The sequence below is a fragment of the Lactuca virosa genome, chromosome 5 (genome assembly GCF_052849685.1).
Source record: "Lactuca virosa cultivar CGN04683 chromosome 5, Lactuca_virosa_CGN04683_v6, whole genome shotgun sequence".
NCBI lineage: Eukaryota > Viridiplantae > Streptophyta > Magnoliopsida > Asterales > Asteraceae > Lactuca > Lactuca virosa.
Genome location: NC_136430.1, coordinates 156,445,710 through 156,517,798, shown reverse-complemented (window position 1 = coordinate 156,517,798; position 72,089 = coordinate 156,445,710). Strand labels below are relative to the sequence as shown.

At 35.2% G+C, this 72,089-nt stretch overlaps 2 long non-coding RNA genes across 2 annotated transcripts; one reads left to right on the top strand and one right to left on the bottom strand.

Moving 5' to 3' along the window:
* Positions 1–23,600: 23,600 nt before the first annotated feature.
* LOC145117641 (uncharacterized) lies at positions 23,601–24,847 on the top strand. The gene is made up of 3 exons (XR_013712730.1): positions 23,601–24,234; positions 24,327–24,381; positions 24,461–24,847. It is a non-coding gene; the product is annotated as an uncharacterized LOC145117641 (long non-coding RNA).
* Positions 24,848–33,066: 8,219 nt separating this feature from the next.
* Positions 33,067–36,242, bottom strand: LOC145116973 (uncharacterized). The gene is made up of 4 exons (XR_013712413.1): positions 36,106–36,242; positions 35,357–35,442; positions 33,345–34,243; positions 33,067–33,251 (listed from the first exon to the last, which is right to left on the bottom strand). It is a non-coding gene; the product is annotated as an uncharacterized LOC145116973 (long non-coding RNA).
* Positions 36,243–72,089: the final 35,847 nt, after the last annotated feature.

Below are 72,089 nucleotides of genomic sequence, written 5' to 3'. Positions count from 1 at the left end.
TTTAAACTAATGCTCTGATACCAACTATGACATCCCCAATTTTCTCGGCCAGAAAATACCTTTTTATTTATGCTTATTTTATAACATAGTTCATTTGTAATAGCGGAATATGTCCCATAAAAAGTATTTCCGAATAAATGTTTTCCACTGATTAATATAACCTTTGGATCTCATAACTAATACAAGAAATATAAGCATAAACGTATTCATTACAGGCCTTACATTAACTAAACTCCTCGAATCTCTAAATGGATTGTACCTTCATACTGTATCCTATTATACAAAGAAACTGAGTGGTTCAGGTTGGGAAACCTGGTGAGTACATATCGATTTCAATCCCACAATGTTATATATATATATATATATATATATATATATATATATATATATATATATCGAAACTCGCAATATACAAATATATCTCTTATAGGGAATCTACCCCATCCCGCCGATTCTCATATAATCCATACTTTCAGATTTAGAAATGAATGGCTTTACCTAATCTATACTCTTGAATCTGGAATGATGTCTATACCTAATCCATATTCTCAGATCAGTGGCAAATGACCATGCCTAATCCATACTCTCGGACGAGGGATAAATGATTAAGCCTAATCCATACTCTTAGACCAGGGACACATGATTATGCCTAATCCATACTCTCGGATAAGTGGCAAATGACAATAACTAATCCATACTCTAGGACCGTTGAAGAATGATTATGCCTAATCCATACTCTCATTTCAGTGGCAGATGATTATACCTAATCCATACTCTCGGACAAGGGACTGATGATTATGCCTAATCCATACTCTCCGATGAGTGGCAGATGACTATACCTAATCCAGACTCTCGGACAAGGGATAAATGATTATGCCTAATCCATACCCTCGGACCAAGGACAAATGATTATGCCTGATCCATACTCTCGGATCAGTGGCAAATGACTATTCCTAATCCATACTCTCGGATCAGGGACATTTGATTATGCCTAATCCTACTTTCGGATCAATGGAAGATGACTACATCTAATCCATATATCAAACCAGGGACGAATGATTATGCCTAATCCATTCTCTCGGATCAGTGATATATGACTAAAGCTAATGCTTATTCTTAGACCAGGGGCGAATGTTTATGTCTAATCCATACTCTTGGATTAGTTGCAGATGACTATACCTTATCCATACTCTCAGACCAGGGACGAATGTCAGAGTTCTACCCTCCCCTCCGTGTATATCTCACAAGTATTCTTAAGGTTATATTATCCAATATCAACCTAAATTAACTTAGGTCTTTTGTGTTGGTCTTATTTTATCTTTGGCAAGACTATGATGCACTACTCCTAATAATTATATTATTATTACCATGAAATAATATATATATATATATATATATATATATATATATATATATATATATATCTTAACGCATAGAGAATCGCACTTGGTTCGCATATCATATATTATGAAATATGTTCTCAACACATATTCCAAGAAAAAAGTTTATAGCTCACATATAAACTCTTTAACATACATTTAATATACTGCTATTAAAATCATGTTCATGAAAGGGACTATGCACTCACCTGACTTAGGTGGGTGACTGGAGAATTCTGCAGCGCTCCGCCTAACACTTTGATCTTTCCATTGACGTGACCTAAGTATGATTTATACTAAGTCTTAGTCTAATATTCCTGGCGACTAATGATAGTCTATATTCCTCACTGATCCCAATGTCTACATCAAGATCTGTTAAGTAAGGAATAACCAGGCAGACTCATATCGGAGGTAAGGTTCAGTTGGTATACAAAATATACTGTTCGGAAATCCCACTTTAAATACCTCACTAAATCCAACCTAGACATTATCCCTGTAAGTATATCAATCAGTATAATGATTTGGAATTACAGATAAATCTTATTCATATTTTCATGACAATGACTTATGAATATAAATATAAATTACACTAACATAATATTGAGTGTAATTTATCTTACAGAGATTCCCTAGACAAAAGTTTGGGAATTGCACTGCCAGAACTCCGGCCTACTAGCTGCAAGATGTCGGGCCCTCAGGGACCTCAAGGCTTTGCTTAAAACTTAAAACTAAGGAAACATTCGACCAAAATCAAGAGAAATCTAGAGAGAAACGTAGGAATGGTGTGGAATTCGAATGAGGCGTTGTAGGGTATTTATAGTCAAAATAGAAGTGCACGCCGCACATATGCCCCCTGTGTGTTTACATTCGGTCGGAAGTGATGACGTGTCATTTTTTGCATGGTGCCACATGTCGCATTCTGGGTGGTGTGTCAGTGCGCACCGCACATGTGGTCTGTGTGCGCGACTGCACACAGAAAGATCCAAATTTTTATAAAATTCATAACTAATTCATACGACCTCCATTTTCGATGGGTTTTATATCCGTGTGTAGCTAATGAAGTGATCTATAACTTTCATTTAGGCTCCATTAGGTAGTTTTGAATTTAATTTTAAAGTTATATTTTTAACAGACTTGGACTATTAAAATCCGTTCGAAATTCATAACTCTCTCATGTGATATCCGATCTCGACTGCATTTATATCGATGATAGGTGTTGAAGAGATATTCAACTCTCATTTAGATTGTTTTCCCGAAAAATCGACTGATGTAAATTTTGGTTTTTGAGCCGTATACTGCTATGCTGAAATATTAGAAAAATCATAACTTCTTCTCACGAAGTCAGATTTAGCCGTTCTTTATATGTACGGAATCCTTGTCACATATTATAACTTTTGTTAAGATTATTTATCCTTAATAAAATTCTGTCACAAAGTCATTTTTAATGCTTATTATACCTTAATTGACTGACCCAAATATGTGGGTGTTACAATTATCTCCCCCTTAGGAGGATTTCGTCTCAAAATCATCAGCAAAACATGACTTGTATGATGACTCCACACATTATTTTTCCATCCTAGGTAATAATCATAAGTCTTATATCTTTTAAAATGAGTTTCTAACTCTTTATACTTCTCGACTGGTGATGGTGCTCAATTCAAATCGTTTCCTTATCTGCAACTAGGAGGCTTCTGGAAATGCTAAAGAGGCTCCCAAAACCATCAGTGCCATGGACTGTTCTAGAATTGTCTCTTTTATTCAACTATTTAACAATTAAATTTCACCCCTTAGACCTTTAATCAATTCTAATTAATTCCAGATTAGTTCTGATTAATAATTAACTAATTCCATCAATTAATTTATTACTTATATAATAAATTAACAAATCATTAATTTTTAATTTTTAATTAATATATTAATCACATAATATATTAACAAATCATTTTATCTCTCTCCTTTGATCAATCCAAACCATTTCCTGGTTATGAGGGCAACCCAAAAAGGACTTTACTTTTATTCCTCAACATTATACCCATTTAGTTAGGACCTTAGACACCTTAATTCAATAGTCTCCCACTTGGATAACTCACTAACTATAAATGCAAGTACAACTCCAAATAACCAATAAAGAGTGTTTTCCAAAGACACTTTCAAACCCTAATTAGATGTTGGTCCTAAGATAAGTGAGCAACTATCCCTTCGTTTTACAAGATATCTTATGGACACGATACATGGATAGAAATCAATTTCATAGTCCAAGATTTTGTTTATGAATTTCCTGATTTATGAAGAATGAATTCAAACTACTAATTGAACATGTCAATTTAGTTCGGGCTCGGCCAAGCACTTTAGATGTCGGAAACAAATCATCGAGGGGCCCAAAGATATCGTTTTTCCTGTTAAGCCAAAAAGAACGAATAAAGTTTGACTACATAATCATATATTTTACTGACCAAATTATGCATGGAATTACACTTTATAACACTCAGTTATGAGATGCGTTGGAGTAAATCAATACACAACTAAATTGCAAAATATGACTTATATATCTATGTTTGAAGAATAGAAGATATTATCGTCTTAGAATTACCCGTGATTGAATCCATGAAGTAATCTCTAAGCACGAGTTTAACCAATACTTAAAATCCATATTTTCAAGCACTCATGAATATTTTAGCAATCCCTATGCAATGTCCAGTCCCTATAGATAATTTACAATCAATTCATGACAGTCTTAAATCAATACCTATTCCTAGAAGTATGACTGACTGTGGCATTTTAAATAAATTAATATTTAGGAAGTAACATGCAAAATGAAACACAATAATAAACTAATTGTTCTATGGCATCATCCTCTTTGAATATAAATAATTCCCTATTATTTCATCACCATAATAATTACAAATTTATCTATTGTATAAATGTTTTGGGACAATCGTCTAAACATTTAAAATTGTCAACTTTTCTCATGTCAATCCTCTTAGCATGCATATCATGTTTTCTTTGGTCATCATTATTGTGAACGAATCATCGAAAATATATTCACTTCATAAATAGATCTCCATCCTCAATGTTTTCTTAGACGCAGTGGAATTTCCTCCTTCGGTGCATTGACCTTCTATGATCTCAAGAATCCTTAGTGAATATGACTGCACTTTCATAGAGTGGCAATTTTTTAATCAAAACAAATCTAAAGTCAACTATGAACTTTTCTAGTCTAGGTACGCTCCTTGGATATTCACTTGCACTAATGTGGTCTTACGCACATTATTGAATCTACCACCAGCTCCTATATGAAAGCTTTCATGCTACAACTCAAAATGAATATCCACTCAGACTATGACTCAAAGTCATCTTTAAATTTCATTTCACTAATACTCTTCTCAATCATGTTCTCTATTGTCTACAAGCAACCATTCCTTGGTATCTTTCAATACCTCAGAATGTACTTGACAGTTGTCTAGTGATTCAGTTGAGCTAATTTATGATACAATCTCATGATGCTTAAAACAATTGAGACATCAGAATAAGCATAATTCATAGCATTCATGATCGATCCTATATCTGAAGCATATGGGCTCGATTCATCCTATCATTTCATGACTAGTACAAAGGACTTTTGAGATGCACTCAACTCCTTTCTATGAAGCATATGAACAATCCCTTACTTGGAATTTTCCATTTTGAAACCTTTCTACACATTGTGCTTTGAATGAATCCTATTAAACATTCTGATCTATACTTTTAGATCCAAATACCAAGTATCAATGTCGCTTTCCTTGTCCATCATAACGAAACAATTTTCGAGCATTTACACTTTGCAACTCAGAGACAATGTTTCCTATGAGTAGTATTGTCATCAACATGCAATACCAGGAAGACAAAGACACTCCCACTAGCTTTGACATGTACTCAAGACTAATCTGAATTTCTAAAAAGACAACATTCTTTGACTTTCAGATGGAAGAACAGATTCCTTGCTATACAATTCTTGCTTAAATCTATGAGTAAATTTTCCAAGATTGCACACCTTATTTGGATACTTTGTGTGTTTAAATCCTTTCGGAATATATCATATATCCTTTGAAAGTTTCCTATTGAGGAAAGTCATTTAAACATGCACTTTACCATATCTTATATAAAACAAGGCAACAATGGTAATAAGTAACCAAATAGACCCTTTCTCAGCTAATGGTGAGAATGTTTCCTCATGATCAATTTCTTGAGTATGAGTGAAACTCGTTTTCTACCATACTAGCTTTGAATGCATGTATATTCATATCCATGTTAGTCTTCACATTGAAGATCTAATTACAACCCAATGTCATAAAACTAGGCTTTTGATCAACCAACCCCATACTTGGTTGTCCTTTATGGACAGAATTTCGCTATCCTTAGACTCTTCTAATGGCAACTATAGGACCCACCATTCCTTCCAAGTAGCAGGCTTATTAAAATTGATCAATGTTTTATCACTAATCAACATATCTCCTTCAACACTTAGATGAAACTCATAAAACTTGGAAGGTTCTCTAACTCTACTATATCTTCCAAAGAGGTAAGCCAATGTCATTTGACTCAACTAGTTTTTCAACCTCGGGTTGAATGCTTGTGTCAACTATAGGTTCATTCTCGGTCATATCTCAAATTTCTTCAAGATTAATATGACTACCACTGACTTCTTGAATCTTGATATGTATATGTTCTTTCTCTCAAGGAGCATTCCTTTCGAGGTATAAACATCACATATATCAAAATTATTTAGTGAATATTCGACAATATAATACTTTCATAAATCTCGATTCAAGTTGGTCATTATTTTCTTGTCTAACGAAATACCTCACAACACCAGATCTGAGTGAGAGGGAACTTTCCAACTCCACATTTCATGAGGTATCTTCAAACCTACTTATTTGGTTACAAGGTTCAGAAGATGTTCTTTTATTTCAAGTGTATATTCCTAAAATGTAATTATAGCAAAGCATGACTCATCATAGACCGAATCCTATAGCATTAGATTCTCTTTATAGGAACATCATTGTTGGGTTATGAGCATTCTAACACTCCTAAGTGTACATGCAACCCTAAATACCTTAGATCTATGTTTTCTCTATTATACATACAATTATGAACATCCAAGGTATTATCCTAATCTAGCATACAAAATAATAAATATAACAAGATAGAATACATACCTCTTTGATGTAGAATGTCTTCATGAAGCTTGAGTTCCTAGTGCCCCAAGTGTGACACCTCAAATGGTTCACACAACACCAAATACACTTGGAATAACTTGAGAGAAACTTGAACACTCCTTGAAATCGTCTAGCCCTCACACTCACACATTAGTGCACGATTTCTTGAGCCATGGGATTCTTTTATATGGTGGCTATTAGGGTTACACCATGTAACTCATAACTTTACCCATTCCTTATGCTCCATGGATTTTAACCTCCATGGAGTATCCATGGGTCACCCCATGGACTTAGTCCAACATAAGAAATCTTGGATCACAAGCCCACATATATAAGAATGAATGATTTACACAATCAACCCATATATTTAATTAGTCTCCTTTTGATCACTTAATTAATTCCAAATTAATTCTTGATCAATACTAATTAAATAACCTTATTAATATATTAGAACTTATAATATATTAACCAACCTTAAGTGTTATTTCTCTCATTATAGTCTATCCAAATGCATGATGCCATGCAACCCAAATGGACCATGCCGGGTCGGGTCAAGTCTTACCAATTATAGTTATGGACTTAGACATTAATCCAACAGTCTCCCACTTGGATAAGTCTAAAACTATTATTGCGTATGACTTCAGGAACCGATCAGCAATCGTAGCTCTCAAAAGCTTCTGTCGAACTCTGACCTTGTCGATGAACTCTGACCTTTGTCAATGACTTGTCCATTAGATAAGGGATCATATATTCCTCCATTCTAGATATCATATGGACTGAGACATGGATTATCAATCATTCTCTCTGTCCATTTGTTGTTTCCCGATTTCCGATTCATGATGACTGACTGATTGAACAAATCAAATCAGTCCTGGCTTGGCCAAGCACTCACATGTGTCATCGCTAAATCATCGAGGGGCCCACAGATATCGCTTTTATCCCGAAGGTAAAAGGAATGGATAAACTTCGACTCATATGGCTTGTTCTACTACTTGTTGAATCATACACAAAGGCACGTTTTATAACATCGAGTTACCAAATGCGTTTTCGTGCAATCAATGTATAACCAACTCATAGTAACAACTCATATCTCTAGGTTTGAAGAATATAAGATATTATCGTCTCATGATCACTCGTGATAAAATCCATGAAGTGATTCAAATGAGCGCGGGTTGAATCCAATACTCAGAACTTATGAGCACTCATGAGTGTTGTAGCACCACTTTGTCCACCAACTTGGACCTCTACAAACCAACCCATGACAGTCTTGATTCATATCTACTTCCAACATATGACCGACTGTGGATGGTTTGAATAACTTAATCATTCAGGAAGAGCGACTTAGTTATTCTGGAAGTCAAAACATGCAAAGTGAAACACAAGAATAAATGAATCAAATATGGTATCAAACCCTATGAATATAAATAAACACTTTTATTTATCACCTTACTGATTACTCATTATTCATTGTTTCGGTTTTATCAACTTTATACTTGAATTAAAAACACTAGTTGTCCCATGCTCCAAGCATGTACACTATGTTTTTCTTAAACAATAGCTTTGCCATACACCAAGTATGCAATCTATGTTTGTCTATGATCCTTACTTTGTGAAATAAACCAATTGAACATAATTTCAATGATTCTAATTTCACACTCCCAAATCCTTATCGAAAAATGTGAGAATTTCAAATTCCTATCATTTATCGAAATCTGTTTAGATTTTAAACTTATATGCACTGACCCTCCTATAATGAATATGTACAAAGTCACAAAGACTAGTCAACAGTCATTATAAGGTATTCCAAAGGAGATCAACTCCATGGAAACTAAGTCTCATATTCAAAGTACATTGCTTTGGACATGCTTCTTGCATTAAGTTTTCTAATCTTACACAGATAACTTCCACCTATGGAGACAACTCCATATTCTCATTTTGACTATCACTTCTTAATAAGAGATGCCTCTTTTCAGAATATGTCAATATGGTCCTTCCAAAATTAGCACTATACTTCCAACTGTCCCTGAGCAACCAATCTTTGGTAAACCTCAGATTGTCCTCGACAATTGCTTAATTTTAGTCATATCCAATTCTAGACCTTTTCCCTTCTTAATGCCTCTGGGCATTTGGAAAAATTTAGAAATGACAAATATTATAGCACATGCAATCGATCCTGTACCCAAAGAAAATGGTACACGATTCATGATGTCTCACATAAAGACATGATCCTAGACCAGTCTTTTGCTACAATATTTTTATTTGCCATGTTTTGAAAATTTGACTATGAAGAGGGATGCCGTAATCATAATCAAATTTTGAGAACGCAATATATAGAATTTCCTTAAGTTGAACCAATCCAACATGAAATTCATATATATATTCTTGACTAAAGATGATTAAGGTCTCAATCTAAGCCTTTAGAACTGAAATGAAGTATATCCTCTCCCTTAATTATAGCAAAACAACTTTTGCAATCCCTGCAGCCTCACGAATTGAAACTTTTGTTTTCTATAATTAACATTGCTAACTTGCAACACTAACAATAATTATCATGCTCCCACTAACATGATGATTATTAGCATAACACTTATGCTCCCACTAGCTTTGACATGTACTCAGAAATCAGCTGGACTTATAGAAATCAATACTTTATTGACTTTCTTACCAAAGTTCAGATTTCTGATACGAGATGCTTTGATAAAACTTTATCAAAATCATACACCTTTCCTTAGATAGCATGCATGTGTGTCTAAACAATTTCAGAACTATGAAAAGGGATGTCGTAATCATAGTCTCAATTGTTTAGACCTTTTGCCATCTCCTTCAAATCTACTTGGTGGAAGTGTTTCCTCACCATCATTTTCATGAATTGGAGAGAAACCTTATGACCCTTAGATTTTATGGTGTATGTGTTCTTTTCCACGTGAATCGTCAAAACCATAGTCACAAGACAAGGATAATGACAAATCCAAACTCATATGGACTGAACTTATGCAATCTTAACTTCTTGCCACCTGGCAGTATAGGGCCTGCCATTGCTTTCAAGTTGTTATGCAACCAATTGAGAACTTTCAGAACTCCTATGCAAAGCCAACTTTAACTGGAATGGGCACAGAATATGTCAACACGATAGGTTATAAACCTCAAGTCGTGTGCTAGTGAAGAACCTCAGGTTTTATTCTTGATTAGTTGTTGAAATTCTTTTTAGGATCTTTAAGACTCCCACTATCCTCTTGACATATAAGACTATCTTGCCAAATATTCAAGAGATAGTGCGGATTCTTTATCAAGACAAACACTTCACACAATTGGCCTTAGTTGGTCTTTGTTTTATCCAAAACATCACAACTTACCAATTTCAAATGTACAAGAGTAGGACACTTTTACTCTTACATTTGACAAGTGTTTTAAACCTTTCTTTAAGATATGTCACTCAAGTTACAATCTTGGAGTATGACTCTAAGAATTGTTTTGGAACGAAGTATGACTCATCTTCCTGATCTAACCATTTCAACAATTCATGACTCCTCTTCTTAGTCATAAGAATGCACTAAGATGACCTTTAGAGGACTAATTGTGATATGATTTCTAAATCATTAAGATGATCACAAACATGATACTAAAGTACTCTCCCATCTTTTCAGATTTGAGAAACTTTTATCTTTCTGTCTAATTTGATTCTTCCTATTCTTTCTGCCATACATTGAGACTTTTCCAATGTTTCAGAATTAGACTTAAACTTGTAAGTATAACCATATTTACTAAACTTTAGTAAATCAAATAGTCTTAACGAGCTTTGTGGTGGACATGACCAGTGCACAAGAATGTGTACTCGATCCCTTTAGTCCTTCACTTGACTCACACATCCATGTGAACAAGCAATTAGTCTTGATTTTCCAATGCTTGAAAGTTCTCATTCATCATACTATTCAACTTGCATGATTCCAAGTTTCGGTCCAATTGAAACTTGGGTGATGAGGAACTTTCCTGATTTGGTAAATTCAGACACTACCACAAATGAAAGAATCAAATCCATTTTCCAATATTGCTGTCAGTGGAATCATATAAGCAACAATTTTCCACAAATGCCATTGTAAGGATACTTCAAATAAACAAAATTAAACAATTTTTGTTTTATTTTAAAACTTTGTGGAAAAACTTATCCTTACAATCCACATGGAAAATTGTTGTTATCTATTCCTTAGCAATATATCATAACTTCTTAAGCAACTGCTCAAAATTCTGATGCGATCGAAATCCACCTTCGCGATCAGAATCAGCATATACTTGCTTTAAGATTTCTCTCTATTCTTTGATTCTTAAAACATCAAAATGTGACCCAGTCACATCATGTAATGAGGATCTCAGAATAGAACTTAACAGAGTTAGATAATGGGCTCTACCTGATGTAGAGTCAAACTTATTGACTTTAACATCCTTAGGTAAATTTGGCAGCTTTGCAATCAACGCCCCTTCCTTTGGAAAAATAAACATATGGACCCTTTGGTAATGGGACTATCTCAGACTTAGCCTTTCTCTTTACCATTTGGTCAACCGGGTTGACTATGGCCAATCCCTTTCCATTGGGAAGAGAATGCTTTTTCAGAATTTCCAGTGTCACCATTGTCACTGTCCATAAAGTTTTTGGGAAGTTGATCTTCTAATCAAATTTGCTTTACTATCGTTCCAAATCATTGCTGATTCAGCAGCACCAAGCAAATAGATATGATCATTAAGGTTCATGTCATAGTCTGTTTCATAGTAGTCCCAAAGGAACTCACTATGTGACTTAGAAAGTGATTGAACATCCAACTTTCTCAAGACTTTGACACCCAACTCTCCCGGCTTATCAATATGTGACTTCATCTCTAAGATGTGATCACACATAGACCTTGCTTGCCATTAGGGCTTGAGTGACCTTGAACTTGTGGGTTAGGGAGAATAATTAGAGGAGGTGGAGGAAGAGAAGTATGACTTCCATGAGCCAAACTCGGGAAGTCATATTCATTAGGAAAGCTTGGTTTGGGAAGATCATTGTTGTCTAAACCAGACATCAACAATGGGAGAAATTCACGTAAAGTTGATTTAAGTCCTTAATATAACACCCAATATGATATATTAAGGCTAGGACCCAACAAACTATTTTATAACTTGGAAGAGGGATGCCGTAATCCAAGCTATAAAATATTTGAAGGTAGGTGAATGACGATTCACCAATTTCCACCATGAAAAACGAAATAATTTATTAGGTTTTAATTAGATTTGAAAGTCCTAGATCTTTGAGATTCATTGAACTGTTCAAAGGCATGTTTCAATCTCGAGTGTGCCCTTCAGGTTTTGTGACTGGGATGCCGAAGATCACAAAACAAGGTGTGAATAACCATGCAAATATACTTGGTACCCTTAATATTTACCCCTTAATCAGTGTGCCGGTTAACCACACACGCTCCACCGATACTATGATAAATATTAAGTTACCCTTTGCCTACCTTGTTAAGTCCAGGTTAGTGTGCCGGTTAACCACACACGCTCCACTAACGACTTAAGCAAAGTGCAAAGTGTAATTTCATGGGTTAGCACCAAATTCACATTTTCCTAAGTAACTAAGATTGGGTATTAATAAGAGTTTAGTTACTTAGTATTTATCATTAATACTTTTAATGAAAGGAGAATTATAGTCCTTGTCCTACCCGTTCGGCTAACGACCCTCCACCAGTCAAGGAAGCGGTGGGTGAGAGTGGACACCCATTAAACTACCATTTTATAGGCAGTAACCTTATACCCCTCTTATAGACCGGCTTCGTGAATGAGGTCTACTAACGGTAAGACTGACTTTACTCTTATACATATATATAAATATTATTAACTTATAATATTATAAAGTATAAGGGTTGAATTTTAACTTTTAAAACTCTAAGGGCTAACTTGGAATTAAAGTATTCATAAGTGAAAAAATTTTCAAATTCCAAAACTTGAGGGCAAGTTTTGAAACTATTCAAAACTAATTAATTCCATAACTTATGAGTTTAAAGTAGTTTTAATTAAAAAAAAAGAAAAAACTCTTCAAGTTCCATAACTTGAGGACAAGTTATGGAAGACTTTAAACTAATTAATAAAAAAAAAATAACTTTTTTTTTATTGTAACTTATGAAACTAATTAAGGTTACACTTTTTTTTTTAATTTAATGAAGAGACTCTTGAACCTCCATAACTTGAGGACAAGTTATGGAGTCATAAAACCATTTAATTAGAACTAGACTCTTCATTTTGTAACCTTTGCCAACTTTTATGAGTTTTATGATTCTTAAATGTGACTTTTCATATAACTTGAGGACAAGTTACAAAAACACACTTTGGAATCAACTCTTAGATTAAAATGGATTGAAAACAACTATTTCACACAAGTTTTCTATTAATCTAAGAACCTCATAAGAACAAGATAATTCAAATCATCAATCTTCAAGAAATTAGCATGAACATACAAACTAATACAAATCTTGAAATTATGACAATTATCTTAGAAATTGGATTAGCATGAACATTACCACATCAAAAACAAGTTTATAAGTCCAAAAACATCTTAGGGTAATGTTCCTAGTCCAATTCCAGCCAAAACAATCGAATATATGCATCCAACTCGATTTTTCAGCTACTTTTGCAAGTATAACAAGAAAACAAGCCTAGGCTCTGATACCACTGTTGGGTTATGAGCATTCTAACACTCCTAAGTGTACATGCAACCCTAAATACCTTGGATCTATGTTTTCTCTATTATACATATAATTATGAACATCCAAGGTATTATCCTAATCTAGCATACAAAATAATAAATATAACAAGATAGAATACATACCTCTTTGATGTAGAATGTCTTCATGAAGCTTGAGTTCCTAGTGCCCCAAGTGTGACACCTCAAATGGTTCACACAACACCAAATACACTTGGAATAACTTGAGAGAAACTTGAACACTCCTTGAAATCGTCTAGCCCTCACACTCACACATTAGTGCACGATTTCTTGAGCCATGGGATTCTTTTATATGGTGGCTATTAGGGTTACACCATGTAACTCATAACTTTACCCATTCCTTATGCTCCATGGATTTTAACCTCCATGGAGTATCCATGGGTCACCCCATGGACTTAGTCCAACATAAGAAATCTTGGATCACAAGCCCACATATATAAGAATGAATGATTTACACAATCAACCCATATATTTAATTAGTCTCCTTTTGATCACTTAATTAATTCCAAATTAATTCTTAATCAATACTAATTAAATAACCGTATTAATATATTAGAACTTATAATATATTAACCAACCTTAAGTGTTATTTCTCTCATTATAGTCTATCCAAATGCATGATGCCATGCAACCCAAATGGACCATGCCGGGTCGGGTCAAGTCTTACCAATTATAGTTATGGACTTAGACATTAATCCAACAGTCTCCCACTTGGATAAGTCTAAAACTATTATTGCGTATGACTTCAGGAACCGATCAGCAATCGTAGCTCTCAAAAGCTTCTGTCGAACTCTGACCTTGTCGATGAACTCTGACCTTTGTCAATGACTTGTCCATTAGATAAGGGATCATATATTTCTCCATTCTAGATATCATATGGACTGATACATGGATTATCAATCATTCTCTCTGTCCATTTGTTGTTTCCCGATTTCCGATTCATGATGACTGACTGATTGAACAAATCAAATCAGTCCTGGCTTGGCCAAGCACTCACATGTGTCATCGCTAAATCATCGAGGGGCCCACAGATATCGCTCTTATCCCGAAGGTAAAAGGAATGGATAAACTTCGACTCATATGGCTTGTTCTACTACTTGTTGAATCATACACAAAGGCACGTTTTATAACATCGAGTTACCAAATGCGTTTTCGTGCAATCAATGTATAACCAACTCATAGTAACAACTCATATCTCTAGGTTTGAAGAATATAAGATATTATCGTCTCATGATCACTCGTGATAAAATCCATGAAGTGATTCAAATGAGCGCGGGTTGAATCCAATACTCAGAACTTATGAGCACTCATGAGTGTTGTAGCACCACTTTGTCCACCAACTTGGACCTCTACAAACCAACCCATGACAGTCTTGATTCATATCTACTTCCAACATATGACCGACTGTGGATGGTTTGAATAACTTAACCATTCAGGAAGAGCGACTTAGTTATTTTGGAAGTCAAAACATGCAAAGTGAAACACAAGAATAAATGAATCAAATATGGTATCAAACCCTATTAAAATATAAATAAACACTTTTATTTATCACCATACTGATTACTCATTATTCATTGTTTCGGTTTTATCAACTTTATACTTGAATTAAAAACACTAGTTGTCCCATGCTCCAAGCATGTACACTATGTTTTTCTTAAACAATAGTTTTGCCATACACCAAGTATGCACTCTATGTTTGTCTATGATCCTTACTTTGTGAAATAAACCAATTGAACATAATTTCAATGATTCTAATTTCACACTCCCAAATCCTTATCGAAAAATGTGAGAATTTCAAATTCCTATCATTTATCGAAATCTGTTTAGATTTTAAACTTATATGCACTGACCCTCCTGTAATGAATATGTACAAAGTCACAAAGACTTGTCAACAGTCATTATAAGGTATTCCAATGGAGATCAACTCCATGGAAACTAAGTCTCATATTCAAAGTACATTGCTTTGGACATGCTTCTTGCATTAAGTTTTCTAATCTTACACAGATAACTTCCACCTATGGAGACAACTCCATATTCTCATTTTGACTATCACTTCTGAATAAGAGATGCCTCTTTTCAGAATATGTCAATATGGTCCTTCCAAAATTAGCACTATACTTCCAATTGTCCTTTAGAAACCAATCTTTGGTAAACCTCAGATTGTCCTCGACAATTGCTTAATTATTTTAGTCATATCCAATTCTAGACCTTTTCCCTTCTTAATGCCTCTGGGCATTTGGAAAAATTTAGAAATGACAAATATTATAGCACATGCAATCGATCCTGTACCCAAAGCAAATGGTACACGATTCATAAAGACATGATTCTAGACCAGTCTTTTGCTACAATATTTTTATTTGCCATGTTTTCAAAATTTGACTATGAAGAGGGATGCCGTAATCATAATCGAATTTTGAGAACGCAATATATAGAATTTCATTAAGTTGAACCAATCCAACATGAAATTCATATATATATTCTTGACTAAAGATGATTAAGGTCTCAATCTAAGCCTTTAGAACTGAAATGAAGTATATCCTCTCCCTTAATTATAGCAAAACAACTTTTTCAATCCCTGCAGCCTCACGAATTAAAACTTTTGTTTTCTATAATTAACATTGCTAACTTGCAACACTAACAATAATTATCATGCTCTAACATGATGATTATTAGCATAACACTTATGCTCCCACTAGCTTTGACATGTACTCAGAAATCAACTGGACTTCTAGAAATCAATACTTTATTGACTTTCTTACCAAAGTTCAGATTTCTGATACGAGATGCTTTGATAAAACTTTATCAAAATCATACACCTTTCCTTAGATAGCATGCATGTGTGTCTAAACAATTTCAGAACTATGAAAAGGGATGTCGTAATCATAGTCTCAATTGTTTATACCTTTTGCCATCTGCTTCAAATCTACTTGGTGGAAGTGTTTCCTCACCATCATTTTCATGAATCGGAGAGAAACCTTATGACCCTTAGATTTTATGGTGTATGTGTTCTTATCCATGTGAATCGTCAAAACCATAGTCACAAGACAAGGATAATGACAAATCCAAACTCATATGGACTGAACTTATGTAATCTTAACTTCTTGCCACCTGGCAGTACAGGGCCTGCCATTGCTTCCAAGTTGTTATGCAACCAATTGAGAACTTTCAGAACTCCTATGCAAAGCCAACTTTAACTGAAATGGGCACATAATATGTCAACACGATAGGTTATAAACCTCAAGTCGTGTGCTAGTGAAGAACCTCAGGTTTTATTCTTGATTAGTTCTTGAAATTCTTTTTAGGATCTTTAAGACTCCCACTATCCTCTTGACATATAAGACTATCTTGCCAAATATTCAAGAGATAGTGCGGATTCTTTATCAAGACAAGCACTTCACAAAATTGGCCTTAGTTGGTCTTTGTTTTATCCAAAACATCACAACTTACCAATTTCAAATGTACAAGAGTAGGACACTTTTATTCTTACATTTGATAAGTGTTTTAAATCTTTCTTTAAGATATGTCACTCAAGTTACAATCTTGGAGTATGACTCTAAGAATTGTTTTGGAACGAAGTATGACTCATCTTCCTGATCTAACCATTTCAACAATTCATGACTCCTCTTCTTAGTCATAAGAATGCACTAAGATGACCTTTAGAGGACTAATTGTGATATGATTTCTAAATCATTAAGATGATCACACACATGATACTAAAGTACTCTCCCATCTTTTCAGATTTGATAAACTTTTATCTTTCTGCCTAATTTGATTCTTCCCATTCGTTCTGCCATACATTGAGACTTTTCCAATGTTTCAGAACTATACTTAAACTTGTAAGTATAACCATATTTACTAAACTTTAGTAAATCAAATAGTCTTAACGAGCTTTGTGGTGGACATGACCAGTGCACAAGAATGTGTACTCGATCCCTTTAGTCCTTCACTTGACTCATACATCCATGTGAACAAGTAATTAGTCTTGATTTTCCAATGCTTGAAAGTTCTCATTCATCATACTATTCAACTTGCATGATTCCAAGTTTCGGTCTAATTGAAACTTGGGCGATGAGGAACTTTCCTGATTTGGTAAATTTAGACACTACCACAAATGAAAGAATCAAATCCATTTTCTAATATTGCTGTCAGTGGAATCATATAAGCAACAATTTTCCACAAATGCCATTGTAAGGATACTTCAAATAAATAAAATTAAACAATTTTCTTTTATTTTAAAACTTTGCGGAAAAACTTATCCTTACAATCCACATGGAAAATTGTTGTTATCTATTCCTTAGCAATATATCATAACTTCTTAAGCAACTGCTCAAAATTCTGATGCGATCGAAATCCACCTTCGCGATCAGAATCAACATATACTTCCTTTAAGATTTCTCTCTATTCTTTGATTCTTAAAACATCAACATGTGACCCAGTCACATCATGTAATGAGGATCTCAGAATAGAACTTAACAGAGTTAGATAATGGGCTCTACCTGATGTAGAGTCAAACTTATTGACTTTAACATCCTTAGGTAAATTTGGCAGCTTTGCAATCAACGCCCCTTCCTTTGGCAAAATAAACATATGGACCCTTTGGTAATGGGACTATCTCAGACTTATCCTTTCTCTTTACCATTTGGTCAACCGGGTTGACTATGGCCAATCCCTTTCCATTCGGAAGAGAATGCTTTTTCTGGATTTCCAGTGTCACCATTGTCACTGTCCATAAAGTTTTTGGGAAGTTGATCTTCTAATCAAATTTGCTTTACTATCGTTCCAAATCATTGCTGATTCAGCAGAACCAAGCAAATAGATATGATCATTAAGGTTCATGTCATAGTCTGTTTCATAGTAGTCCCAAAGGAACTCACTATGTGACTTAGAAAGTGATTGAACAGCCAACTTTCTCAAGACATTGACACCCAACTCTCCCGGCTTGTCAATATGTGACTTCATCTCTAAGATGTGATCACACATAGACCTTGCTTGCCATTAGGGCTTGAGTGACCTTGAACTTGTGGGTTAGGGAGAATAATTGGAGGAGGTGGAGGAAGAGAAGTATGACTTCCATGAGCCAAACTCGGGAAGTCATATTCATTAGGAAAGCTTGGTTTGGGAAGATCATTGTTGTCTAAACCAGACATCAACAATGGGAGAAATTCACGTAAAGTTGATTTAAGTCCTTAATATAACACCCAATATGATATATTAAGGCTAGGACCCAACAAACTATTTTATAACTTGGAAGAGGGATGCCGTAATCCAAGCTATAAAATATTTGAAGGTAGGTGAATGACGATTCACCAATTTCCACCATGAAAAACGAAATAATTTATTAGGTTTTAATTAGATTTGAAAGTCCTAGATCTTTGAGATTCATTGAACTGTTCAAAGGCATGTTTCAATCTCGAGTGTGCCCTTCAGGTTTTGTGACTGGGATGCCGAAGAACACAAAACAAGGTGTGAATAACCATGCAAATATATTTGGTACCCTTAATATTTACCCCTTAATCAGTGTGCCGGTTAACCACACACGCTCCACCGATACTATGATAAATATTAAGTTACCCTTTGCCTACCTTGTTAAGTCCAGGTTAGTGTGCCGGTTAACCACACACGCTCCACTAACGACTTAAGCAAAGTGCAAAGTGTAATTTCATGGGTTAGCACCAAATTCACATTTTCCTAAGTAACTAAGATTGGGTATTAATAAGAGTTTAGTTACTTAGTATTTATCATTAATACTTTTAATGAAAGGAGAATTATAGTCCTTGTCCTACCCGTTCGGCTAACGACCCTCCACCAGTCAAGGAAGCGGTGGGTGAGAGTGGACACCCATTAAACTGCCATTTTATAGGCAGTAACCTTATACCCCTCTTATAGACCGGCTTCGTGAATGAGGCCTACTAACGGTAAGACTGACTTTACTCTTATACATATATATAAATATTATTAACTTATAATATTATAAAGTATAAGGGTTGAATTTTAACTTTTAAAACTCTAAGGGCTAACTTGGAATTAAAGTATTCATAAGTGAAAAAATTTTCAAATTCCAAAACTTGAGGGCAAGTTTTGAAACTATTCAAAACTAATTAATTCCATAACTTATGAGTTTAAAGTAGTTTTAATTAAAAAAAAAGAAAAAACTCTTCAAGTTCCATAACTTGAGGACAAGTTATGGAAGACTTTAAACTAATTAATAAAAAAAAATAACTTTTTTTTATTGTAACTTATGAAACTAATTAAGGTTACACTTTTTTTTTTAATTTAATGAAGAGACTCTTGAACCTCCATAACTTGAGGACAAGTTATGGAGTCATAAAACCATTTAATTAGAACTAGACTCTTCATTTTGTAACCTTTGCCAACTTTTATGAGTTTTATGATTCTTAAATGTGACTTTTCATATAACTTGAGGACAAGTTACAAAAACACACTTTGGAATCAACTCTTAGATTAAAATGGATTGAAAACAACTATTTCACACAAGTTTTCTATTAATCTAAGAACCTCATAAGAACAAGATAATTCAAATCATCAATCTTCAAGAAATTAGCATGAACATACAAACTAATACAAATCTTGAAATTATGACAATTATCTTAGAAATTGGATTAGCATGAACATTACCACATCAAAAACAAGTTTATAAGTCCAAAAACATCTTAGGGTAATGTTCCTAGTCCAATTCCAGCCAAAACAATCGAATATATGCATCCAACTCGATTTTTCAGCTACTTTTGCAAGTATAACAAGAAAACAAACCTAGGCTCTGATACCACTGTTGGGTTATGAGCATTCTAACACTCCTAAGTGTACATGCAACCCTAAATACCTTGGATCTATGTTTTCTCTATTATACATACAATTATGAACATCCAAGGTATTATCCTAATCTAGAATACAAAATAATAAATATAACAAGATAGAATACATACCTCTTTGATGTAGAATGTCTTCATGAAGCTTGAGTTCCTAGTGCCCCAAGTGTGACACCTCAAATGGTTCACACAACACCAAATACACTTGGAATAACTTGAGAGAAACTTGAACACTCCTTGAAATCGTCTAGCCCTCACACTCACACATTAGTGCACGATTTCTTGAGCCATGGGATTCTTTTATATGGTGGCTATTAGGGTTACACCATGTAACTCATAACTTTACCCATTCCTTATGCTCCATGGATTTTAACCTCCATGGAGTATCCATGGGTCACCCCATGGACTTAGTCCAACATAAGAAATCTTGGATCACAAGCCCACATATATAAGAATGAATGATTTACACAATCAACCCATATATTTAATTAGTCTCCTTTTGATCACTTAATTAATTCCAAATTAATTCTTGATCAATACTAATTAAATAACCTTATTAATATATTAGAACTTATAATATATTAACCAACCTTAAGTGTTATTTCTCTCATTATAGTCTATCCAAATGCATGATGCCATGCAACCCAAATGGACCATGCCGGGTCGGGTCAAGTCTTACCAATTATAGTTATGGACTTAGACATTAATCCAACAATCATAACATTATGGTGTCCTTAAAGAAGCCAATTATGGAAAATATTCCATAATCTCCAAGATGATCGTAGAACCCGATACTATTCTCCTTTCTTTTCATATTAGAGATCTTTTATCTTTATGTCCAATTGATTCCCTACATTGTTCTAATACTCCCTGAAGTTTTTCGAAGTGTCAGAAATATGCTTAATCATATAAACATAACCACATCGACTGAAACTATCAATAAATATGACATAATAGTATATGGTATCCCTTGTGGTGGATATGATGGGTCTATACATATTAATGTATACAAGATCCAACAATCCTTTGTCACCATTGCATGTCCATGTGAATGGTAACTAAGTCATCTTTGCAACATACGAGATTCGCATACATCATCCAACCCAAAGGTCAAATGATTCCAAGTCTGATCCAATTGGATCTTGGTGATGCGATTCTTACTTATGTGGCCAAGGAAATTATGCCACAAGCATGATTATATCTAAATTATTAGAGGAATCAATGTTTAAGTCATCACTACACCACAATTTCATGAATTCCAATTGCAAGAAGAAGTTTTAAACATAAAACAACCATCTTTATAAACTAGAATTTTTACCTTTCCATTATCAAGTGAAATTTGAAATTCATGTTTATACAACACATAAAATGAAATTTTGTTTTTCTAGACATCTTCAAAAAGTAATAGCAAGTAACTAGATTTATCCTAACTCCATTACTAAACACAAGCTCGAAATCCTCAGTCATTGAGACATGCGGCATTCGTCCATTCCAATGATTAGGTTTAGCTATCGATGCTTAAACTTCCTTCTTTCCTTCCTTCCTTCCTTCCTTTAAAGTATTTTAGGGAAACTTTGTTTCCTTTGATCGTTGTCTTTGCATTAATTTCAACTTGTCTATTTTGAATCATGGTTTTGTGGAATAGAGGACATGCCAATTCCATTCCCTTATAATGGGAAGTTCCAGCCGAAACTGTTCCTTTCCATTTAGGATTCGAACGTTTCCTATTCATACCATGAACATTCAGATAAGTGATAACTGGAATTGGATAAGAAATAATTCATTTCCAGTTTCCTAAGTTTGGAGTAGTTTTAAGAATCCCATCAATGTCTTCCTCCATACTATTCACATGATAAATTGAAATTATCATAAGAACTAATAAAAGATCCAAGCACAAGATCTGTTGCAAGACTCTTGTCCAGGGTAACATTGAGATTCTCGAGTTTGTCTATGTAGCATCCATTGATTACATACAAAACTCTTTTCTTCAATTCGAATGCAATTAGGAACTTTTGATGATTTTCAAATCACTCTTGTATTGTCTTTTATTGAAACATTTCACTCAATTGGAAATTAATTTTAATGTTTTCATGTTAAAAAAAAAACTTTTGTGACATCGAGAACATAGACATAATGATGCAAGAGACCTTATTGACAAATCTACATGTTTATAGGAATTGCAACTTATTTAAATCTGACACATTATTGATTTTAGGGATATGCTCATTATGGACATTTTTCCAATATCAAATCGAGGAAGATCCCATAACAAATGAGTCATTCTCGAGGGAGAACAAAGAGAAGTTAGAATTATAAAGTGAGTGAGGAGGTGGGAGAGGATTTCCATCTAACCTAAGAGAGAGAAAGTTTAAAGGATTCGATTCAATCCTTAATTATTAACCCAATTTTAAATTAAGGTTATGATCCATAAATACGATTTGTAACATGAAGATTGATGTCGTAGTCATATCACGAATCTATTTTAGGTAGGTAAAGCATTTTTACCAATTTCAATCACAATGAAACTCCTAGATCTTTTGAGAGTGATTGAACAATCAATGGCATGTTAATCTCAGATCATGCTCTTTAGTTTGTGACTGGGATTCCGAGGATCACAAACACGATGTGAATAACCATGCAAACCCGCGTGACACCCTCGATGTTTTTTATGATCTCACATTAACGTTCCAGTTAACCACACATGATCCATCAACAATCATAAATTTCGAGAATATACCATCATTTTTAGCTTTTTAGTTCCTCATTAGTGTGTCGGTTAACCACACATGCTCCACTAACAACTCACAAATAAATGATGTGCGTTTTCATGGATTATCATACAATTTCATATTTTTCCTAAAGTAATTAAAGTGGGATTTTGTGAAATGTTATAAAAGGTTCTAGTACTTTATACATTATACTTTTAATGTGATTAGTGTCCTATCAAATCCGTTCGGCTAACAACCCTCCACCACATAAAGAAGCGGTGGGTGAAAAGGACATCCCATTCAACGGTCATTTTATAGATTGTTTCCTTTACCTCTCTTATAGTATGGCTTCGTGAATGGGGTGTACTAGAGATTCGACTCACTTTTAGTTATACATATAGTAATATATTATTATATATATGTATAGGATGTGTTTTAAAAGCCTTTTAAATTACAAGCTTCAAATCATATTAATTCAATTAACTTTTAATAATTAATATTTGAACTAAATAAGATTTATGAATTATCTTTTAATTAAACTTTTAGTTAATTATATATATATATATATATATATATATATATACACTAATTATGAAGCCCCTTATGCTTAGTAATTGACCTCAGGTACTATTCATCCGGTTACTTTTATATCACTGGGGTTAGTTTACACCGACTAAAAATTCTTTCATCTACCAATTTCTTTCTCATGCTTTCCCACTGCTTCCCCTGTTGTGCTCCAACAATTAGTCACATCTCTTGCTTCTTTACTAGAAAGGATAGTTGAGATGGTAATCCTTAAAATTTCTCCATATGCTCCCAATTTCATCAACACTTGGAAAGCCACCGACATCGACAACAGTGGATGCACTCCCTTCTCACCGATCCTCATCTCCTTTGTTGTTTCAAAATGGATTGGAACTGATTCGTTTTATGCTATGGTAAGGATTCCATGCCATGGATGCCTTCGATTAAATCAGGTGAACATGTCTACGCTCCGAACTTCCATTGCCATATCTTGTTGTTTCTCACAATTGGAAATCGTTCTAGGTTTTGAAGTGATGATGGTCGTCTGAGGGTTTTGACCGATTACAAAATGGAATATTACCCGTGTCTCTCAACCTTAATTTTCGAGTTTGCTGATTTAGGTCTTTATCGGACATCACCAGAGTTTTCCCTGAGTGTAAAGATCAAATCGACTGGAAACGCGAATACGAATAATACAAACCCCTAACAGAACCAGCCAAATGGTAGTTAACGTAATCTCTATTTTAATCTGTTCTCTTTTCACTTCTCGATGTCGATTGCCAGTGATGATAAACTCTTTTCATGGAAACGCAAATACAGAAAATACAAACCCCTAACAGAACCAGCCAAATGGTAGTTAACATAATCTTTGTTTTAATCTGTTCTATTTTCACTTCTTGATGTCGATTCTCAGTGATGATAAAATCTTTTCATTGATTTTTAAGTGTCAGAAACGTACGAAACTTGTTGTTCTTCAGGCTTACCATAATCTCTGTAACGGTTAGTGCTTAATAATTACCAAGTTTTTGAATTTGATTTACTTCCGTTTTTTCTCTAATAATTGTAACATAATCTGCAGCTTGAGCTTAGGAGCATAACGTATGTGCTAAATGTTCATATCGCGTCGACATTATCGTTGGAGGGTTTGAGTTTTTTTGCGTTTCCAGATTTCTCTTGATTCAGGTAATGATGAAAAAGAGTTTTTGTTTTAAGAGTTACGAAAATCATTTGGAAAAATCCAAAAAGTTGCAATCAAAATTAAATCAATTCTCTGCATTTAGAAGAGCTTCAAACGGTTTGTTCTAACTTCCAATATTCTGCATACAATATTGCTTCTTTTGGTTAAAATGAATGAAAGAATTACCATAAACCATGGATGATTTATCTAAAATCTTCAATATAGAATCTTTCATTCAATTTCGAATCTTCAAACCCAAAAAGATGGAATCGGTTGCAATTATTTGCATAATGGAGAGCTTGGTATAGCTCTATTAAGTGTTACTTGAACTGCAAAAGGTTCGATTTTTTTTTGTTTCTCTCATGAAGATTATTTAGATATTTAAGTTGCTCTGTTGGGTTATAAATTTCGAATTAGTATGCAAATTGATATTCGTTTATGTTGGTTGATCTTGGTTTTTGAAGATTGGAATTCGCTCCTTTGTTGCAACATTACTTGTAAATTCAACTTTTCTTTCTGTATTTTTTGCATGGCCAATGGGACAATCTTAGTTTTTGAATGTTTGAATTATCCCTTTTTTGTTTAAGATATGTATTCCTTATCATCAGTAACTGTCTCACCTCGCTAAAGCGTAAACACGAGGTGCAATAGTACATAGGGTTTCATAGCAAAAGATAAAGACAACACCAACCATAGTATTAAAAAGCATTACAGGTTACAATGAGTTTGAACAACTTTAAAAAAATTACAATACATTTGAAAAATAACACATGCATAATGCTTCAACAAGTGATGTGTCTCTATGTGCCACTTACTAGATGATCCCTAAAAAAGCATGTAAACTGAACAGTCAACTACCGAAATAGTTGGAGAGTTCATAGGTTTATAGCATAACATAGTTCAAATCCTGAAAATCAGAATATTGGTAAAAGTTTCCATAAATGAAAGTTCGTTTCTAAAATGAGTATACGAGTTTTCATAAACAGTAGTTCATTACTAAAATGAGTAAACAAGTGGATAAACTATAGTTCATTGCAAAAATGAGTAAACAAGTTTGCATAAATAGTAGTTCATTGCTAAAATGAGAAAACAAGTGTACAAATTGTAGTCCGTTTCTAAAATGAGTAAACAAGTTTCCATAAATAGTAGTTTGTTGCTAAAATGAGTAAACAAGTTTGCATAAACAGTAGTTTGTTGCTAAAATGCGCAAACAAGTGTACAAATTGTAGTTTGTTGCTAAAATGAGTAAACAAGTTTTCATAAACAGTAGTTTGTTACTAAAATGAGAAAACAAGTGTACAAACTGTAGTTCGTTGCTAAAATAAGTAAACAAGTTTGCATAAACAGTATTTCATTGCTAAAATGAGCAAACAAGTGTACAAACTGTATTTCGTTGCTAAAATGAGTAAACAAGTTTGCATAAACAGTAGTTTGTTGCTAAAATGAGCAAACAAGTGTAAAAACTATAGTTCGTTGCTAAAATGAGTAAACAAGTTTGCATAAACAACAGTTCGTTGCTAAAATGAGCAAACAAGTGTACAATCTATAGTTCGTTGCTAAAATGAGCAAACAAGTGTACAAACTGTAGTTCGTTGATAAAATGAGCAAATAAGTTTGCATAACAAAGTTCGTTGCTATCATGAGAAATAAAGTTCGTTACCATCATGAGAAACAAATTTCGATGCTAACATGAGAAACAAAGTACGTATATGCATAATGAACAAACCATGAGTTCACAACCCAATCCTAATGACCGAGTGCCCTCTTGAATACTATGTCTCTCGCTAATATCGGGAGAAATGTGGTAAAATGCGCTTCGCAAGTGTGCGAGTGAGGAGTTGTCTACCTCATAATAGCGTTATCCATAATGACCATCAGATCAAAAGAGTTAATGAGTTGTGTGAAACATTCCAGGGACTTAACCGCGATAAGGCCTCATGAAACAAGATAGCATACACATAGATCGCAAAATATAGCAACCAAGTTTGATACAAGTCAAATTAAATACAACGAACAATAAATTGTTTTTGGACATGCTTTTCCACCTCAAAACGTAAAACCGAAAATAGCGGCTATGAATACTCACAACTTGTTTCGTGATGATGCTAACGATGCCTTGAACTTAGTTCTGCTCGTACCACTACTCATGTCCTACAATAATGGTATACAGTAATGAGTCTCTAATCGAAAACTAATACTAGTATACTTATCTTATACAATAGAATTGCGCCAATAATTTTTCAAAAATTTGGTTTTGAATAAGTTACAATATTTTTCTGGAAAATTCAGAATTCCATGAATCAATTTGTTAAATAGCAATTTAAGTGGAAAATTTCCATTTTTGAATTGTTACAACTTAACATTTTAGAAGGTGTTCAAAAGATTAGATATTCAAAATCCCAATCAAATCTATACTATAAATCTCCAAACTTTATATTTATGTGTGTAGTGTAATTAAGAACATTCAAGAACTTTTTCATGAATTTTTGATATGCCAAAGTATTTTTCACCAAATTTAATTTCTTGAATAACCACAAAATCATGGGAAATAGTAAATGATCATGAAAAAATCTTAGAATTTTTGTATAACTGATTCACAGTATCCCTAAACCGAGAAAATTATTAAATGCCACTTTTGATCAATGAAACCTAGTTTTTTTAATTTAATTATGTTTTACACCAAGAAATTGTAATTAAATAGAAAATAGTAATAAAAAATTACAAACATTTTTATTTGTGTTCCAATTTCAGTCAAAGACTTCCAGAAAATGTGTCATGAATTTTGGATATGTATAGCTATTTTCCTCCTATTTAACCACTTGAATCTTGACAAACTCATGGAAAAAGAGTAAACAGTTAATAAAACTATCAATATTTTTATAAAACTGTTATAAAATGTATGTAAGATATGAAAAATATCAAAAGTGATTTCCAATTAGTGGAGTCTGATTTTTGGATTTATGGATGTTTAATCTTAGGAAATTGGAGATAAATAGCGAACAGTTGAACTAAATCCTAAAACTTTTTGGGTAATTTATTTACAGCATTTTGAAGCTAGGAAAAATGATCAATAAATTTCGTAAACTGTAAAAACCATTTTTATGATTTTAGATGTGTTTAATGCCAAGAAATTTGAAATAAATAGTAAAAGTTAAAGACAAATTACTAAAGAATTTTATTGGAGATCCTATTGTAATATAAAAGGTGTAGGTAGTTTTGTCATGAATTATGAATAAGTAAAACTATTTTTCCCCGATTTAGTCCACTAAATACACAAAAATCATGGGAAAATATAAATAAGTTATGAACAATTATCAAATATTTATCTGAGTGTTATACCAGATATAAAAGATGAGAAAATTCTTAGATTTTCACTTAGTATCTCAGAACTTGGTTTTATGATTTATTTAAGTTAAACACAAAGAAAATTAGAAATCATAGCAAACAATGACAAAAATAGGTGAAACTTCATCGGAGATGTTTATTTGCTTTAGGGATCATCCATGTATTTATTTAAAGTTTATAGACCTCAGAAAGTATTTTATTTGAATTATTGCTCTATTTTCTTGAAAAAATTACAAGAATTCGAGAAAAATGCATTATTTTCAAAACATTTCCAGATCATCTTATTTTGTTGTTTGGATTCTGGAAAAAATTGGATTTGAACACAAAAGGAAGTTTAGCTAATTGTTTGGGAATAAATCCTTTATGAACCTTCTTAACAATGTACTTTGATCATCAAGCCTTTAAGCTTGATGTTCATCACATGCATCATGATTTGAAGACCATCCGTGGATTTGTTTGTTCAAAATGATGTTTTTAAGAAGAAAATTTCGGATGGATGTGGTTCTTGATCTTTAAAACTTGTAAAAACTCAAGTTTATGGATTTGATTTATGTTTTAGTCATTGGATTTCACCTTCTAGCAACATGCATGTTGTTTTTTATGGGTGTATAAAGGCGGATACATCCTTAACACTTAAGGCTACATGCAACCTAAATATCTAAGTCATAACACTATTGATGTAACATTATATTAAACAACAAAAGCCCACTAACCCTAGGTAATTTCGAAAATTGTAGATGAAAAACCATACCTTTTTTATTGTTGTAGTAAACAATCAAGAATACTTTTTCAATAACTTGGAAGCTAGCACCATAAGCGTCGTGCTTCTGATGGTTCACACCCAACACTAGCAATAAGAAACTTTTGAGAGAGGAGAGGAGATATGGATTTTCGGCTATCTCTAGAGTAGAAGGACTGATGGCTCAAAATTTTAGCTCAAGGGTTCCTTTTATAGTGCAACTTGCAAACCCTAGATAACCCTATATGAGTAAAATAATATTTATTCAAATTGGTAATTATCCAACTTCCTATTTATCTGTAAGGAATATTTCAGATATCCTGGAATACCCTTGAATTCCTCCACCTCCTTCCAAGGAAGGTTCTGGACTCTTTCTTGTTCAACTATTGAACAGTTACACTTCAACCCTTGCACTTTTAATTAATACAATTAATCCCAAAATTAATCTAATTAATTTTTGATTATTTATTAATTAAATATTACTATTTCTATTTAATATATTATTTCAATAACATATTAATAAATTCATTTATTGCTATTTATTAATCATATAATAAATCTATAAATCAGTCTCTCTCTCTAAAAATCATCCTATTCAATTACTAGGTTTGAGGGCAACCCAAAAGAACTTTGCTAATAATTAAAGATTATACTAATTCATCTATTGGCTTAGACACCTAATCCAACAGTCTCCCACTTGGATAAGTCTATAACTACAATTACCAGTATAACTTTTAAATTAAACAGCAAAGAGCGCTTCCATAACATCTGCATAAGATAAGTGATTAAAAATTCCTCTATTCTTCCATATATTGTACGGACATGAGACATGGATTAGAATCAATCTCATTGTCCAAGTTTTGTTTCTCAGTTTCCCGCTTTATGATGACGACATAAGACTTCAAATTGAACACATCAATTGAGTCCTGGTTGGGCCCAACACTATAAGTCAAACACCAAATCACTAAGGGGCCCAAAGATATCGATTTCCCGTTAAGGCAAAAGGGATGAATAAAATTTGACTTATATGCTTGTATCCTTTACTCACCAAATCATACATGACACTGCGTTTTATAACATCATGTTACTGATGCGTTTACACAACACCAATGCACAACCGACTTTTAAATTACAACTCATATATCTCCATTTCAAGAATATAAGATATTATCGTCTCAAAATTACTCGTAATATAATCCGTGAAGTAATTCTCTGAGTGTGGGTTTATCCAATACTAAATCTCCATTTTCTAGGTACTCGTGAATGTTGTAGCAATACAATTGCTATGTCTAACTCCCTTAGACAATCTACAATCCAATTCATGACAATCTTAATTCACTACTTACTTCCCAAAGTATGAGCGAATGTGGAATTTTAATAATTAAATTATTCAGTAAACAAAACATGCAAAACAAAACACAAGGATAATTAATTGACGAACGCAGTAAACAAACTGATAAATAATCTCTCTTATTTAATCACCAAAGTCAGTTACATTTATTTTGTTACAAGTTTCAAATGAATCGTCTAACTACTAAAACTAATGTCATCTCTCAATCCAATGCTCCTAGCATGTTGTCTATGCTTAAACCTACTCAGAGCCTTTGTGAGAGGATCTGCAGGATTATTTTATGACGAGATTCTTTTAACTATGAGATAACCTTCTTCAGCTCTATGTCTGATATAAGTAATGGTATTTTTATGTTGATATGTCTTGATTTGCCATGATCTCTCGGTTCTTTGGTCAAATCAACCACACCTTCATTATTGCATAAAACTTCTATTTGTTCCTGAAGGGCCGGAACAAATCCAAGATCTCCGATGAAGTTATTCAACCATGCTGCTTCCTTAGATGCTTCACTTGCTGCTATGTACTATGATTCACATGTAGAATCAGCCACTATGTCTTGCTTGGAACTTTTCCAAGTAACTGCTCATCCATTTAAAGTAAATACCCAACCATATTGATAATGAATGTTTTCTCTATCTGTGTGAATAATGGCGTCACTATACCAAGTCACTCTCAACGTATCACTGGCACCAAGGACTTTAACCATGTCCTTTGTCCTTAGCAGATACTTGAGAATGTTCTTAACTTCTATCCAGTGAGCTCTTCCCGGATTTCCCTGATAGCGACTGGCCATGCTTTACGCAAAGGAAACATCAAGGCGAGTACATTTCATAGCGTACATGATCGATCCTACAGCCGAAGCATAAGGTACTCATGTCATATCAGCTATCTCTTCATCCGTACTTGGGCTTTGAGTCTTACTCAATTTGGTGTTGCTCTGAATAAGTAGCTCTCCTTTCTTGGAATTTTCCATACTAAATCGTTTTAGTACCTTGTACAAGTATGAATAAGTCCAATTAGTCTGTTCTTTCTATCTCTTAAAATTCTTATCCCGAGAATATAGGCAGCCTCTCCTAGATCCTTCATAGAGAAACACTTTTCAAGTGAAGCTTTCACTTCTTGCAAAGTTGGAATGTCGTTTCCCATGAGTAGTATGTCATCAACATACAATACTAGAGAAGTTACTATACTCTCACTAGCTTTGACATACACACATGACTCATCTTCACTTCTAGAAAAATCAAACCCTTTGACTTTTTCATGAAAGCAAAGATTCTAGCTGCAAGATGCTTGTTTTAATCCATAAATGGATTTTTCAAGCTTACACAATCTATTGGGAAACTTCGCATCAACAAAACCCTCTGGATTACTCATGTGAACATCTTCAGCCAACTTCACATTAAGGAAGGCAGTTTTGACATCAACCTGGCAAATTTCTTAATCAGTAAAGGCAGCTATGGCGAGCATTATCGTGATAGATTTTATCTTAGCCACTGGTGAGAATGTCTCATCATAGTCAACCCCTTGGGTTTGAGTAAACCCCTTCGCAACCAATCGTGCCTTGAAAGTGTACACATTTCCATCCATGTATGTCCTCTTCTTGAAGACCCATTTGCAACCAACCGTCTTTCGACCAGGTTGTTGATGAACCAAATACCAAACTTGGTTGTCATACATAGACTTGATCTCGCGGTCCATTGCCTCTTTCCATTTGGCTACCTCAGGGCCTGCCATTGCTTCCTTGTAGTTAGTTGGCTCATCCAAATTTATCAGTGTTCGATCACTGATAAACATATCACCATCTGAAGTTATATGAAAACCATAGAACTCAGGTGGCATGCTAACTCTACAGGAACGACGAAGAGGTAATGAGTTGTCAACTGGCTCAACTGGAATTTCTTCCTCTGGTTGAGTGCTACTGTTTTATAAGGTTCCTTCATTGCTTGAATCTTGAATCTCTTCAAGGTCAATTATGTTCCCACTGTCCTCTTTGTATATGAGCTCTTTCTTTCTCTCTCTCTCTCTCTCTCTCTCTCTCTCTCTCTCTCTCTCTCGAAAGACTCCTCTTCTTGCTAAAAAGACCACGTTTTCACTAGGTGTGTAGAAAAAGTATCGAGAAGACTTTTGTGGGTAGCCAATGAAAATACATATCTCACTTCAGGCTTCAAGCTTGTCATGAGTCTCTCGTCTAACGAAAGCTTCACAACCCTAGACTTTGATATGTGCTAACGAGGGAACATTCCCTGTCCACATCTCGTGAGGTGTTTTGGCAACCTTTTTAGTAGGGACAAGATTGAGGATATGGGCGACTGTCTCTAAGGCACACCCCCCGAAGGAAACGGGAGGAGTGGCTTGACTCATCATGGAACCGACCATGTCCAAAAAGGTTCGATTGTGCCTCTCAGCCACACTATTAAGCTGTGGCATCCTATAAGGAGTCAGTTGTGAAACTATTCCACATTCCTTGAGGTAGTCATGGAACTCGATACTGAGATACTCTCCTCCTCTATCAGATCGAAGCATCTTTATCTTCCTGCCTAATTAATTCTCGACTTCATGTTTAAACTCTTTGAACTTTTCAAAGATTGATGATTTATGTTTGGTTAATTAAATATACCCATATCTACTATAATCATCTATAAGAGTTATATAAAACCGATTAGCATCTCTTATGGTGGATCTGAAGGGTTCACACACATCTGTATGTATAAGGTCCAACAATCCTTCACCTCTTTCACAAGACCCGGTGAAAGGAAATTTTGTCATTTTGCCCAAAAGACAAGATTCACATTCATCATCTGTCCTTAGGTCAAATGATTCGACCACTCCATCCTTTTGGATTTGGGAAATGTGTTTCTTGTTAATGTGCCCAAGATGACAATGCCACAAGCATGCTTTGTCTAAACCATTAGACGAATCAATGTGAAGTACACTGTTTCCTAAGCTATCAACATAAGTCAAAGTTTCATACACACCATTACAAGGAAAAGCTTCAAATATAAAAACACCATTTTTAGAAACCAGAATTGAACCATTCAAATCATAAAACGAGTAGCGAAAACCTTTTCTAAATAATGCTTGAAATGAAATAATGTTTCGTGTCATTTCTGACGAGTAGCAACAATCAATTAAACTAATCCTAACATCACTACTAAGCACAAGTTGATAAGTCCTAATCTTTGTAAGAGGAGAAGATCGCCTATTTCCCATGATTAGATTCATCTTCCCATGCTCCATCTCGTCACTTTCTCTTAGCCCTTGCAAATCAGAACAAATGAGAAAACTATATCCTATATCAAGGACCCGAGAATAAGTAGATGGTGAGTTATTAGTTTGAATAGTGTATATACCTGCCGACGATGGCTTCACCTTGCCATCCTTGATGTGTTGCAAGTATATGGGGCAGCTCCTCTTCTGATGTCCCTTGTCAATTCAATAGTAACAACTGGCCTCTTTGGGGTCACTGACAGCTGGAATGTATGAGTTAGACTTTGCCTTTGGCCCATTGCTTGACGACCCAGCTTGGGCCTTGTTCTTCGAGTTTGCTTTAGGATGAGCCTTGTTCTTCTTATGTCCCTTGTCAATTCAATAGTAGGAGGGGTCGAGTTCTTTCCCTTTAATCCCGACTCAAAAGTCTGTATCAAGTTGTGGAGTTGGGCCAACGTGGCTTTTGTGTTGTTCAAATGATAAGCATATATAAACTGATCATAACAACTTGGCAAGGAGTTTAAGACCATGTCAATGGCCAACTCTGCATCAAAATGCATATTAAGCTTAACCAGGCACTCCACACATCTTTTCATTCTCTACACGTTGTTGCAGATAGACTCTCCCTCTTTCATCTTGCAAGCCATGAGGGACTTGACCAATTCAAATTTCTCTTAACGAGCTCTCTTGTGGTACTTTTCCACAAGGTCATTGTTCATCTCAAAAGGCAAGTAGTCCTCATAGAATCTCTGCAAGTCATGAGTTATTGTGCCAACCATGATACAAGCAACTTTTTTTGCATCATCGTAGTGTTTTCTGTAGGAGGCTAGTTGTTCAGGAGTAGCAGTGTTTTCATTGACTTCAACGAGTTTTTCTTCAAGGACATATTCTTTGCCTCGAATCAAAGTGACATCCTTATGTTGCCTATCCAATCATTATAGTTTGAGCCATTAAAGGTTACTTTGGACACGATGGAGAGAAGGGAGAAACCCAAGTGGTGGGTAGACGACGATGGAGAAGAAGCATTAACAAGAGTAGACATCTATAGAGAAAAAGAACAGTGTTAGTTAGATGACAATTATCCTTAATATTTTAACCTATAATAAATGATTAAGGCTAGGATCCAAGATAACAATTCACAACTAAGAAGAGCGATGCCATAATCTTATTTTGAATTTATGAAGGTAGGTAAAAGCAATTCACCAATTTCGAACTATGAAATTCCTATATCTTTTGAGATTCATTGATTCTATCAATGACATGTTTAATCTCTGATTATGATCTACTATTTGTGACTGGGATACCGAGGATCACAAACTAGATGTGAATAACCATACAAATATTCTTGGCACATCGCTATGTCATTTATCATCTCATTTTAATGTGCTGGTTAACCACACACGCTCCATTAATCAATAATAATTTTCGAGATGCCCATTATTACTCTTTATAGTTACTATTACTGTGTCAGTTAACCATACACACTCCATTAACTACTATAAAGTATAATGTGCAAGTTTATGGATTAGCATACTTTTCATATTTTCATAAAGTAATTAAGAGTGGGATTTTTTTTTATAAAAGGTGTTTTAGTAAACTTATATATTTTTGTGTATGTATGAGGTATAATTAGACTACCAAGTTGATAACCGGCTATACAGACATAACACAATTTTTGTCGGAACGTATATGTTATTTTTATTAGTTCTATTATCTTAACAACATAACATATGAAGCTATTGAGGTTTAAAACGATTTTGTTTACTTAACATGTAAGCGTTTAAACAATTATTTCTAAAACTGGTAAAGTATTTACACAAAACAATGATTTTTTTTGTGTATTTTGTATGATAAATATTACTTAGTACACGTACTACCATGCACAGACGAGGGACAGACATGAAACACCGAGGGCAAGATCATTTTGGCAATTAAGCTGTTCTGAAATGCAACAACCCATGCGGCCCTTCAAACCTGATTCCCCGTACCGTAAGTAGTAGCGTAATAAATACTATTTTTGTGTGATTTATATTGCATAAAAACGGTGGTGTTGTTTGTTTAAACAAAGTATTTAGAAAATAGATATATACTAGATATACAAGTACTACATGTATTCCCGTCCGAAAATATGTAAAAGTAGGGCCGTAACACTCACCTTAATGTGTGGTTGTCGAGTAATTGTTGCGAGAAGAAGCGAGATGTATTGCCGTGAATACGAATCGTAGAGATTTATTTAGTTTCCTAGAAATATTAACATAAATTAATATTTGAATGGTTGTTTGGAAATTTAACTAAAGTATTGGGCCTATTCACGAATTTAAATATATTAAATAGACTAAGGTTGTTAGTAATTTCCAAATAAGGTACTAAAATTGTTTATTTAAATTCTAGGTTTGAGTTTAGGATTTATTTTGCAAATAAATCTCTACAGAGGGGTTAAAATAAATAAAATAGACAAAGGTTTGAAACTTGGGACTTGTTTTTGTAAGAGATTTCCGAGGGTAGGTTTTGAACATTTTAAATGAAGTTTAGGGACCTATGACTAGTTTTGTAAACAAATTCTATGTGAGGGGGCTGAGAATTATTTTGGAATTGAAGTTTGGGACCTAGGGTCCTATTTGTAGAAACCTTTGAAGTGGAGGGGAGGATTGTGTAAATTTTGAAATGGACGTATAAGGGGTGGGGGTTGATTTCGTAACATCAGCAAACTTTGAGGGCATTATTTAAGTAAAATGTAACAAACAGTAAAATCAATTAAACTCAATTGCACAGGAGGTAATTTACCTCGTGTGTTCGTCTGCATGAAGTGAACGATAAAAAAAATGATTCAGGACCTCGTCGAGGCTCGATCATACACAAAAAAATAAATAAATAAATAAATAAATGTTGGGGATGAGTACTTACAGCGGCAGTATCAACAGCGTAAGAGGTGGTGGTTTATGATGGGGTTGCGGTGGTTAAGGGTGGTGATCAAGAAATCCATAGGAATAGAGAGAGATATGGAGGGAGAGAACTTGAGAGAAGTGGCTGTGAATTGGTGAGTTTAATGGCTTCTAAGAGCTCTTATTTATACTAGAAGAGGGACACACACCCTTTTGTGGCATACCTCCAACCAATCATTGTACCATTTTGGGTAGACTTCCGCACAAAGGAGAAGAGAGGGGGAGGAAAGAAGAACGTAGGGAAGAAGTAGAAAGGGAAGAAAATCTGGACTTTTTAGCTTCTTGGGTCACATGTGGGCCCCACATGGGTTATTCCCCCATTAATTGCCCAAAACACACAAAACTGGGTGCATCGGGATCCGTGCATCGAGATAAATTTTCGAGATTACCGTTAGATAGAGTTTAATTCAAGGATTCCGGAAAATCAAACAAATTAATTTTTGGAGTTACGGATCTCCGGGAAATTGTGTTTGAAGTTTTGCGTCTAAACGGTTCTCGGTGTCCGTTTTCGCAATTTTTGTAAATATTGTTGTTAAAAATATTTCGAGTGTGAAATTAAATAATAGACTATAGCCTGAGTCCAAAAACGTTATCGGAAATCCCGTCAGCAAAGCGTAAGTGCCTCAACGGATCGATTCAGTTTACGCGATTAAAGAAAAATAATGTTTTACCGCTTGTTTTCTTAAAACTGTCGTATCTTTTGCATACAAACTCTGTTTTGGACGTTCTTTATCTTTTCGGAAACAGGTAAACACGTACTATGAGGCTAGAATAATTGCTTCGCTTAAAATGACTTTTTACGAATTTTCAGTTTTTCAGACGTATCCTAAGGTTACAGTTTGTGTGGTTTGATTCGTTGTACATTTGAAAGTGCAATATCATCTAGTATCGTATTATAGTTAGAATGAAATTACTTGTCCTTCTTAAGATACACTAAAACTCAGTAATTCGGATATAACATGAGATTCATGGATAGATTGGCGATTATAATAATAGCCCTAAATTCCGGGTTGTCACATTACCTCCCCGTTAAAGGAAATTTCGTCCCGAAATTGAGTTGGTACTAGTAGTACAAGGGTTTTGATAAATAGTAATGTAGTTTCGTGGTGTGATCCATGCCTGGTCCTTCTACATCGCGTTGTGCATACAAGTCGTATATAATCAAGATTGAATAGACAGTCGAATAAGTGATTCTACTCTAAGCCCACAACCAAACAAGGAACAGGATGTAAAGCGGAATCACAAATCCTAAGTCTGTAGAATGTTAATTATATATAAACCTAACGTATACACTTAGCAATCATAGATTGCCAGCAAGGGTCCTTAGTTTCTACATGAATGATGTGATTAATTCGGGTGAGAAAGCAACTAGGGAGTACTTTTGCCATATCGATAAATAGTAATGTACTTTTGTAGTGCATGATCCCTGGCTAGTCCTTCTACATTCCCTTGGTGTGTACGAGTCGTATATAATCAAGATCGAATAGACAGTCGAATAAGTGATTCTACTCTAAGCCCACAACCAAACAAGGAACAGGAAGTAAAGCGGAATCACGAATCCTAAGTCTGTAGAATCTTAATTATATACAACCCTAACGTATACATTTAGCAAGCATAGATTACCAGCAAGGGTCCTTAGTTTCTATGTGAATGGCATGATGAACTAGGGTGATAAGGCAACTAGCAAGTACTTTTTGTTATAGCTACTACGTAGGTTTCATTAAGTTTGCGAAATTTTATATTCTGTCGCGTGTTGAAACCTATGGTCGATAAAGATTTAATTGGCACTAGTATTAATAAATACCTAGGCCTAAACATTGTTGTTATGACACGTACTAATAACCACAGGTGGTTCCGGAAGAGCCTCTCCTGCTGTGATCATAAGTACCCTTCCATTGCCACCTTGGTTCTTTAGTTGTGGGCAATCCTTCCTAAAATGCCCTGACTGATTGCACTCGTAACAGTTACGGCTTCCATCTGCCGTAGTGGTTGGGGTTCTTCTACAGTACCTCGAGATGTGACCTCTCATGTTACACTTGTTGCAGATCACCTCCCTGCAATTTCCGACATGGTGGAAATTGCACTTTATACAATGAGTTAAAGTCCTAGTGTAGAACTTAGCTGGGGTGGGAGTATTGGTAACTGCGGGTAGACAGCCAACGGTTCTGGTTGATTCTTGTGATGCTTGGAGTCTTCCTTTGTTTCCCCATGCAACTTCCTTTTGGTGCCTCCAGTGTGCTTCTTCTCTGTTGGCGGGGTCATGGTACCCTGTCGGACACACTGTTCAGTCAACTAATAGGCTAATTGCTCAGCACTATCGAAAGTAGAGGGTTTGGATGCCGTCACCAGACCTTGAACAGGTGAAGCTAGTCCCCAGATGTACCTTTCGATCTTCCTGTCTTCCGGGGTCACCATTCCCGGGCAAAGGTTTGCAAGATCATTGAATCAGGAGGTGTAGGCAGCTACTTCTGATCCTTTCATGACAAGGTTCCAAAGCTCCTGCTCTAGAGCATGTATCTCCTGTCGGGGACAATACTCCTTGGTTATTAGCTGCGTCAGGGATTCCCAGCCAATGGCATAAGCTTCAACGATTCCTATGGACTTCGCATGGTTATTCCACCATGTTAAGGCGGAGTCCATCAACGTGCAGGTAGCGTACTTAATCCTGCAGTCATCGGGGCAAGCACTGATACGGAAGACAGCCTTAGTCTTTTCTATCCAACGGGATAGCCCAAAAGCTCCTTCAGTGTCGTAGAAGGGTCAAGGTTTGCAGCTCATGAAATCCTTATAGGAGCAGTGTCTGGTGTTGCTCTGGTGAGTTGCGGGGGTGCCACTTCCACTATTCCCAATGTTTCCATTTCGGGCTGCCTCGTATGCTGCCAAAGCCATAGCAATTCCTTGTGCGAGCATCTTCTGCATCATGGTGGAATCCATCTGGAAGGTTTGGTTCACATTCGTTACTTCTGGGTCTCCTCCCTGGTTTGGAGTTTCCACTGAAGTTTGAGTTACTGGTGGGGTTCTCCTCGGGTTGCCTCGGGGAGTTGGCGGTGGACGAACTCCTGGTTCCTTTCGTGGGGCCATCGCCTTAATGTGTTTAAAACGGACATGTTAAGTTGTGTTAATACTATAAAGTCCTAACAAGTATGTATGGGATGCATTTTATGATATAGTTTGCTCGTGAAATCCTACAGATTATAAGAAAAAGAGGATTGATTTAGAAATCCTCTGGATTTCCAAATGATAGAATGGGGGCCTTAATTTCTAATAAATTGTAAGTGTTTTAAAATGTATATATGGATTCTAAGGTACTAGGTTGCTGTAGCGAATCTGGAGAACATCCTTCAATCCCTAAAACTTTCAATCGTTGTAGTCTATCAAACTCCTTGCTCAGGGTTGGTTGTGCACCGGTCTGACCATAAATAACATAGGTGCGCATTCCAGATTTATTTATGATATGACTTATGTACGGTACTAACCCTAATTGAGGCGTTTGACCTAAAGGGTTGAGTTGGTAGTTCTAGTTGAAGGGATGTTAAAATTTTATTAAGTGTTCTCATCGTGGGTCAAAGTATATATAAACTCTTATATATTATGGTTGGTGGGGTTTGTAGTATTATTAAAATTTGTTTTGTTCCTCCCGACTACCGAGCACAGATGACGGCCAGACATCGTAAGTAGTCGAGAAGTAGTGTCATTATTAATAATACTTTTATTAGATGCTAGTTGCTATAGTTGTATTCCTTTTTCGAGGATACGAGTTCTCTATAGCCAGTTAAGCTCTGATACCATTCTATCACACCCCCGGCCAAGGCGGAACACGCCGGGAGCGGGACTAAGTTCATGGATCACAGATAAATCGAATATATAGCACAAGTACAACGATAAACAAAAAAGCATTTATATTTCATCATAAGGTTTGAATACAAGGTTCTTACAAGTGATATTAGATAGTAGTTGCCTTAAACAAGTAGGGAGATACCAAAACTAGATAGCTAAGTCATCTGAAATCCACGACAAATCTTCCGTCTGAAAGCCTGTCTAAAGATCCCCTGAGAATACATGTAAGTTTGAAAGTCAACACAAAGGTTGGTGAGTGTCACAAGTTTTCTGCTTAACCGCAGTATAATACTTTTAATATAATCTAAATAGTATTGCCTTTGTAAGAAAACTGTGTGTAGAAAAATGTTTGATAGAGATAGAAATATAAACCATGGTTGCTAGGTAATAAAAGTCTAGTCCAGTTTATAGTAACGAATTTGTACAGATATACATATAAACTATGGTTTCTAGGTAATAAACATCTAGTCAAGTTTATAGTAACGGAATGGTACTGATAACAGATGAACAAACATACGGATAAGGTTATCTGTCAAGATTGTATTTTAACAACCACAGATACGGATAAATAGACACACGGATATACGGATAAAGTTATCTGCCAAGGTTGTACTCAACAACCGCAGATATGGATAAACAGATAGTTGACAAGTATATTTGATAAGCGTACACATTGAAGAGTACGATACTTGTTTAAACAGTTGATAAAACTTTGAGTACAGGCACATAAACGAGCCTAAGATACGAGCTCTATAATTCGTATAAATATATAAACTTATATATTTTTGTGTATGTATGAGGTATAATTAGACTACCAAGTTGATAACCGGCTATACAGACATAACACAATTTTTGTCGGAACGTATATATTATTTTTATTAGTTGTATTATCTTAACAACATAACATATGAAGCTATTGAGATTTAAAATGATTTTGTTTACTTAACATGTAAGCGTTTAAACAATTATTTCTAAAACTGGTAAAGTATTTACACAAAACAATGATATTTTTTTTGTATTTTGTATGATAAATATTACTTAGTACACGTACTACCATGCACAGACGAGGGCCAGACATGAAACACCAAGGGCAAGATCATTTTGGCAAATAAGCTGTTTTGAAATCCAACAACCCATGCGGCCCTTCAAACCAGATTCCCCGTACCGTAAGTAGTAGCGTAATAAATACTATCTTTGTGTGATTTATATTGCATAAAAACGGTGGTGTTGTTTGTTTAAACAAAGTATTTAGAAAATATATATATACTAGATATACAAGTACTACATGTATTCCCGTCCGAAAATATGTAAAAGTAGGGCCGTAACACTCACCTTAATGTGTGGTTGTCGAGTAATTGTTGCGAGAAAAAGCGAGATGTATTGCCGTGAATACGAATCGTCGAGATTTATTTAGTTTCCTAGAAATATTAACATAAATTAATATGTGAATGGTTGTTTGGAAATTTAACCAAAGTATTGGGCCCATTCACGAATTTAAATATATTAAATAGACTAAGGTTGTTAGTAATTTCCAAATAAGGTACTAAAATTGTTTATTTAAATTCTAGGTTTGAGTTTAGGATTTATTTTGCAAATAAATCTCTACAGAGGGGTTAAAATAAATAAAATAAACAAAGGTTTGAGACTTGGGACTTGTTTTTGTAAGAGATTTCCAAGGCGGGTAGGTTTTGAACATTTTAAATGAAGTTTAGGACCTATGACTAGTTTTGTAAATAAATTCTATGGAGGGGGCTGAGAATTATTTTGGAATTGAAGTTTGGGACCTAGGGTCCTATTTGTAGAAACCTTTGAACTGGAGGGGAGGATTGTGTAAATTTTGAAATGGACGTATAAGGGGTGGGGGTTGATTTCGTAACATCAGCAAACTTTGAGGGCATTATTTAAGTAAAATGTAACAAACAGTAAAATCAATTAAACTCAATTGCACAGGAGGTAATTTACCTCGTGTGTTCGTCTGCATGAAGTGAACGATTAAAAAAAATGATTCAGGACCTCGTCAAGGCTCGATCATACACAAAAAAATAAATAAATAAATAACGAAATGTTGGGGATGAGTACTTACAGCGGCAGTATCAACAGCGTAAGAGGTGGTGGTTTATGATGGGGTTGCGGTGGTTAAGGGTGGTGATCAAGAAATCCATAGGAATAGAGAGTGATATGGAGGGAGACAACTTGAGAGAAGTGGCTGTGAATTGGTGAGTTTAATGGCTTCTAAGAGCTCTTATTTATACTAGAAGAGGGACACACACACCCTTTTGTGGCCATACCTCCAACCAAGCATTGTATCATTTTGGGTAGAATTCCACACAATGGAGAAGAGAGGGGGAGGAAAGAAGAACGTGGGGAAGAAGTAGAAGGGAAGAAAATATGGACTTTTTAGCTTCTTGGGTCACATGTGGGCCCCACATGGGTTATTCCCCCATTAATTGCCCAAAACACACAAAATTGGGTGCATCGGGATCCGTGCATCGAGATAAATTTTTGAGATTACCGTTAGATAGAGTTTAATTCAAGGATTCCAGAACATCAAACAAATTAAATTTTGGAGTTACGGATCTCCAGGAAATTGTGTTTGGAGTTTTGCGTCTAAACGGCTCGCGGTGTCCGTTTTCGCAATTTTTGTGAATATTGTTGTTAAAAATATTTCGAGTGTGAAATTAAATAATAGACTATAACCTAAGTCCAAAAACGTTATCAGAAATCCCGTCAGCAAAGCGTAAGTGCCTCAACGGATCGATTCGGTTTTACGCGATTAAAGAAAAACAATGTTTTACCGCTCGTTTTCTTAAAACTGTCGTATCTTTTGCATACAAACTCTGTTTTGGACGTTCTTTATATTTTCGGAAACAGGTAAACATGTACTATGAGGCTAGGATAATTGCTTCGCTTTAAATGACTTTTTACGAATTTTTAGTTTTTCAGACGTATCCTAAGGTTACAGTGTGTGTGGTTTGATTCGTTGTACATTTGAAAGTGCAATATCATCTAGTATCGTATTATAGTTAGAATGAAATTACTTGTCCTTCTTAGAATACACTAAAACTCAGTAATTCGGGTATAACATGAGATTTACGGATAGATTGGCGGTTATAATAATAGCCCTAAATTCCGGGTTGTCACAACTGCTCCCAACTCGAGGTCGTGAGTTGTATAATTCACTTCGTGTGCTTTCAGCTGTCTCGAGGCATAGGAAATAACCTTTTCTCGTTTCATGAGCACACAACCTAGGCCCTGATTGGATGCATCACAGTAGACAACGAAGTCCTCCGTCCCTTCTGGCAGGGATAAGATAGGTGTGCTGCATAAGGCCTGCGTCACTGTTTGGAACGCAGTGTCTTGCTTTTCTCCCCAACTAAAGGTTACACCTTTCTAAGTCAGGGTAGTTAAGGGCTTAGCAATCCTGGAGAAGTTCTGGATAAATCTGCGATAATAGCCAGTGAGACCCAAGAATTGATGGATTTCTGTGGGTGTCTTGGTGCTGACCAATTCTCAATCACTTTGATTTTGGAAGGGTCCACATGTATGCCTTCCTTGCTAACTACTTGACCGAGGAAAGTTACTTTTCTGATCCAAAATTCGCACTTTGAGAATTTTGCATATAATTCTCCGCCCTCAAAGTTTCTAGCACTAGCCTCAAATGCTGCATGTTATCCGCCTCGCTCCGAGAATAGAGAAGTATGTCATCAATGTATATTATCACAAAATTGTCTAGGAAAGGGCGGCACACTCGATTCATCAGATCCATGAATACCGCGGGTGTGTTGGTTAGACCAAAGGGCATCACTACAAACTCATAGTGACCATATCGAGTCCGAAATGATGTCTTAGGAACATCACCTTCATGGACTCGTAACTGATGGTACCCTGACCTTAGGTCTATCTTGGAGAAATAGCTGGCTCCTTGAAGTTGATCGAAGAGGTCGTCGATTTTGGGTAAGGGGTAACGGTTTTTGATGGTAAGCTTGTTCAGTTCACGATAATCTATGCACATCTGAAAGGATCCATCCTTCTTTTTCACGAATAGAATTGGGGCTCCCCAAGGTGAGGAACTTGGTATGATGAATCCCTTGTTGCGCAGTTCATTGAGCTGGCTGGATAACTCTTGCATTTCTGCCGGCGCTAGACGGTAAGGGGATTTGGCTACGGGGGTAGCTCCGGGGATTAAGTCGATTCGGAACTCGACTTGGCGTTCGGGAGGAATTCCAGGAAGATCTTCGGGGAAGACATCAGAAAAGTTGCAGACTTCGGGGATGCTCTCGAGGTCTTTAACTTCCTGCCTCTCATTGACGACATGGGCTAGGAATGCATGGCACTCCTTTCGCATATATTCCTGGGCTTTGATGCATGAAATGATACAAAGGTTTGAGCTGAGTTTATCACCATAGACTATGAGGGCTTCGCCCGAGGGCAGATTGAGACGAATAGCTTTTTCATAACAAAGGATATCAGCACGATTGGGGCTCAACCAATCCATGCCAATGATGGCATCGAAGCTTTTTATGGAAACTGGCATGAGGTCGATTGAAAAAGAATGGTCGTTTAGGGTGAGTGTATAGCCTATGAATACGTCGTTAGTGCTCTGTTTCTTTCCGTTAGCCATCTCAACGGTAAACGTTTCGGTTAAAGGTTGGGTTTTTTTTAAGAAGATGCTTAAATACATGACTAACAAAACTTCTCTCCGCACCAGAATCAAAAAGAATGCATGCATAAGAGTTGTCGAGTAGGAACGTACCCGTAGAAACGGTGGGATCAACATCTGCCTCCTCCTGGCCCATCGCTAGCACCCTCCCTGTATTGCCAGCTGCTGTTGCCTTGGGACAATTCCTCTTGAAGTGCCCGATCTCCCCACAGCCATAACATGCTTGACCAGCGCCCGCTCCAGGAGCCTGATTGGTCGATTGGGCTGGTGTCTTGCAAAATCGAGCTATGTGCCCCTTTATGCCACATTTGTCGCATTGTATCTCTCTACAAGCTCCCAAATGATGGAAGTTGCATTTGTTGCACAAGGGCAGGTTTCCAGCATAACAGATGGGAGTTGTTGGAGTAGTGGGAACAACAGCAGGAGTGGTAGTGGCATGAACTGCCACTACCTGTTGTTTCTTGGAGGGCTCTTGTGAAGACTGGCCCTTACGCTTGTTCTAGAACTTTTTCTTCCCACCACTCTCCTTTGGTGGTTCGGGAATGGCTGTCACTGTATCAAGATCAACCCCGTGGTCTATAAGAGTTTGCGCTAAACACTTGGCGCTGTCGAAAGTGGAAGGTTTAGTAGCCAAGACATTTCCTTGAGTTGGGGGTGTCAATCCCCAAATGTACCTCTCTATTTTCTTGCTTTCTGGGGTGACCATCCCCGGACAGAGAAGAGCCAGATCGCAGAATCTAGTTGTATAGGTGGCAATGTCGGAACCCTTCTTGTTTAGGTTCCAAAGCTCGTGTTCCAACTTCTACATTTCGCCTCTTGGGTAGTACTCAGCAAGCATAAGTTCCTTTAGACTCTCCCAACCCATGGCATTTGCTACTGGCAGAGTTAAGGATTTGACCCGGCTATTCCACCAAGTCAATGCTCTATCGGTGAAGGTGCAAGCGGCAAATTTCACCTTGCTTGCCTCAGAACATGCTCAAATCTCGAAAATTGATTCGATCTTCTCGAACCAACGGGTTAGGGCAATGACTCCTCCATTACCGTCAAAAGATTTGGGCTTTGCACTCATGAAATCTTTATAGGAACACTCCTTCGGGTGTCCCTGACCGTCGTCAATATTTTGGGGATGGGTACCACTCCCTGGTCCGCTAGAGCCACCAGGATTTATTTGCGCCATTGCGGCAGCCACGACGGCTGTAACTACCGCCTGAAATATGGCAGGATCGAACTGAGGAGGTGGTGGCGGCGGAGGATCGTTGTTCTTCTTGTTGGGTATCTTTCTGGGAGGCATCTTTTCTCTAAAAAGATACAAGGGGAAAAATGACGATAAGCTTCCTATACGATCATGAATCGACTATTTTCGAGCAAGATATATCTTAATCCTATAACGATAATAGAGACCTACAATGATAGTTACAAACATAAACAAGGAATTGCAAGTCCTTCATTTGTGAGGGTTAGCACTACTTATGCAGTGTTATGGAATCATAAAATACTCCTATAATATTTTAACTATGTGCTTCATTAGTATAAGATTTGGTGAGTTTTAGACTTGTCGCACACCACACTCACTCCCAAACACATGTTAGTCATATCTCGGACAAATATAGTTGATCAGGTTAGATTGGTCCCACATATGACTACATAACTATCCAGGTTTAACCGTAGTGTCCAACTCGCCCTAAATACTTTTATGTAGTTCTTACTATGTTATAGCTTCTTATACGTATGTATACTTGTATACTTTTTGTAAAAATACTTGTATTTTTAAAGTATACTTTTAGTTTCATATCACTTCGGCCCCTTTAGTGTTTATAGTTGTATACCATCTAAGGTTCGGTATACTTAGTTCACTATAAACAAGAGCTCTGATACCAATCTGTCACACCTCCAAACCGAAACGGCGGAAACGTTCGGGGGTGGATGACGTCATATGTAGTATCACAACAATTGCATCATAGTAATCAAAGTAAACACAACCATTACATTGAATATATAAAAAGTATTTACATATGTTCGATTCGTATTCATATATATCAAAAGTATAACAAAATATGAAGACATGACTCTATATGCTCCGTCTTCTCAAAAGTCTGTTGAGGTACCTGACTAATGATTTCCTGAGAATACAAGCAGTTTTGAAAGGGTATCAGCATAAAAGCTGGTGAGTTCATAAGCATGTTTTTGTGAGGAAAACCTGTTAATGAATCTGTAAAAATGTTTATATGTTTCCAAGAAAATCCAATATTTTCTAATGTATTAGTTTGTTACCGTGATCTACAAGTACGAAAACCCTGTCTATCACCACTATGTATAGAATGTTCTGTTGGAAAAACCGTGGTTACTATCAGTATGTATAGTAGTTTCATTAATTAAAATAAAACTAATTGAAGTTATTACCATTCATACATTAATCATATTATTTAGTACCAAATTTATGAGTTGTTATAACCATACTTGACCATTGAATTGCCTGAACGACGTTCTTCAGGTGTCGGAATCGAAATGACTTTGTCACCCAGTCCTGTCGGCCTAACTGTAGCTAACTGTTATGGTGCGGGGTTGTCAATCCCGTATAGATCTATACACAAAATCACTTTCTCCCGCAAGGAGACTCTGGTTATAATCTCAGGACTTTTGTTAGTACTTAAGTAAGTACGCGAAGACTGCTCACTCATAAAATTCTATACTAACGATTAGGTGTAGAATAAAATGAATCCATTGAATTTAACTTCCTGTCTAAATGTCTCATAAACTATACTCTTTATAGCTTATATGTTTGATCGCATTGAATCTATGTTTTGTACATTGATAAGATAATTGTTCCATAAACTATACCTATTATAGTTTATATGTTCACTAATGTATTCAGTTCATGTTTTACACTGAAAATTCTACGATTATGTTGAAAACTTCCCTTGGATGAATGACAACGATAAGATGCTTGGTTTGCTAAGTGAAGTCCCGAGCACAATAAGGTCCTATTAATCACATATTAACATGTATAGGCCTATAATTAGTGTCTATAATCACTAACAATCATAGGAAACAACCTTAGGATGTAGGAAACACTTATAATGAAGTGTTAGAACCGAAAATGAGGGACATAAAGGAGTTCACGGCCAACCACCATGGGTTCACGGCCTAAGATGTCTTCACGGTCCATGAACACATGAAGGGTTTACGGCCCACTCATGAACATTTGAAGAGTTTACGGCCCACACATGAAGGGTTCACGGCCGTGAAATCTTGAAGATGATGAAGATGGCGATGAAAGTGATGAATCAATGGATGAAATCAAAGTACTTCACGTGAATAAGATGAATAACAAGTGAAAGGGATGAATTACTTACGTTTGTGGGGTGAAATGAAAGATTTTGTTGGATGAGTCTTGAGAGAATCTTGCGAGGTTTTCGGCCAAGGAGGGAAGTAATGAGGAGTAAATGAAGGAAATGTATATATACATGGAGAGGGGTTCACAGCCAAACATGGGTTCACGGCCGTGAACCTAGTTTGCGGCCATGAACAGCCTTTGATGATTTTTCTGGTTCGATTGCATTCCTCTAATCCCAAGCTAACACTTCTCAACATCAAATCCTTAAGTGTACTAGGCTTAGAGACTCTGAAACTGACCCTAATCAAAGTAAAACGGTAGCAGAAACAAGTCTGACTTTTTATTGATTGAATTGACTTACAGATAGAGATTTCAGATTGCCACATTTTTCAAAAAACTTGTTGATATGAGCCTTATTGATAGACTTCTAGTCCCCAAAAACTGCCAAAAAAACATTCAAGTCATAATATAGATTTCCTATAGTTACAGTTTAAAAAAGAGAGATAGTATAGTTTGAGACAATATGTGGTTTAAATTGGCGAAGATAGAGCGTAACAGTGAAGACTGTGTAGAGATGGTCACTGATTGTGGTCATGAAGATGGTGGCTGATGCTGGTGCTAGCGATGGTGGTTAATACTGGGGACGAAGGTGGTGCCTCAATAACGTTGTCGGAGTATGTCCATGGTGAGATATCCAGTCGTTTGTTTGGGTTATAGAGAAGAAGGGGGGGGGGGGGCACATTTTAAGAGAGTGTGGTTTCAAAATGATTTTGGGTTCAGTTGTTTAGAGTTGTGAGAAAACGAAGGGTCTGAATACAGCATCCCCAATTTTGTCCATTAGATTTATTTTGTGTTTGTTGAAAATCGTTTCATCCATTGGATGTATAAAGCTAGGATTGTGATCCGTGTCGAGTCTTTAAATTGGGAGAGCGGGATGAAGGAGGAAGGGTTGCTGAACCGGGTACCTATTTTCTTATGCATAAATTACATGTAAATAATGCTTTATTAGTTGTCTTTAAGAAAATTTTTGAAGATATGCATTATTTTGTTGTACACTAAGCTTATCATTTTGTAATTTAGACTCTGAGATATATGGTTTATAATTTGGTATATATATATATATATATATATATATATATATATATAATTTATAAGGATTTGATTATTTTTTATATTTCTTGTAACTAATTAGAAAGTAATTATTTTGTGAAAATTGTATTTTTCGATCAAAAGTATTAAGTAAAAACACTTGAAATGTTTTATATAAGTCATTAGTTTTATATATACACTAAAGTGGTTTAGTTTTTTATAAAACTTGGTATATATTTTATAAAATAAAAGAAGAGAGCTAAGCACTTTTTTGTCTTCTTTTTAAGTCAAGGCCATAGCCTTTGTAGGGTATGGGGATGGGATGTCTTGCTTGTTCTAGCTTCTTACAGGACACCACCCATGCCTCTTTACTTATGTGACAACCCGAAAGATTTGGATCAAGCAAGGTCTAGATTATAGCCATGTGAATTCACATTGTAACCTTGTTACAATAAAACCTTGAAAGCCAAAAGAACATAAGTATATATATATATATATATATATATATATATATATATATATATATATATATATATATATATATATACTTTGGAAATCATATTTATAATAACCTCTTGAAAGTAAACAAGTTATAACAAAGCAAGACTAGTCAAATAGTTGGAATAGGAATCATGAATTTAAAACATTGTTTTATAGTATTTGGCCTAGTACCCCACCCACCCTAGAACACCCCTAAACCGAAATTAACACCATAGAACACCCCTAAACTGAAATCCCAAAGCCTAGAAGGCACTAAGGCCGAAAACTCCAAAGGTAAGTCCATTAAGGCTGAAAACTCCAAAGGTGAGTCCACTAAGGCCGAAATCACATTAGTGGGGGAAGCTAGGACCGAAATCTCAAAGGGAATGAGGAGATTTCGGTCATGTATAGCCGAAAACTCCAAGGTAGGCCATCCTAAAGTGATTTCTAGTAAGATACAAAGCATAAGGTTTGACTTTAAGATGTGATATCCCACCATTTTACCACACAGATTAATATCCAACGTATATCCATGAAATTAACCAACAGATTTCCAAGTAAATATCACATCAAGTTTTCTACTCCTTAAACTTGGACGAAATTATCTCCAAAACCCCACCATTCCTCTCTTCTTACATCCTGTTAACTTCCAATTTCCTCTCGAGACCAAATAACAAGCTTCCAAGTTCAACATTCTCCAAACATTATCCTTAGATTTTGGTGAGTATTTTTGAGATTTCCTAGTGATTCTACACATTTTTATGTTGGTTTCACTCTATTTACACACATTAAAATGTGTTAAAACCTTTAGGATAACATTATTCGCAAGGAAGTTCATCAACTCCATTCAAGGGTCTAGGCTTGAAATCTTCACTTCATCACCTCTAAATACCCATAAAATCCACTCAAGGTGTGTTCATACCACCATATTTTCAATCTTTTTCATGTTTTAAGGGAGGGGGGATACAAGTAAAACTTTTTTTATCATGCAAATATTTACATGTTTTCATCTCTATATTGAAGATAAGATATTATTTACATAATCTATGTTATAAACTCATAAGAAATTTATGATTTGTAAAACTACATGATTTTTGAAGCTTTTACTAAAATATAACTTTCATAACAAAGAGAGTACATCGTAGTTAGTTACTATTTTGTGGGTTACAACCCAAAACATAATGTTTTTACCTTACATTTTCAAACTAGACAAGATAAATACTACATATTTATATAAAGGGTTATATAAATGTTCTTAAGAAACAAACATGTTAAACTATAATAGGTATAGTTTATGGAACATACATACTATTTCACTAAGTTCAGGATACAATACAGAAAAAAACATATAAACTATAATAGGTATATTTTATGAGACATACATACGGTTTATTCATTACAAAAGGGCTTTTCATTATTCTACATGTAACCGTCAATATAGCTTCGTGAGACACACTTCAAGTACTTATGCAAGTACCAACAAAACACCTGACATTATAACCAGAGTCTACTGGAGGGAGAGTGTGACACTTGTGTATAGATCTATACGGGACTGACAAACCCGCACCTAAACTGTTAGCTATAGTTATGCCGACAGGCCTGGGGTGACAAATGTCGTATCTTTTCCGACGCCTGAAGAACGTCGTATCAGGCCATCCTAGGTGATCAAGCATGGTTATAATAACTCACAATTTGGTATTAACAATACGATTGGTGTATGAATACATAAATAACTTCAGTTAGTTTTATTTATTAGTAAAACTATAATACTATATTTTATAGAACAGATGGTGAATCCAGACACATACATTGAAAAGGATTACATACAAATACAATTACAATATGTTATTTTCTAGTAGAGTGCAACTTACGTTACTGATAGGACCATTATCGTTCTCTCTATAATTTCTTAGTGTATGCGTTAGGGTTATATAAAATGAAGAACCGATAGGCAGTCGAATGTGTGATGTCCGCTTTACTTCCTGTTCCTTGTTTGGTTGTGGGCTTAGGGTAGAATCATTCAATCGACTGTCCGTTCGATCTTAATTATATATAACTTGTATACAGTAAGTGATCATAAAAGGAACCAGTAAGGGTTACACTACTTACATGAATTTCATACTTCACATCACAACTTTTAAGCATAAGAAAACTTGTACATTTTTGGTCTTAAGGCCTAGGACTACATTTCATTTACAAAAGAAAATATTGGATTTTCTAGAAATATACATTATTATCTTAAAAGGAAAATATACAAAGGAAATACATACATTTATTGTTCATGTTAAAGAAAATATTGGATTTTTTAGAAGTATACAAATCATTTTTTGTGAAAACGTTACAAATCCTTCTGACACAAAAACGCTTATGAACTCACCAACTTAATTGTTGACACTTTTCAAAATCACTTGTATTCTCAGGAACCCAGTAGACAGGTATTCAACCCTTCTTGAGGGCCGGCGTCGTCACTTCATGTTTTCTACTTTTCAGTTATTTGTATTTAACTTTGAACAAGCAAAGTGTTGTTAACAATGTAAACTTGAATCCTCAATGTATGAATGTTTGTGTTGCTATGTTTCAATTATATTCAATTGTTATGATACTGTACATGAAGTCATTCCATCCGCCCCCAGACGTTTCTGCCGTTCTGGTTTGGAGGTGTGACAGATTTGTATCAGAGCATTGTTTATAGTGAACTAGTATATCAAACCATACAAGATATACAACTATAAATACAATGGGACTAAAACACTCTGACCAAGAGTTATACTTTTAAATATAATAATATTTTATAGAAGTATAGATACATACATACATACATATTATAACAGTTTCATAATAAGAATAAAACAAAAGTATTAAGATAAGTTGGACACTACGATTAAGCCTTGGTGTATGTAATCAGGTCTGGGATGAATATAGCCTGATCAACTATATTTATCCGAAAGGTGACTAGAGTATGCCTGGGAATAATTGTGTGAGCAACAAGTCTAAAACTTACCAACTCTATATACCAAGAAACTCTAGAACCAAACATAAAGCTTAAAATACTATAGGAGTATTTTATGATACTATAGATAAACCAAGTGAAAACTAAAGACCCTTAGTGATAGGTCTATAATTACTTAGTGTATACGTTAAGGTTATATATAATTAAGATTTTATAGACTTAGAATTTGTGATTTCGCTCTACTTCATGTTCCTTGTTTGGTTGTGGTCTTAGAGTGGAATCACTTATTCGAAGGTCTATTCGATCTTGGTTATATACAACTCGTATACACTACGTGATTATAGGAAGACCCAGTAAGGAATACACCATAATATTTCTTTCATTAGAAATGTTTCTATTGTTCTCATAGATTCTTTATATACCACTATTCTCGCACAAACGACATATCTAGACATCACAACCCCACTGCAACAGCCAACAGATGAATCGAGGAAGAACTAGAGAGAGTTCACGAGGATGATTCCGAGAAGGAATCAGACGAAGAGGAAGGAGCTAGAGAGGTCGTTAATGTAACATTTCTCTATCAAGAACAAGCATGAGACCCTTTCACCCCTATCTTTCCAAGATACATCCCCACAATATATATACACCCACTACACGATACTCTAGACCCTAGCACCCACAAATCAAGCACCATCACTGATTGTACCATGAGAGGTCCGCTTAGAAATTTGGGTTCAGGCTCTCCATCATGAAGTAATGGAGATCAGTGGCAAAGGAACATGACGATGCAAATCCAATACACCCACTAAGAACAAAGAACACCATATGGATGCCATGCCTACAAGTAGATCAGGAAAACAATATGGACCACCTACACTCTTTAGATGAAAAGATAGTCATTATGAGACAACAAATCCTTGCAGCTAAAGTTGGGACACTCATAGCAGAACAGAGAGCAGAGGTGATCACTCGCAGGACATGCAAGACGGAAGGACACCTTACACATCACTTTAATAACTAATAAAATAATATAACCTAGTGAACTAGTGACTACATTACTCACACTATGTGTTAGGCTTATCGCACCGTACGTCACAAGTAATAATGGTAAATCAAATCATAGAATTTCATTGAGGCAATACAAACAAAATTCATAAGATTATTGTTACATAAAGTCCTATTATGAATTGTTTACAAAATACTTTTAAGTCGACGCATAATACGTATAGAAACTAATATAGTTAGTTCAATAACACCCGACTTATAGCCACTACTAAAAACTTACCACCTTTCCATCTTTAAATTCTATGACAGAAAGATGTCGCCACCTAAATCAAACAGGCGTTTCAACAATACACCACCAACTCCACCACCGCCACCACCTCCACAGTATGACCCTGCTGTTTTCCAAGCAGCAGTAACAGCCGGCGTGGAAGCCGCCATAACGCAAATCAACACAAGTAGTGCTAGTGGGGCGGGTAGTGGTGCCAACAATTCTAACCACGAAGAAAGTCACGGACACCCAAGGGAGTGTTCCTATAAATACTTCACGAATGCCAAAACCAAATCCTTTGATGGCACCGGAGGTATCCTTGCTCTAACACGCTGGTTCGAGAAAACGGAATCAGTGTTTGAAATCTGTGTGTGTCCCGAAGCAAGCAAAGTCAAATTTGCAGCCTGCACTTTCATGGATAGATCCCTCTCCTTGTGGAACGGCTATGTCAAATCATTGACTCTCCCAGTAGCCAATGTCATGAGCTGGGAAGACTTAAAGGTCCGAATGCTAGCAGAATACTGCCCGAGGGGCGAGGTGCAAAAGCTAGAGCAAGAACTCTGGGGTCTGACGATGAAGGACTCTGACATTTCAGCTTACACTTCCAGATTTAGTGACTTGACTATTCTATGCCCCAGGATGGTCACACCGAAAGGTAAGAAAGTGGAAAGGTACATCTGGGGACTATTTCCTCAGATCCAAAGAAATGTGATAGCTACAAACCCAGTTACTTTTGACAGTGCCAAACGTCTGGCACAAACACTCGTGGTTCATGGAGTTCGCCAAGGCTTCATGACAATCATTCCCGAGCAACCCAAAGAAGGTAACAACAAAAAGAAGTTTTGGAACAAAAGGAAGGGAAAATCGTCACAAGAGACCTCAAAGAAGCAACAAACCGTGGTAGTCCATGCTGCTACTGTTCCTGCTGTTGTTCCTGCTACTCCAACACCCCCCCCCAATCGATATGCTGGAAGCCTTCCAAAGTGTAACAAGTGCAATTTCCATCACAAGGGAGTTTGTCGGGAAATGCACTGCAAAAACTGCAACAGGAAGGGTCACACCGCTCATTTATGTAGAGCACCGACACAACCCATTGTTGGGTTTTGATCATTCTAACACTCCTATGGTGTACATGCAACCCTATAAACCTTGGATCTATGTTTTCTCTATTATACATGCAAATATTAACTATTCCAAGGTTTCATCCTAACTAGCATATTATGAAGCACCTATACTACAAAGTTCTAGTTAGATGACATACCTTTTGATGTAGCTTGATGTCTTCAAGCTTTAAGAGCTTAGCCCCAATAGTGTGGAAGCCTCAAATGGAATCACAAATCACCAAAACACCTTGGAAGAACTTGAGAGAATATGTATGCACACTAAAATCGGCCCACTCTTATTTTCACACACTTGTACCAATTTTGTGAGCCAAGGACCCCTTTATATATTATGGAGGATTAGGGTTACATCCATGTAAACCCTAATACCCATTACCTTTCATTTACATAGGATCCATGGGTTAAAAGCTCCATGGAGCATCCATGAAAGCTTAGCCCAACCTAAATGAACTTGGCCCATTCCATATATATAAGAGTCCATATTTAATTAGTTCTTTTTGATCACTTAATTAATTATAAATTAATTCTTGATCAATACTAATTAAATAATATGATTCCATATTAATATATTAGAACTTATAATATATTAATATAAATCATAAATATACTATTCTCAAAAGACTATCCATATAAATTGTGCCGGTGAAGTGCAACCCAAATGGACCATGTCGGGTCGGGTCAAGTACATACCAAATATAGTTATGGACTTTGACATTAATCCAACAGTCTCCCACTTGGATAAGTCTAAAACTATTATTGAGTATGACTTCAAAACCTAACTGGCAATCGTAGCTCTTAAAGCCGCTGTCGAACTCTGACCTTGTCAATGACTTGTCCATTAGATAAGGGATCATATATTCCTCCATTCTAGATATCATATGGACTGAGACATGGATTATAATCATTCTCTCTGTCCATTTGTTGTTTCCCGATTTCCGATTTATGATGACTGACTGATTGAACAAATCAAATCAGTCCTGGCTTGGCCAAGCACTCACATGTGTCATTGCTAAATCATCGAGGGGCCCACATATATCGTTTTTATCCTGGAGCTAAAAGGAATGCATAAAATTCGACTCATATGGCTTGTTCTACTACTTGTTGAATCATACACAAAGGCACGTTTTATAACATCGAGTTACCAATACGTTTTCGTGCAATCAATGTATAAGTAACTCATAGTAACAACTCATATCTCTAGGTTTTAAGAATATAAGATATTATCGTCTCATGATCACTCGTGATAAAATCCATGAAGTGATTCAAATGAGCGTGGGTTGAATCCAATACTCAGAACTTATGAGCACTCATGAGTGTTGTAGCACCACTTTGTCCACCAACTTGGACCTCTACAAACCAACCCATGACAGTCTTGATTCATATCTACTTCCAACATATGACCGACTGTGGATGGTTTGAATAACTTAATCATTCAGGAAGAGCGACTTAGTTATTCTGGAAGTCAAAACATGCAAAGTGAAACACAAGAATAAATGAATCAAATATGGTATCAAACCCTATGAATATAAATAAACACTTTTATTTATCACCATACTGATTACTCATTATTCATTGTTTCGGTTTTATCAACTTTATACTTGAATTAAAAACACTAGTTGTCCCATGCTCCAAGCATGTACACTATGTTTTTCTTAAACAATAGCTTTGCCATACACCAAGTATGCAATCTATGTTTGTCTATGATCCTTACTTTGTGAAATAAACCAATTGAACATAATTTCAATGATTCTAATTTCACACTCCCAAATCCTTATCGAAAAATGTGAGAATTTCAAATTCCTATCATTTATCGAAATCTGTTTAGATTTTAAACTTATATGCACTGACCCTCCTATAATGAATATGTACAAAGTCACAAAGACTTGTCAACAGTCATTATAAGGTATTCCAAAGGAGATCAACTCCATGGAAACTAAGTCTCATATTCAAAGTACATTGCTTTGGACATGCTTCTTGCATTAAGTTTTCTAATCTTACACAGATAACTTCCACCTATGGAGACAACTCCATATTCTCATTTTGACTATCACTTCTTAATAAGAGATGCCTCTTTTCAGAATATGTCAATATGGTCCTTCCAAAATTAGCACTATACTTCCAACTGTCCCTGAGCAACCAATCTTTGGTAAACCTCAGATTGTCCTCGACAATTGCTTAATCATTTTAGTCATATCCAATTCTAGACCTTTTCCCTTCTTAATGCCTCTGGGCATTTGGAAAAATTTAGAAATGACAAATATTATAGCACATGCAATCGATCCTGTACCCAAAGCAAATGGTACACGATTCATGATGTCTCACATAAAGACATGATTCTAGACCAGTCTTTTGCTACAATATTTTTATTTGCCATGTTTTCAAAATTTGATTATGAAGAGGGATGCCGTAATCATAATCAAATTTTGAGAACGCAATATATAGAATTTCCTTAAGTTGAACCAATACAACATGAAATTCATATATATATTCTTGACTAAAGATGATTAAGGTCTCAATCTAAGCCTTTAGAACTGAAATGAAGTATATCCTCTCCCTTAATTATAGCAAAACAACTTTTGCAATCCCTGCAGCCTCACGAATTGAAACTTTTGTTTTCTATAATTAACATTGCTAACTTGCAACACTAACAATAATTATCATGCTCCCACTAACATGATGATTATTAGCATAACACTTATGCTCCCACTAGCTTTGACATGTACTCAGAAATCAGCTGGACTTATAGAAATCAATACTTTATTGACTTTCTTACCAAAGTTCAGATTTCTGATACGAGATGCTTTGATAAAACTTTATCAAAATCATACACCTTTCCTTAGATAGCATGCATGTGTGTCTAAACAATTTCAGAACTATGAAAAGGGATGCCGTAATCATAGTCTCAATTGTTTAGACCTTTTGCCATCTCCTTCAAATCTACTTGGTGGAAGTGTTTCCTCACCATCATTTTCATGAATTGGAGAGAAACCTTATGACCCTTAGATTTTATGGTGTATGTGTTCTTTTCCATGTGAATCGTCAAAACCATAGTCACAAGACAAGGATAATGACAAATCCAAACTCATATGGACTGAACTTATGCAATCTTAACTTCTTGCCACCTGGCAGTATAGGGCCTGCCATTGCTTCCAAGTTGTTATGCAACCAATTGAGAACTTTCAGAACTCCTATGCAAAGCCAACTTTAACTGGAATGGGCACAGAATATGTCAACACGATAGGTTATAAACCTCAAGTCGTGTGCTAGTGAAGAACCTCAGGTTTTATTCTTGATTAGTTGTTGAAATTCTTTTTAGGATCTTTAAGACTCCCACTATCCTCTTGACATATAAGACTATCTTGCCAAATATTCAAGAGATAGTGCGGATTCTTTATCAAGACAAACACTTCACACAATTGGCCTTAGTTGGTCTTTGTTTTATCCAAAACATCACAACTTACCAATTTCAAATGTACAAGAGTAGGACACTTTTACTCTTACATTTGACAAGTGTTTTAAACCTTTCTTTAAGATATGTCACTCAAGTTACAATCTTGGAGTATGACTCTAAGAATTGTTTTGGAACGAAGTATGACTCATCTTCCTGATCTAACCATTTCAACAATTCATGACTCCTCTTCTTAGTCATAAGAATGCACTAAGATGACCTTTAGAGGACTAATTGTGATATGATTTCTAAATCATTAAGATGATCACAAACATGATACTAAAGTACTCTCCCATCTTTTCAGATTTGAGAAACTTTTATCTTTCTGTCTAATTTGATTCTTCCTATTCTTTCTGCCATACATTGAGACTTTTCCAATGTTTCAGAATTAGACTTAAACTTGTAAGTATAACCATATTTACTAAACTTTAGTAAATCAAATAGTCTTAACGAGCTTTGTGGTGGACATGACCAGTGCACAAGAATGTGTACTCGATCCCTTTAGTCCTTCACTTGACTCACACATCCATGTGAACAAGCAATTAGTCTTGATTTTCCAATGCTTGAAAGTTCTCATTCATCATACTATTCAACTTGCATGATTCCAAGTTTCGGTCCAATTGAAACTTGGGTGATGAGGAACTTTCCTGATTTGGTAAATTCAGACACTACCACAAATGAAAGAATCAAATCCATTTTCTAATATTGCTGTCAGTGGAATCATATAAGCAACAATTTTCCACAAATGCCATTGTAAGGATACTTCAAATAAACAAAATTAAACAATTTTTGTTTTATTTTAAAACTTTGTGGAAAAACTTATCCTTACAATCCACATGGAAAATTGTTGTTATCTATTCCTTAGCAATATATCATAACTTCTTAAGCAACTGCTCAAAATTCTGATGCGATCGAAATCCACCTTCGCGATCAGAATCAGCATATACTTCCTTTAAGATTTCTCTCTATTCTTTGATTCTTAAAACATCAAAATGTGACCCAGTCACATCATGTAATGAGGATCTCAGAATAGAACTTAACAGAGTTAGATAATGGGCTCTACCTGATGTAGAGTCAAACTTATTGACTTTAACATCCTTAGGTAAATTTGGCAGCTTTGCAATCAACGCCCCTTCCTTTGGAAAAATAAACATATGGACCCTTTGGTAATGGGACTATCTCAGACTTAGCCTTTCTCTTTACCATTTGGTCAACCGGGTTGACTATGGCCAATCCCTTTCCATTGGGAAGAGAATGCTTTTTCAGAATTTCCAGTGTCACCATTGTCACTGTCCATAAAGTTTTTGGGAAGTTGATCTTCTAATCAAATTTGCTTTACTATCGTTCCAAATCATTGCTGATTCAGCAGCACCAAGCAAATAGATATGATCATTAAGGTTCATGTCATAGTCTGTTTCATAGTAGTCCCAAAGGAACTCACTATGTGACTTAGAAAGTGATTGAACATCCAACTTTCTCAAGACTTTGACACCCAACTCTCCCGGCTTGTCAATATGTGACTTCATCTCTAAGATGTGATCACACATAGACCTTGCTTGCCATTAGGGCTTGAGTGACCTTGAACTTGTGGGTTAGGGAGAATAATTGGAGGAGGTGGAGGAAGAGAAGTATGACTTCCATGAGCCAAACTCGGGAAGTCATATTAATTAGGAAAGCTTGGTTTGGGAAGATCATTGTTGTCTAAACCAGACATCAACAATGGGAGAAATTCACGTAAAGTTGATTTAAGTCCTTAATATAACACCCAATATGATATATTAAGGCTAGGACCCAACAAACTATTTTATAACTTGGAAGAGGGATGTCGTAATCCAAGCTATAAAATATTTGAAGGTAGGTGAATGACGATTCACCAATTTCCACCAAGATAAACGAAAATTATTATTAGGTTATAATTGGTTTTGAAACTCCTAGATTCTTTTGAGATTCATTGAACTTTTCAATGGCATGTTTCAATCTCGAGTGTGCCCTTCAGGTTTTGTGATTGGGATGTCGAGGATCACAAAACAAGGTGTGAAGTAACCATGCAAATATACTTGGTACCCTTAATATTTACCCCTCAATCGATGTGCCGGTTAACCACACACGCTCCAACGATACTATGATAAACATTAAGTTACCCTTTGCCTACCTTGTTAAGTCCAGGTTAGTGTGCCGGTTAACCACACACGCTCCACTAACAGCTTAAACAAAGTGCAAAGTGTAATTTCATGGATTAGCACCTTATTCACATTTTCCTAAGTAACTAAGATTGGGAATTTATAAAAAGTTTAGTTACTTAGTATTTATCATTAATACTTTTAATGAAAGGAGAATTATAGTCCTTGTCCTACCTGTTCGGCTAACGACCCTCCACCAGTCAAGGAAGCGGTGGGTGAGAGTGGACACCCATTAAACTGCCATTTTATAGGCAGTAACCTTATACCCCCCTTATAGACCGGCTTCGTGAATGAGGCCTACTAATGGTAAGACGACTTGCTCTTATACATATAATATATTAAACTTTTAATATTATAATAGTATAAGGGTGTATTTTAGACATTTAAAATACTTGGTGGTTTAATCTATTAATTAAACTATACTCTTAATTTAATTAAATTTAAACCATATCATTATGGAATTATTAATTCTCTTTTAATTAAACACTTTAATTATCTACCAATAAAGTCCATAAGAGTTAATTTGAATTATTCAACAAAACATCATAATTCCAATTATTAAACTCAAAATCAAAACCACTTAATTAATTGTTTAAGTTATGAACCCAAGAGTTTTAAAATTCAATTCTTTTTTTTCATAAAAAAACTTTTCTCAAATTCCAAAACTTGAGGGCAAGTTTTGTAATTCTTGAAAACCTTTGGATTCCATAACTTATGGAATTAATGGTGTTTTATGATGAAACTTTGCATGTTCCATAACTTAAGAACAAGTTATGGAATTCTTTAAAACATTAACACCAAATTTTGTAACTCCATAAAAACTTTGAATCAAATTTTTTTTTTTTTTAAAAACTTTCATATCCATAACTTATGGAAGTTTCAAAAACCCTTAAGATCACAACTTTAAAAAAAACTTTTGAGCTCCAAAATTTTATGACAAAATATGTAACTCCTTAAAACATTTAGATCAAACTTTTAAAACTAATAAAATAATCATATCATTTTATCTTTTACTAAATTTGACCTAATTCAACTCATATAACAAATGATTCAAATTTTACAAATAATTCGTTTTTCACAAAACAAGTAATTATCTTAAAATTTGACAAACGTCATGTTTTTTTTCCTTTTTTTTCCAACTTGAAAATAAAACATTTGCATCAATATAACAGAAAACAACCTGGCTCTAGTACCACTGTTGGGTTTTGATCATTCTAACACTCCTATGGTGTACATGCAACCCTATAAACCTTGGATCTATGTTTTCTCTATTATACATGCAAATATTAACTATTCCAAGGTTTCATCCTAACTAGCATATTATGAAGCACCTATACTACAAAGTTCTAGTTAGATGACATACCTTTTGATGTAGCTTGATGTCTTCAAGCTTTAAGAGCTTAGCCCCAATAGTGTGGAAGCCTCAAATGGAATCACAAATCACCAAAACACCTTGGAAGAACTTGAGAGAATATGTATGCACACTAAAATCGGCCCACTCTTATTTTCACACACTTGTACCAATTTTGTGAGCCAAGGACCCCTTTATATATTATGAAGGATTAGGGTTACATCCATGTAAACCCTAATACCCATGACCTTTCATTTACATAGGATCCATAGGTTAAAAGCTCCATGGAGCATCCATGAAAGCTTAGCCCAACCTAAATGAACTTGGCCCATTCCATATATATAAGAGTCCATATTTAATTAGTTTTTTATCACTTAATTAATTATAAATTAATTCTTGATCAATACTAATTAAATAATATGATTCCATATTAATATATTAGAACTTATAATATATTGATCAAGAATTAATTTGGACTTAATTTAGTGATCAAAAAGAGACTAATTAAATATATGGGGATTGATTGTGTAAATCATTCATTCTTATATATGTGGGCTTATGATCCAAGATTCCTTTATGTTGGGTTTAACCCATGTGGTGATCCATGGATACTCCATGGAGGTTAAAACCCATGGAGCATAAGGAATGGGTAAAGTCATGAGTTACATGGTGTAACCCTAATAGCCACACTATATAAGAACCCCTTTAGTTCAAGAAATTGGCACTAGTGATACATATTTTGAGGGCTAGCCGATTTGAACATGTATGTCTTCTTCTCATGGTTATTCCAAGAGTTCATGATGTTGTGTGAACCATTTGAGGTGTCACACTTGGGGCACTAGGCTCTCAAGCTTCATGGAGTCAAGCAACAACAACAAGGTATGTATTCTATCTATTTTAGTATCCTAGTATCAATGTTTTGGTATGCTAGTTAGGATAATACCTTGGATAATCATATTTGCATGTATAATAGAGAAAACATAGATCCAAGGTATTTAGGGTTGCATGTACACTTAGGAGTGTTAGAATGCTCAAAACCCATTAGTGGTATCAGAGCCTAGGCTTGTTTTCAATTATACTTGATGCAAATTGCTGAAAAATGCTGAAAAAGTCGAATTTCGGGCATTCTAGGCACTGGACTCGCCGAGTCCACTGATGAACTCGCCGAGTCCATGAAGAAAATCATCCTACTCGGCGAGTAGGTTGATACACTCGACGAGTAGGAGCCCCAGACATCATATTTTCGAGTTTTTTGGCTAGAAATGTACTAGAAACATTACCCTAAGATGTTTTTGAACTTATAAACTTATTTTTGATGTGGTAATGTTCATACTAATCCAATTTCTAAGATAATTGTCAATAGATTCATGTTTTGTATTAGTTTAGTGATTAGGCTAATTACATGGAAAAGTTTGATTTGAATTATCTTGTTCTTATGAGTTGCTTAGATTAATAGAAAAGTTAATTGATTATGTGTTTTCAATCCATTTTAATCTAAGAGTTGATTCTAAAATGTGTTTTTGTAACTTGTCCTCAATTTATATGAAAAGTCACATTTAAGTTTCATAAAACTCATAAAAGTTGGCAATGCTTACAAAAATGAAGAGTCTTGTCCTCAACTTATGGAGGTTCAAGAGTCACTTCATTAAGTAATAAAATGTGTAACCTTAATTAATTCCATAAGTTACAAAAATAAAGAAAAGTTACATTCTTTTATTAGTTTAAAGTCTTCCATAACTTGTCCTCAAGTAATGGAACTTGAAGGGTTTTTTTTTTAATTAAAACTACTTTAAACACATAAGTTATGGAATTAATTAGTTTTGAATAGTTTCAAAACTTGCCCTCAAGTTTTGGAATTTGAAAAGTTTTCTCTTATGAATACTTTAATTCCAAATTAGCCCTTAGAATTTTAAAAGTTAAAATTCAAACACTTATACTATTATTATAATTTTAATTATATAGATATGTATAAGATAAAGTCAATCTTACCGTTAGTAGGCCTCATTCACAAAGCCGGTCTATAAGGGGGGTATAAGGTTACTGCCTATAAAATGGCAGTTTAATGGGTGTCTACTCTCACCCACCGCTTCCTTGACTGGTAGAGGGTCGTTAGCCGAACGGGTAGGAAAGGACTATAATTCTCCCTTCATTAAAAGTATTAATGATAAATACTAAGTAACTAAACACTTGTACATTCCCAATCTTAGTTACTTAGGAAAATGTGAAAAGGTGCTAACCCATGAAATTACACTTTGTACCTTACCAAGTAATTAGTGGAGCGTGTGTGGTTAACCGGCACACTAATAAGGACTAGTAAGAGTGGCAAAGGGTAACTTGACTCTATTATAGATCGGTGGAGCGTGTGTGGTTAACCGGCACATCGATTAGGTGATAAAGTTAAGGGTACCAAGTCAATTTGCATGGTTATTCACACCTTGTTTGTCATCCTCGGCATCCCAGTCACAAACTTGAGAGGGCACAATCGAGATTCAAACATGCCATTGAAAGTTCAATGTATCTCAAAAGATCTAGGAGTTTCAAATCCAATTAAAACTTAATTATATTTCGTTTTTCATGGTGGAAATTGGTAAATCGTCATTTACCTACCTTCAACTATTTTATAACTTGGATTACGGCATCCCTCTTCCAGTTATAAATAGGTTGTTGGGTCCTAGCCTTAATATTTCATATTGGGTGTTATATTAAGGACTTTAAATCAACTCTCTTGAATATCTCCCAAAAGATGATCTTCCCAAATCTCTTGAAACAAGCTTTCCTAAATGAAGATGATGTCCCATGGAAATCATACTTCTTTCACCTCCTCCAATTATTCTCCCTAACCCACAAGTTCCTGAAAAGTTTAAGGTCACTCAAGCAAAGGTCTATATGTGATCACATCTTGGAGATGTAGTCAGATATTGACAAGCCGGGAGAGTTGGGTGTCAAAGTCTTGAGAAAGTTGGTGACTCAACTATTTTCTAAGTCACATAGTGAGTTCCTTTGGGACTCCTATGAAACAGACTATGACAAGACCCTTAATGATCTTATCTATTTGCTAAGATCAACTTCCTAAAACTTTATGGACATTGACAATGATGACATTGGATATCCAGTAAAGCTCTCTCTTCCCAATGGAAAGGGATCGGCCATAGTCAACTCGGTTGACCAAATGGTAAAGAGAACGGCTAAGTCTAAGATAGTCCCATTATCAAGGGTCTATTGCCAAAGAAAGGGGCATTGGTTGCGAAGCTGTCAAATTTACCTAAGGATATTAAAGTCAATAAGTTTGACTCTACTTCGGGTAAAGTCCACTATCTAACTCTGCTAAGTTTCTATTATGAGATTCTTGATACATGATGTGACTGGGTCACATGTTGATGTTTTAAGAATCAAAGAAAAAGTGAAGAAACTTAAAGAAAGAATATGCTGAATCTGATGGCATAGATGGATTTCTATCGCATAGTTTGAAGATCGGATTCTTGAGCTACTTCTTAAGAGTTATGATATATTGCTTAGGAATAAATAACAACAAAGTTTTCATGTGCTTTTGCATTGTAAGGATAGTTTTTCCGCAAAGTTTTAAAATAAAAGAAATTTTTTTTTTGATTTTATTTATTTTAAAATATCCTTACAATGGCATTTGTGAAAACTTTTGTTGCTTATAAGATTCCATTAAGAGCAAGAGTGGAAATATGAATTTGATTCTTTCATTTGTGGTAGTGTCTAAATTTACCAAATAAGGAAAGATTCTCATCACCTAAGTTTCAGTTGGATAGAAACTTGGAATCATGCAAGTTGTATAGCATGATGAATAAGAACTTTCAAGCATTGGAAAAATTAAGACTAACTACTTGTTCACATGGATGTGTGACTCAAGTAAAGGATCGAGTACACATTCTTGTGCACTGATCAAGCCCACCACAAATAATCGTTAAGACTATTCGTCATTATTTACTAAAATTCAGTAAATATGGTTATACTTACAAGCTTAAGTGTAATTCTGAGACATTGGAAAAGGTTTCAATGTATGGCAGAGCGAATAAGAAGAATCAACTTAGGCAGAAAGATAAAAGTTTCTCAAATCTGAAAAGATGGGAGAGTACTTTAGTATCATGTTATATAATCATCTTAATGATTAAGAGACCTTATCACAATTCATCCTCTAAGTGCATTCTGGTAGCTAAGAAGAGGAGCTATGAATTGTTGAAGTGGTTAAATCAAGAAGATGATTTATACTTCGTTCCAAAAACAATTCTTAGAGTTATACTCTAAGATTGTAACTTGAGTGACATGTCTTAAAGAAGGTTTAAAACACTTGTCAAATGTAAGAGTAAAAGTTTTCTACTCTTGTACATTTGAAATTGGTAAGTTGTGATGTTTTGGATAAAACAAAGACCAACTAAGGCCAATTGTGTGAAGTGTTTGTCTTGATTAGAATCCACACTATCTCTTGAATATCTGACAAGAAAGTCTTATATGTCAAGAGGACAGTGGGAGTCTTAAAGGTCTTGAAAGTCTCAAGAACTAATCAAGAATAAAACCTGAAGTTCTTCACTAGCACACGACTTGAGGTTTATAACCTATCGTGTCGACATGTCCGTGCCTATTCAAGTTGGCTTTGCATAGGAGTTCTGAGAGTTCTCAATTGGTTGCACAACTACTTGGAAGCAATGGCAGGCCCTTGAGCTGCCAAATGGCAAGAATTTAAGATTGCACAAGTTTAATCCATATAAGTGTGGATTTGTCAGTAACCTTGTCTTGTGATTATGGTTTTGACAAAATTCATATGGATAAGAATTCATACACCATAAAATCTAAGTGTCATAAGGTTTTTCTCCGATTCATGAAAATGATGGTGAGGAAACACTTTCGATAAGTAGATTTTAGCTAGATAGCAATTGTGATATTTGCATTCTCAAAGTCGTTAGTGGAGCGTGTGTGGTTAACCAGCACACTAACATGGACTTGTGAGAAGTGGTAAAGGTCTAAACAATCGAGACTATGATTACGACATCCCTTTTCATAGTTCTTAAAATTGTTTAGACACACCTGTGAGCTATCTAAGATAAGGTGTATGATATTGATAAAGTTTTATCAAAGCAATCTAGTATCAGAAATCTGAACTTTGGTAAGAAAGTCAATAAAGTATTGATTTCTAGAAGTCCAGTTGATTTCTGATTACATGTCAAAGCTAGTGGGAGCATAAGTGTTATGCTAATAATCATCATGTTAGTGGGAGCATGATAATTATGATAAAGGTTGCAAGTTAGAAATGTTAATTATAGAAAACAAAAGTTTCAATTCGTGAGGCTGCAGGGGTTGAAAAAGTTGTTTTGCTATAATTAAGGGAGAGAAAATTATACTTCATTTCAATTCTAAAAGCTTAGATTGAGATTTTAATCGTATTTAGTCAAGGATATATATATGAATTTCATGTTGGAATGGCTCAACATAAGGAAATTCTATATATGGGTCCATTATTTGCGTTCTAAAATTCGATTATGATTACGGCATCCCTTTTCATAATCTGAATTATGAGAACTTGGCAAATAGAAATGGAAATGTTATAGCAAAAGACTGGTTTAGTCTTTATGTGAGACATCATGACTCGTGTCCCATATGCTTCGGATATAGGATCGATTTCATGTGCTATATTCATCCTTTCTAAAATTTTCCAAATGCCTGGGGCATTAAGAAGGGAAAAGGTCTAGAACTGGATATGACTAAAAGGATTAAGCAATTGTCGAGGACAATCTAAGGTTTACCAAAGATTGGTTGCTCAAGGACAGTTGGAAGTATAGTGTTAATTCTGGAAGGACCATATTGACATAATCTGTAATGAGGCAACTCTTGTTCAGAAGTGATAGTCAAAATGGAATATGGAAATGTTTAAAAGTTGGAAATTATTCAATCTGTGTAATATTAGGAAACTTAATGCAAGAAGGATGTTTCCAAGGAGTTGATCTCCTTGGAATGCTCTGTAATGGTTGTTGTCAAGTCTTTCTGACTCTGTGCATAATCATTACAGGAGGATCAATGCATATAAGTTTAGAATCTAACAGATTTCAGTAAATGGCATGAATTTGGAATCCTTGCATTTGCAGTAAGGATTTGGGACTGTGAAAGAGGATCATTGGAGTTATGTTCAATTGATCTAATTCACAAAGTGAAGATCATAGACAAACATAGTATACATACTTGGTGTATGGCATGACTAGTGTTTAGAAAACATAGTGTACATGCTTGGAGCATGGGACAACTATTGTTTTAAATTCAAGAATAAAGTTGATAGCTGAAACAGTATACAATGAATAATGTGTAATCATATGGTGATAAATAAAAGGTGTTTTATTTATGTTCATAGGTTTTGATACCATATTAGATTCTATTATTATTGTGTTTCATTTTGCATGTTTTGACTTCCAGAATAACTAGGCCGTTCTTCCTGATTGACTAAGTTATTCAAACTATCCACAGTCGGTCATATGTTGGTAGTAGATATGAATCAAGACTGTCATGGGTTGGCTTGTAGAGGTCTAAGATGTTGGACGAGGGGCTACAACACTCATGAGTGCTAATAAGTTCTGAGTATTGGATTCAACCCGCGCTCATTGGAATCACTTCATGGATTTTATCACGAGTGATCATGAGACGATAATATCTTATATTCTTCAAATCTAGAGATATGAGTTGTTACTATGAGTTGGTTGTACATTGATTGCACGAAAACGCATTCGGTAACTCGGTGTTATAAAACGTGCCTTTGTGTATGATTCAACAAGTAGTAGAACAAGCCATATGAGTCGAAGTTTATCCATTCCTTTTACCTTCGGGATAAAAGCGATATCTGTGGGCCCCTCGATGATTTGATGATGACAAATGGAAGTGCTCGGCCGAGCCAGGACTGATTTGATTTGTTCAATTAGTCAGTCGTCATAAATCGGAAATCGGGAAACAACAAATGGACAGAGAGAATGATTATAATCCATGTCTCAGTCCATATGATATCTAGAAAGGAGGAATATATGATCCCTTATCTAATGGACAAGTCATTGACAAAGGTCAGAGTTCATCTACAAGGTCAGAGTTCGACAACGGCTTTTGAGAGCTACGATTGCCAGTTGGTTCCTGAAGTCATACGCAATAATAGTTTTAGACTTATCCAAGTGGGAGACTGTTGGATTAGTGTCTAACTCCATAACTATAATTGGTATGTACTTGACCCGACTCGGCATGGTCCATTTGGGTTGCATGGCATCGGAACATTTGGATAGACCGTTTATGAGGAAAAGACATTTGTGACATATTAATATATTATAAGTTCTAATATATTAATATGAAATCATGTTATTTAATTAGTATTGATCAAGAATTAATTTGGACTTAATTTAGTGATCAAAAAGAGACTAATTAAATATATGGGGATTGATTGTGTAAATCATTCATTCTTATATATGTGGGCTTATGATCCAAGATTCCTTTATGGTGGGTTTAACCTATGTGGTGATCTATGGATACTCCATGGAGGTTAAAACCCATGGAGCATAAGGAATGGGTAAAGTCATGAGTTACATGGTGTAACCCTAATAGCCACACTATATAAGAACCCCTTTAGTTCAAGAAATTGGCACTAGTGATACATATTTTGAGGGCTAGCCGATTTGAACATGTATGTCTTCTTCTCATGGTTATTCCAAGAGTTCATGATGTTGTGTGAACCATTTGAGGTGTCACACTTGGGGCACTAGGCTCTCAAGCTTCATGGAGTCAAGCAACAACAACAAGGTATGTATTCTATCTATTTTAGTATCCTAGTATCAATGTTTTGGTATGCTAGTTAGGATAATACCTTGGATAATCATATTTGCATGTATAATAGAGAAAACATAGATCCAAGGTATTTAGGGTTGCATGTACACTTAGGAGTGTTAGAATGCTCAAAACCCATCAATATATACTTTGGAAATCATATTTATAATAACCTCTTGAAAGTAAACAAGTTATAACAAAGCAAGACTAGTCAAATAGTTGGCTTAGGAATCATGAATTTAAAACATTGTTTTATAGTATTTGGCCTAGTACCCCATCCAACCTAGAACACCCCTAACCCGAAATTAACACCCTAGAACACCCCTAAACCGAAATCCCAAATCCTAGAAGGCACTAAGGCCGAAAACTCCAAAGGTAAGTCCATTAAGGCCAAAAACTCCAAAAGTGAGTCCACTAAGGCTGAAATCACATTAGTGGGGGAAGCTAGGACCAAAATCTCAAAGGGAATGAGGAGATTTCGGTCATGTATGGCCAAAAACTCCAAGGTAGGCCATCCTAAACTGATTTCCAGTAAGATACAAAGGATAAGGCTTGACTTTAAAATGTGATATCCCACCATTTTCCCATGCAGATTAATATCCAACGTATATCCATAAAATTAACCAACAAATTTCCAAGTAAATATTACATCAAGTTTTCTACTTCTTATACTTGGACGAAATTATCTCCAAAACCCCACCATTCCTCTCTTCTTACATCCTGTTAACTTCAAATTTCCTCTCAAGACCAAATAACAAGCTTCCAAGTTCAACATTCTCCAAACATTATCCTTAGATTTTGGTAAGTATTTTCGAGATTTCCTAGTGATTCTACACATTTTTATGTTGGTTTCACTCTATTTACACACATTAAAATGTGTTAAAACCTTTAGGATGACATTATTCTCAAGGGAGTTCATCAACTCCATTCAAGGGTCTAGGCTTGAAATCTTCACTTCATCACCACTAAATACCCACAAAATCCACTAAAGGTGAGTTCATACCCCCACATTTTCAAGCTTTTTCATGTTTTTAGGGGGGGAGGGGGAATACAAGTAAAACTTTGTTTATCACGCAAATATTTACATGCTTTCATCTCTATATTAAGATAAGATATTATTTTCATAATCTATGTTATAAACTCATAAAAAATTTATGATTTGTAAAACTACATGATTTTTGAAGCTTTTACTAAAATATAACTTTCATAACAAAACATAATGTTTTGACCTTATATTTTGAAACTAGACAAGATAAATACTACATATTTATATAAAGGGTTATATAAATGTTCTTAACAAACAAACATGCTCAACTTTAATTAGTATAGTTTATGGAACATACATACTATTTCACTAAGTTCGGGATACAATACGGAAACATACATATAAACTATAATAGGTATAGTTTATGAGACATACATAAGGTTTATTCGTTACAAAAGGGCTTTTCATTATTCTACACGTAACTGTCAATATAGCTTTGTGAGACACACTTCAAGTACTTATCCAAGTACCAACAAAAGACCTGACATTATAACCAGAGTCTCCTGGAGGGAGAGCGTGACACTTGTGTACAGATGGTGAATCAAGACACATACATTAAAACGGATTACATACAAATACAATTACAGTATATTATTTTATAGTACAGTGCAACTTATATTACTGATAGGACCATTATCGTTCTTTCTATAATTTCTTAGTGTATGTGTTAGGGTTATATAAAATGAAGAACCGATAGGCAGTCGAATGTGTGATGTCCGCTTTACTTCCTGTTCCTTGTTTGGTTGTGGGCTTAGGTCCGAATCATTCAATCGACTTTCCGTTTGATCTTAATTATATATAACTTGTATACACTAAGTGATCATAGAAGGAACTAGTAAGGGTTACACTACTTACATGAATTTCATAGTTCGCATCACAACTTTTAAGCATAAGAAAACTTATACATTTTTGGTCTTAAGGCCTAGGACTACATTTCATTTACAAATAAAAAATATTGGATTTTCTGGAAACGTACATTATTATCTTACAAGGAAAAGATACAAAGGAAATACATACATTTACTGTTAATATTAAAGAAAATATTGGATTTTCTAGAAGTATACAAATCATTTTTCGTGAAAACGTTACAAATACTTCTCACACAAAAACACTTATGAACTCACCAACTTAATTGTTGACACTTTTCAAAATCACTTGTATTCTCAAGAACCCAGTAAACAGGTATTCAACCCTTCTTGAGGGCCGGCGTCGTCACTTCATGTTTTCTACTTTTCAGTTATTTGTATTTAAATTTGAACAAGAAAAGTGTTCTTAACAATGTAAACTTTAATCCTCAATGTATGAATGTTTGTGTTGCTATGTTTCAATTATATTCAATTGTTATGATACTGTACATGAAGTCACT